We start from the raw sequence: 72,089 nt of genomic DNA on the forward strand, positions 1-72,089 counted from the left end.
AACTTCCTGGTGAAAAATGAGTATTAGATTTGAGGTTTGTTTTGCACATATCCATTCTTCAACCCCCACCAATGCCAATGAAAGTTGTGGTGTTTGCAAAGCAACAGGCTGATCCATCATTGGATCAGGGTAGACGATCATGTGGGAAGGTGTTGAGAGTTATTTGGAGTAGGGGGAAGTGATACACAGATATTTGACTGAGCCGCTGTTAGAGACAATGCGTAGTTCCTGCTTTCAAGAAATTTGTCAGTGTTATGCAGTCAGAACACAAAGGCACAATTCCCAGTTTATGGTAAATTAGCCAATCTCACTCAGAAGGGAAATAAACAAATTGGTCTTACTGCCTGGAATGGGAGGGATAGTCAATTTTGTTGAACCCAATTACAATCCAGTGAATCACATTGGTTTGAAAAAGGAGGAAGTGGAATTAACATTGGAGCTATTAGTAAATTTTGCTGGTCTCAGAAGAATAATACATTTCAACAAACTCACTCCAGTGTTTTGAATGATTGCTTTTGTCTGGAATAAAGTCTTGTGCCCACCTAGTTTTTCCCTGAAATCAATGACTTTTATTTGTTCAGGCATGTTATTCTTTGTGTGCAGCTAGACAGGATATTGAACATCCTATTGGACAGGATATTATTATATTGAACAGGATATTGAATCAATATGGGAGCAAGGGGATGGGTGGAGTTACAGACAATGGCAGCCTTGACCTCACCTGAGGGGGGGGGTCAGGTCACGATGAGAAATTGGTCACAGTCGCTTACTAAATGTTTTGTTCCCTACCTTGAGGTACAAATTCCAATGCTGCTCAGCTGACTCAGAGATTGGCACTTAGGTAGCTGCTTGGTTTGCTCTAGGGATCATTAATATAAGGCACACATAATCTCATAGGGAATTTGGAAGGAACCTCCTTACTCAAAGATAATAAGAACGTGGAATTGTTATCACAGGAAACGGTTGAATCGCTTAGTATATTATTATTTGAAAGAAAAGCTAGACAGGTATGAGAGAAAAAAACTGAATATTATGTTAAAATGGTAGATTTGGAAGACAAAAGACAGAAGGTGACACAAATGCAAAATGAACAGCAGAGTGGACTGACTACCAGAAAATCAGTGCTGTACATCCTACATGATTCTTCATGGAATTATCAAATAAATGGTGATATTTAAATTGTGATTAATAAATCTAAACAAACATTATTATATAAATATAGAGTTGCATGCAGCTTTGGCAACACTGGAAGGCTTCATCACATGACCTCCAAAAACAGAATGTGATTGGAACAGGTGTTGTTGCTTAATGGCAGTATCCCTTCCTCTGAACCAGGAGGCCTGGGTTCAAGTCCAACCTGCTCTAGAAGTGTGTCATAACACAGCTGAACAGATTAATTAAAAATATCTAGAGGATGAAAGGATTTTGTTACTCTCGGTTTCTCACTTTCCGTCTGATGTTTTTCCATGGCCTGAAGAGACATTACCCTTGGTCTCTGTTTTATCTTATGTGAGCAGCCAGCTAATGTCTATGAGCCCAATCAATGATTGTAACACAGCCAGTTATCAGCATGTCACAAACAGCCATGATTATGTCCTCATCCCACACAACCACTGTACAAGGCAATAGCAGCAATGAGGAGGAGGATTCAAAGCCAATTTTTACTCTCAGGTACAATCCACATACAAACTGCTCCAGCCTCATCTGATTTATGAGATTATCTGTAATTTGAACAAGAACTAAGCTACAGACCAGTCCACTCTATATTGGTTAGTGTCATATATGTAGCCCGTACTCTTAAAACACATCCAATCATAACCCTTCCCATTAGAAACCAAATGGATGGTTATTTAAAACTAGATATCTCAAAATGAATTTCAGATGAAAGATATTCCTCTGGCAGTCTCCTAACTAACAAGATCGTGACAATATTATGCAGACAAAATTAAACTTCTTATTCCAGATGTTAGGTTACAGTAACTAGTCATTAAACAATACAAAGAAATTGTTGAATGACAGTGTTTGGGAATGATATCAAACTATTGCTTCCTCTTTCCTATTCAATGTTCAAAGTTTTGTTATTAAATCTACTTTTTCCCTCTCAGAAAATCATAAATGGTGAACTTTCTTTTCAACTCTAAATCTTACCCCCAAAACCAGTGTTCCCTAGCTCCTGTCTATTCTCTTTGGGCTCATGCTATCTACAGCACAGAGGAAGATCAGTTGGCCTCAACATGTCCACACAAGCATACTTTCCATTGATGGTGGCTCACTGGACCCTGAGCATAAACTCAGCTTTCTCTCCATAGATTCTGCCAGACCTGCTGAATTTTTCCAGCAATTTCTGTTTTTGTTTCATACTTTTCACTTCTTTGTTTAACCCCCATCAACACATCTTTTTTTCTTTCTTAAGACTTGTCCTTAAATGTATCTGATATTCACTTCAGTTACTTCTTGTGGTAGCAAACTCTAACCACAGCTCAGTCAATAAGTCTCTCCTAAATTACTCATGCATTTGTTAGTGACCATCTTTTATCTAAGGCCCCTAGTATTGGTTACTGCTAAAAATGGAAGCATCGTATCAAATCTTTTCCAAATCTTAAAATCATACAATTCCACACTGGAAAAAGTCTGCCAAGTATTCTTCATGTATAATTCTAGACAGAGATTGTGTGCATCCATAATGACCCAATAATAATCAGAAACTGGAACCCCAGCTAAAATATTTCCTCCCTGGAATGATGGAACCAATAAAGGGCAGCAATTGAAGGCAAAAATCAGGGGGAAAATAGTAATAAATTCAGGATTTTCAACATTTCAGCTGCAGATATTTCCTAGTCATTCAGCTTGTACTGTATGAAAAGCATAATCCAGGTATTACAGGCCAATTGCCATTTTAACTGAACCAAGCATGACCCCTAGAGGACATCTAGAGGTGGAACCCAAATAATGCAAATGCTGTCTGCAGATTGTTACCATAATCTAGTTTGACATTTCTCATTAGTGTTCTATTCCTGTAGAAACTTATCACAATCAGATTGGCCATTTATTTTCTTTGAAGATCAGATTCAGTTGATGCACACGATTCCTGTCTAGAATTATACTTGAAGAATACTTGGCAGACATTTTCCAGAGTGGAATTGTATGATTTAAAGATTTGGAAAGGATTTGATAGGGTACATTTAATGATATTACCATTTGCTGCAAGGACAGTGTTAGGGGTGTTAAGATGGTCATGAACAAACGCATAAGTAATTTAGGAGAAACTTCTTCACCCAGGTGTGGTTAGTGTGTGCTACCACAAGAAGTAGCTGAAGTGAGTAACAAACCTTCAGTTTGTCTAATATCACTGGTATCTCAAATCCTGAAAACAGTGCCACTGTGATAAACTGACAGGACCAATGAATAAAATGCATTCTGCCTGATGGAGTCTCACACCACTGATAATAACCAAATATCCACCAGCGTTCCGTAGAGCCTCTGGAAGAAGTTTTTTTGAGGGTGAACTATTGGGAAGCCACTAACAATTGTGAAATGTGAAACTGGATAAATTAACGGGCAGCACAGTGGCACAGTGGTTAGCAATGCTGCCTCACAGCGCCAGAGACCCGGGTTCAATTCCCGCCTCAGGCGATTGACTGTGTGGAATTTGCACATTCTCCCTGTGTCTGCGTGGGTTTCCTCCGGGTGCTCCGGTTTCCTCCCACAGTCCAAAAATGTGCAGGTTAGGTGAATTGGCCATGCTAAATTGCCCATAGTATTAGGTGAAGGGGTAAATGTAAGGGTCTGGGTGGGTTGCACTTCGGTGGGTCGGTGTGGACTTGTCGGGCTGAAGGGCCTGTTTCCACATTGTAAGTAATCTAATCTAATCTAATCAAATCAGGCCCATTACCAAAGGAGGCATTAATAAAATCAGAAAAATTAATAAAAATACAGTCTGAATAAACCACTTAAAATGATTACAAAGGCAAAAATACCTAAATCCTTGAAGATCTCAGATAATAAAAAGAGCAGGAATTTATACAGAATTAATTGCTCATAGTACAGAACTTGTGGGTGGCTGGGTGGTACAGTGGTTAGCACTGCTGCCTCACAGCGCCAGAGACCCGGGTTCAATGCCGGGTCAACTGTCTGTGTGGAGTTTGCACATTCTCCCCGTGTCTGCGTGGGTTTCCTCTGGGTGCTCCGGTTTCCTCCCATAATCCAAAAATGTGCAGGTTAGGTGAATTGGCCATGCTAAATTGCCCGTAGTGTTAGGTGAATGGTAAATGTAGGGGAATGGGTCTGGGTGGGTTACGCTTCGACGGGTCGGTGTGGACTTGTTGGGCCGAAGGGCTTGTTTCCACACTGTAAGTAATTTAAACTTAACCACTGTTAAAGAGACATCAAATCAAATGTTTTTACCTCAAACACATCCGAATGGAAACAAAAGAAAATTAAAAGCTAGTGATAATTTATATAAAGTGCGCTGATTAGTTGGATAGCCTTTGGGCAATAATGTTTAATTCATACAGTAACTTGGAAAACAACTTCTGATACAAGGAGAAAGCTTAAACCATCAGTTCAATTAGATATGGAGGACATCTGCTGGCAAAATCAGGAACTACATATAGTTATCCCACTGCTGGTCTCACGCTTGAAAGCTACCCAGAAACCAAGTGCAACTACTTGCTGATAGACTTGGTTGACTAGTAGTAAACTACACAAGTATGCAAGTACACAGAATATGCAGTGGAGGGAGAATAAACCAATGTTTCAGGTTCAGACCGATGTCAGATGTTGAACGTTTTTTCTCTTTAGTCATCAATGGTTGACAAAACTTACTTCAGGCAGTTTAAACTGAATAGTTTTTCTATTCCTCCCTTCCCAGATGTTGTACATTATCAGTATGTGTTCCACATGATATGGAGTTCTCAAAAGAGTGAAACATTTGACTTGTTCCTTTTATACAACATGGTTTATTGCTGTTACAATTAGCTTAGTTTGAATATTCTACCTTTCTGCGATCTTAATTTGATCTTCCAAGCGATGTTGTCTTACTTTGCTCTCAAATAATGATGATACCTTAGATTTAAGCAACCAAACTACATGCATCCATCTTGTAGAGCATGCCATCTTGGGCATGTGTCTTCAATGGACATTAGTATAACACAAAAGATTCAACAAAAGAACAATCATAGTCGATTTTTTAAAAAAGAGTCACTACAATTGAAATATTAACCCTGATTTCTCTCCAAATACTGTCAGATTTGCTGTGATTTTCCAGCAATTTTTGTTTTTGTTGTAGTCTTTTTGCTTGACGATTTGGATGAATCCATGGAAGGCAGAGGGCTGGAAAGCGTATCCTACCAATGTATTCTCTCATCAATTAGAGCAACCCACTGCAAATCAACTTTTCAATCATTTAAGAGTCATCCTCAAACATAACTTATCACAATGCCCTGAGATAGCATTCCCTAACATTGAGAAAACAAAGATTACCAGTTAGTTAACCAAATTCTCTTGGTGAACTGACTCATCCTTGACCTCAGGCTTGAGGATGCTTAATGTAAAATGTGTATTTGCAACAAATCAATGCCAGGCAGAAAAATTGCTCACAATGTTCATAGAATGCTTACTTAAGGAAGCAAGGATCTGGCAAAGCTTTAGAATATTACAGGGTAGCTATGAAAGAACTCAAAAATGGACTGAGATCTAGGCATGGAAAGCCTTGGTGGGAAGGATTAGAGAATACCCAAAGGCTTTCTACACTGAGATGAGGAATAAGAGCATGATCAGAGAGTGGGTAGGGCCAATCAGGAATAGTTGATGGAACTTGTGCCTGGAGTCTGAAGAGGTAGGGGAGGCTCTAAGTGAGTTTTTTGCTTCTGTATTCACTTGAGAGGCACCTTGTTGCTAGTGAGAACACTATGGACTAGGATAATAGGTTTGAACAGATGGATATTAAGAAAGTGGATGTGCTGGAAATTCTGAAAAGCATCAAGATAGACAAGTCCCAAGGGCTGCACCAGATAAATCCAAAGTTACTACGGGAAGCGAGGAATGAGATTGCTGCACCTCTGGCAACAATCTTTGCATCCTCACTCTCCATGGGTGTAGTATTGGATGATATAGACAGGCAAATGTTGTTCCTCTGATCAATAAAAAGGAACAGGGAAATCCTTCAGAATTACAGAACAGTCATCTTACATCTGTGGTAAGCAAGGTACTGGAAAGGATTCTGAGAGTTAGGATTTAGGATTATTTGGAAAAACATAGTTTGTTTAAAGATAGTCACCATGGTTTTGTGAGGGGCAGGTCATGCCTTACAAACCTTATTGAGTTCTTTAAGAATGTGACGAGACAAGTTGACAAAGGTCAAGCAGTGGTTGTGGTGTATATGGATTTCAGTAAGACATTTCATAAGGCTCCTCACGGTAGGTGCATTCATAAAGTGAGGAGATATGGGCTACAGGGAAATTTGGCTGTCTGGATACAGATTTGGCTGGCCGAAAGAAGACGAGTGGTAGTGGAGGGAAAGTATTCCACCTGGAAGTCAGTGACCAGTGTTATCCTGCAGGAATCTGTTCTTGGGACTCTGCTGTTTGTAGCTTTTATAAATGACTTGCATGAAGAAGTGAAAGTGTGGGTCAGTAAGTTTGCTGATGACACAAAAGTTGCTGGTGTTGTGGATAGCGTCAAAAGCTGTTGCAGGCTACAACAAGACATTGACAGGATGCAGAGCTGGGCTGAGAAGTGGCAGATGGAGTTCAACCTGGATAAATGCAAAATGATTCACTTTGGAAGGTCACATTTGAATGCTGAATACAGGGTTAAGGATAGGATTCTATGCATTGTTAAGAAACGGCAGAATCTTGGGGTCCAAATACACAGATCCCTCAAAGTTGCCACCCAAGTTGATAAGGTTGTTAAGAGGGCATATTCATTAACAGGGTGATTGGGTTTAAGAGCCATGAGGTTTTGCTGTACCTCTTATAAAATCCTGGTTAACCACACTTGGAATATTGTGTCCAGTTCTGGTCGCTTCATTATAGGAAGGATGTCGTACAGTAGATGCTTTGGAGAGGGTGCAGAGATTTACCAGAATGCTGCCTGGATTGGAGAGCATGTGTCATGGTGAGCTAGGGCTTTTCATACTGAAGAGGAGTTGGATGAGAGGTGACTTAATAGAGAATTACAAGGTAATAAGAGGCATCGAGAGATAGCTAGAGATCTTTCCCCAGGGCAGAAATGGCTGTCACTGGGGGTCATAATTTTAAGGTGAATGGAGGAAGGTATAGGGGAGATGTCAGAGGTAGGTTGTTTACTCAGTGGTGGGTGCATGGATTGCACTGCCAGCAGTGGTAGTGGAGTCAGAGACATTAGGAACATTTAAGCGACTGCTGACAAGCACATGGATGGCAGTAAATTGAGGGGTGTGTAGGTATGTTGATCTTAGATTAAGATAAATGCTCGTCACAACATCGTAGGCCGAAGGGCCTGCTCTGTTTTATGTCCTAAATTACAGATCAGAAGTGGGCCAATTGGCCCAATGACCCAACGTGTACCAAAGTATCTAACTCACCCATTACACATGTAGGTATTTCAAATAAGCTTCAGATATTGAGGATAGTTCTTTCTAAACTTAGAATACATGGATTTGTGAAAGACTGTATTCTTGACTTCAAATCATAAGCTGGTTAGTTCCTCAACTGACACCATAATAAAAGTGACTGATTGTTCTTTTTTTTTCCAGAATTTAACAGCTAGAATGTTTGCCTTCATATATCACATACATCAGTATCCCATTTTATGTCCTGGTTGAGAGTTTGAAAGAAACAACTCATTAAAATAGGGAAGGTTGAAAAATCTGATGGAGGTATCATAGTTTGGAGGGACTTTGATAAGGTAAACTAGTTAAATTTTTTTATAATGGTTAGCAAGTTGGTAACCAGAGGACGCAATTGACAAAAATTAAAAGAACAAATGGAGAAGGTGGGAGTTTACTTTTATTTTAGACGATAAGGTGGTTAGAATATGAAATACTCTACCAATATCTGTGGAAGTTACAGAATTCATAAGCCCGAAATTGAAGCGAGTCAGTCCCAAAAAAGAAATAAGCGATTGGAACCATATGGTAGACTTTGAGGCATATTGCACTCTTGTACATTGCTGGTTTTGTGATTAGGAATTATACAAATTAAAAAAGTTTCATAATTCTTCATGGAAGAAAATGCCCAAATTGGAGCTGAAACCAGAAAACTCTGAATTCATGCAACAGGTAGGTCAGCACCAGAAAATCAGATCTGTTTGCTCCAACGCAAGTCAACACAATGTTATGAAGGTTTTTAATACAATGTGACTTGGGAATTTAGATTCTAAAGTAGAGGTTAATGAGCTTTCGGCTTATGGCGCTGCAACTCTGTTTTCTTTTTCAAAAGAGTCAGAAAGTCATTGAGAACAGTGAGTTAGACAGTTGTTCCAAGAAATCATGCAACCACAACTAAATGAATTAACAAGCAACTTGGTAAGCTAAATGCTGTTGCTGACTTGAGATTTTATGAACCATAGAAGAGGCAGTCGGGGCTAGAAACAGATGATAGTTTAGAAGAAATGATCCACACCAGCAATTGTGATGGTGTGCAACTTGAAAGAAGTCACATCCTTGAGTTTTGTCCTTAGACTTCAAGGACAGAAGTCAGTGAGTTAGCCTACCTCCCCATGGGCTGACCATGATGACCATCAAACTGGAAAAATAAAACTGATGGTCTTTTTAATCCTGGTTTTCACTCTGAAATCTGAACTGTCTGCTAAGACGATCAGCTGGATTGGAAGAGTTTTATGTATTGTGTAACATATACAAAGTGCATACTTTCTGAACATGGTGATAAATTCATCATTTATTTTAGCAAATAACTGTACAGAATGTTTCAATAGCTTTCAATTAAAAACACTTTACATCATTTTTACATCCACACCCCAAAATTTGTAAAACTTTATAGGCAATTTGCTATTTAATAAAAATTTGAAACATCACCCAGTGATCTGCATTCAACATCATGTGGCTAGTCCACATTCCTACCACATGGATCAAGATACCCTCTTTTTAGGTATTTAACACAAATCTAAAAGCCAGCAGCATCTCTGCAATTCCGTTCTGTGAAATGCATTTAAAATTAAAAGTGACAACTGCCAAGAAGTGCAACACTTGAAAAGATCAAATTACATTGAAGAGATTTAACAACACCTAACAGGTGTTCCTTCAACAAGAGTTAGCTTCAGAAAACATTCCATAATTTTTGTTTATAAACTGGAGTTAAGTAGTAACTGAACTTCTCAAACTATCTACCCTGTGAGGAACAGAAATAAATAGTTTAAGATAAAGAACACCCACATTTCTCTGAAAGCATGTCTAGTGCTGGATTAATAACCCTAAAAGTCTGAGCAAATGGATATCCAAAGATAGCTGCTTTGAAATATTCTATGTCTATTTTCACATTGATGCTCTAAAATAAGCATTGGCAGTTTAAACACAAGCCAAGACAAACCTTGAAGGTACTAAATTGACACCACTTAAATTATTGCAAATCGACCTAACGTCAATATTTAAAACTTGCAATAATACGGATCTCACAAGTTGGATCAAAATGGCCCTACAGCCCATTCAATTTTATCTTCCCAGAATATTAACCTTCTTATCAGCAACTGCACAGCTACCCTCTCCCTAATACTTAAAGGAACTTCACTGAACTGACTATTTCCAACACATAACATTAGCTCTATATCTAGAATGAATCCCTCTTTTCACATGCTTGACACTTTGTGGAAAAGATCTAGTAATTGGCCTATAGCATGTAAGCATGGATGTTCAGCCTTGCTTTCCATTAATCTTGGTTGTCTCAGCCAGCTTGCACTGACACTTTGGGACATAAAACAAGGTTCAATTACAATGCACACCCATAATACAAATAAAAATCCAACAAAATTTGACACATAAATACATGAAATTTTAACATTCAGTCAGCCTTAACATATGAACACAGAATGTAGTGCTGCATTCTCTCTCCACTTCAAGTGCCACTTCACATCCACGATAATCACAAAGCAGTTTCCACTGTTTAAATATTTACTGCATTTCTTATCATACATCTTCACAGAAAGGAACTATAACAAAGCAAGTTGAAGATAAAGCCAAGATTGAGATGCTTGCATTAACTGATTAATTTTTTTCTGGAGTATGTTTTTGTGATGCAACGACGAACAGGCACTTTGGCGAAAGGAGAGTAATCCTGGTCAGTGTCACCAGCGATTGTCATTCTCTTGCTAGCCAGGTTATCAGTCTGTAAATCCTCATGCGTAGCATCTGTCAAAAGATTCAGTACAATCAAAAACAGTACTTCAGTCACAAAACTCAAACTAAATGACTAAAAGGATTCTGGAACCAAAGATTCAGGTTCAATTTCTGGCCTATTCAGGGAACCCAAATTCAGGTGGATCTGTGTCTTAAATTAAGCACAGAATAGACAAACAACCAGGCAGGCAAGATCATTCTAAATAAATCTCCAGTGATAATGAAAAATCCACATGAGGCAGTCAGATAAGGACAGTAATGGTTGGGCCAGCAACACTCTTCAGGGCAAAACGTTTTGCAATATCAAGATCATCTAAGCTGCACAAAAAATGGCCACAATGCCAGCGACGAAGGAGGCCGAGAGCACGAAGAGAATTGTACTCCACAATGAGGCATCACCCAGAGTAGGAAATTTTAAACAGCTGCAAGACGGGCAGAACTGGCTAATGAACTGAAGATAGGTTAATAGAAATGTAAAAACTGAAAGAACTGCAGATGCAGTAAATCAGAAACAAGAACAGAAGTTGCTGGAGGAAGGGTCACCGGACCCGAAACGTTAATTTTGATTTCTCTCCACAGATGCTACCAGACCTGAGTTTTTCTAGCAACTTCTGTTTTTGTTGTTAATAGAATTGTAGTTGCTGCAGGTGATTTATTTACCATACTTACTGTAAGAGCATGGAGACAGGGATTATGGTAACCTTACACAATTATAACCTGAAACAAATTGATTTTTTTCTGTTCATTCATGGAACATGAGTGCCATTGGCAAAGCTTTCATTAACGAAGTTGAGTTTGAAAGCTGCTACCAAAGAAAACTTGGTGAGTTACAGCAAGTTATCATGTTGATGGGATAGCATTCAGTCACAGCGTGTTAATGGTGGAAGGACTGAGCATTTAAGATGGTGGTTGGAGTGTCGGTCAAGTGGGCTGCTTTTTCAATGATGATGTCAAAATCCTGATATGTTACCTGATTTGAGAACTAAATTAGTGCAGATGAATACACTATCTTACTAGCGAATACAGTTCCCAATGCAAAACACGTCAGATTTTTATTTGAAGAGGGAATGCTCTATATTCCACAACTGCTATTAACCAATCGCCACCTGTTTAAATCAAACTGTCATTGTTTTAATATTTAAAAAGAAGCCAAAATGACATTCACCGAATACAGAAATGAATATTAGTGATAATGATGTGTTGTGCATATTGTGCACCTTTCCTTCATCATAAGGTCAGGAACGGGGAAGTTTCCTGACAACTGCGCTAATATTCAGAAGCATTTGTAACTCAACAGAAAGTCCACATGAAGCATAGCCTGGACAACATGCAGGCTTGGGCTGATAAGTGGCATGTAACAATCATGCCACAGAAGTGCTGGGCAATGATCATCTCAACCAAGAGAGAATCTAGCTATCACCTCTTATGCTCAATGATACAAAATTGCTAAATTTCCCAATAACACATCCCTGAGGAGGTGACCAACATCCAGAAGCTAAACAGCACCTGTTAAAAACATCGAACTGCTCTTGTTGCCACCGTGAAGCTAGGACTTCTGCAAAAGTCAATTCTCCTTCCATTTCCCCAGTGCCAGACCACCATTTGCAAGGCACAAGTCAGGAACGTGATGGAATACTTTGAATTTGCCTGGATTGGTACATAGCTAACGCTCAAAAAGCTTGACACCATCCAGAACAAAAGCAGCCTGCTTGATTAGCACTCTGTCCATCACCATTGACATTCTCTCCATTTATCAATAAAGCAAAGCAAAGACTAATATTTTCCCTCTACAAGATGCACTGCAGTAACTCACCAAGCCTCCATTAACACACTTTTTGAACCCACAATCTCTACCACATAGAAGGACAAAGGCAGCAGATGCATAAGGTCACCACCATACGTTTCTATCCCAAAGACTGCTGCAGCTTAAGTAGGGCAAAAACCAGTGATGCCAATGGAGAGCTAGAGATACACAGCACGGAAACAGACCTTTCAATTCAACTTGTCCATGCTGACCAGAAATCCAACATTTGGCCCATATCCCTCTAACCCTTCCTATTCATGTACCCTTCCTGATGCCTGTTAAATGCTGTAATTGTACCAGTTTCCACCACTTCCTCTGGCAGCTCATTCCATATAAACACCACCCTCTGCGTGAAGTTGCCCGTTAGGTCCCTTTTAAATCTGTCCCTTCCCACTTTAAACCTATGCCCTCCAGTTTTGGACTTCCCTATCCTGGGGAAAAGACCTTGACTATTCACCCTTTCCATGCCCCTCATGATTTTATAGCACCTTCCCCTGCAACCGCAAGAAATGCAAAACTTGCGCCCACACCTCCCCGCCTTACTTCCCTCCAAGGCCCCAAGGGATCTTTCCATATCCGCCACAAATTCACCTGCACCTCCACACACATCATTTACTGCATCCGCTGCACCCGATGTGACCTCCTCTATATTGGGGAGACAGGCCGCCTACTTGCGGAACGTTTCAGAGAACACCTCTGGGACACCCGGACCAACCAACCCAACTACCCCGTGGCTCAACACTTAACACCCCCTCCCACTCCACCAAGGACATGCAGGTCCTTCGACTCATCCATCGCCAGACCATAGCAACACGATGGCTAGAGGAAGAGCGCCTCATCTTCCGCCTAGGAACCCTCCAACCACAAGGGATGAACTCAGACTTCTCCAGTTTCCTCATTTCCCCTCCCCCCACCTTGTCTCAGTCCCAACCCTTGAACTCAGCACCACCTTCCTGCAATCTTCTTTCTGACCTCTCCCCCCACACCCCAACTATGGCCTATCACCCTCACCTTAACCTCCTTCCACCTATTGCATTTCCAACGCCCCTCCCCCATGTCCCTCCTCCCTACCTTTTATCTTAGCCTGCTTGGCACACTTTCCGCATTCCTGAAAGGCTCATGCCCGAAACGTTGATTCTCCTGCTCCTTGGATGCTGCCTGACCTGCTGCGCTTTTCCAGCAACACATTTTCACCTCATGATTTTATATTCTTCTATAATGTCACACCAGGAAAATTAGTCCCAGTCTATAAAGCACCTCCCTCTCGCCTCAAACCCTGGCAACATCCTTGTAAATCTTTCCTGAGCCCTTTCAAGTTTCACAACATCTTTGCACGGAGACCAGAATTGGACAGTGTTCGAAAAGTGGCCGAACCAATGTCCTGTACAGCTGCAACACAAACCAATCAACCCCTACATTCAATGCACTGATCAATAAAGACAAGCATATCAAATGCCTTGACTACCCTGTCTACATGCAACTCCACCTTCAACGAATTATGAAACTGCACTCTAATGTGTCTTTGTTTGGCAACACTCCCAGGCGCTTCATAACTAGCTCGAAAGTAGGAGACAGAGGAGGGTGGTGGTGGAGGATTGCTTTTTTGACTGGATGCCTGTGACCGGGGTGGTGTGCTGCAAGGATTGGTGATGGATCCACTGCTTTTTGTCATTTATATAAATGATTTGTAAATGTAACAGGTACAGCGAGAGCGAGAGAGACAGACAGACACTGCATTGGAACATTTAAGACATAACTTTTCATTGAAAAAGTATTGCCTGATTTGTTATAACATTGAGCTGAGATTAAAGAAAGACCATGACAGCAGTGTTGGACTACCAGCATAATTTGGCATACAGCCTATATCAAAAGGAACCCAAAACAAGAAAATAAGTTTAATTTATTCCAATAGCTTACATTTGCCATGTTGACAATGATAAATGGGAACTGAATTATACAATTTGGCTCCCATTTGATGTGTTAAAATTTGCACATACTCAAAACAAGGTAGATAAACCATCAGGCAGATCTAACCAATGAAATGTTGATGCACACAACTTAAATAAATGGCAAACAACTTAAAGCAAGCGATTTTCATCCCAGGCCTTTCCATTTGCTTATGCTAATGTAATTCATAAAACTATTAAAGAAATAATAATCAGATATTACACTTAATATGATAAAAAGTCTGAACTTTACCTCTTGTACCAGATCTTTTCTTTGCAGGCGTTCTCCCAGTATACAACAAAGGTGACTGAGTGAGTGCCAACAGGCTGCTAGCAGACAGGGTTGATTTAACTTTACAGCTTGGTGATGTTCCAGCTTTAGAACACAAATAAAAGCATTACAATCACTGGTAAAAAGCAGCTGCTCTACTAAGACAGCTCATGGGATACATTTTCACAACTCCGTGCAAGCTTTTCTACCCCAAACCACAAAAAAAAGTAAACAATGTTATTTGGGCTTGTGACTGAACTACAGTGGCACATCTCTGCCTATTGCTCAAAGGACATGCACTCGACCCACATGCTTCGAGTTAGTCAAGAAACACCTACAAGATACAGCCACTCACCAACGTTGCTTCAACAGAACTTTCCAACCCATGATCATCACCATCTAGGATAACAAAGGCAGCGAATGCGTGGAAACATCACCCCTGCAAGCCCCCTCAAATCATACACCACACTGACTTAAAACTATATTATCAATACTTCATTGTTGCTAGGTCAAATCCTGGAACTCCTTGTCTAACAGCACTCTGTGGTACCAAATAGACAGCAGCAATTCATGAGACACCTCATCACACTTTTACAGGCAATAAATACTAGCCTTGCCAGTGAGTCACATCCCTTAAATGAATAAAAAGACAGCTGCACTACTGTAATCTACATTACAGTGATCAGAACAGTTACCAAGGCACTGAGCTCTATTTGCTCATTTGCTGTTGGTCAAAGTTGATATGAACTACAATTAGATGAAGTTAAAAAAAAAAATCACAACACCAGGTTATCGTCCAACAGGAGCCGCGCTCCAAAAGCTTGTACTTCCAAATATATCTGTTAGACTATAACCTGGTGCTGTGTGATTTTTAACTTTATCCACCCCAGTCTAACATCGGCACCTCCATATCATGATCACAATTAGTTGGACCTTATTCCACAAACTTAACTTGCAATTTGCCCTTTTCCTATTGCATCAAACCTCCACAGGAACTCATACCTCTGAATCATCTTGCACACTGTTTGCTTGGCAAACACACACACTTCGAGAAGATCACAAGTCAGGCAATCCCTGGGTCTGTTCACAAGTCGACTTGTACATAAGTCAGAATACAATGTAGGACAACGTAAACCAGCTGTTCCTAAGTACAGAAAATATTTATATGCCAAGTCTTTAAAACTAAACCCTTGTATGGGATCATGTTCATAAATCACGTTTGCAAATCAGAATCCTCTCTCGTCAAAGATTCCATGGAAAAGCAGAAATAGAGAAATATTTAGAGACACAGTCCCAGATCTTCCTTATGATTTTAGTTTCTAATCAATTTCCAGCCACACCCTATCTCCAAGTTTTACAACAAAAGATCAATTTAAACAAATTCCAAAACAGCAAAATGTTTTCTCTGTAGCTAGCCAGAATTGTCCTGAAGACTTTATTCAAGTGTAACCATACTCAACTAAAAGAATTTGTTACAAAATAAGCATCATGCGACTATATTATAACCAATTAAGTGTGACCATCAATGTTTTAGGATAGGACTAGATATATTCTGTCAATATACTGATTTTCAGTAAAAGTGCAAACTTGCAAGCAAATTCCTAACTTCCAGCAAAACAGACAAATCAACAGTTAGTTAAACATAACAAACCAGCCACAATTTTTAATAGACATGATGTCAAAAGAATTGTTTTTTCATGATTAAGCTATCGGTGTCGTATTTCCATTAATTTCCCTCACAAAAGAGCTAATAGCAATTGAGGTATGGTACAATGTTTATCAAACTGACAATTTTGGGAAAGTGAACTAAAGTAGGAGAATCACCTGGACTATCGAAAATCTTCTCATCTTCAACTGAACGCTGGCATGTGAAGGTATTACAGAAACGAGAGAAAGAATTAGGTGAAGACCGTTCCTTTTGCACTTCTTCCAAAGCAAACTGTGTATATGAAGAGGTAGTTGTTCTGAAGTTTGCCTCCCTTGGTCTTTTTGCTTCCTTTCCCTCTTCTGATGTGGTAGAGATAAAATTATGCCCTCGTTTCCTTGACCGAAGGCCAAAATTTTCCTTTGGACTATTTGGAAACCTTTCGTCCCATTCAATGGTAGGGGAATTATCTTGTAACCTACATACTCCTTCCATATCAATCTCCTCCAAAGGCATGATTTTGTTACTGTCGTTCTCTGTGTAAAAGTTATCATCATTTTGTATAACTGTATTCTCTCCTTTCTGCTGCTTTGCACTAAGTGGGGTTGTGGCTGCCTTCTTCTTCCGTGGCCAGTTTTTGATAGCATCTGGTGTTTGAGAATGTCTCGCTTTGTGTTTGGGAGAAGGTGTCCAAGGGACCAATCCTAAATCCACTTGAGACGGAGAAGCAGCATTAGAGGAGCACTGGGTTGGTGTATATGACTGGCAAATAAAAGTCTGGACCCCACCTTTTCTGGGTGTAGCCTTTGCTGGAGTATTGTGGGAATAATGGAAACAAAATGATGGAGATATATGGCCTCCGTCCATTTTTCCCGAATGCTTAACACAGCGCTGTGCATTTCTCTCATCTAATGGGCTTTCACATCCATCCTTCTTTACACACATGGAGGAGGGACTGCCATTACTTTTGGTGACAGATTGCTCCAGCTGTGGACTAGTCACTGTACTAGAATTGGTCCGTTTGAATCGGAGTTTGGGAAGTCCAGAGTCTTGCATTTCCAGCTCAACCTCATAAGTTGGCATTGGTGGCCAATTCCGACCCTTTGGAGTTGAGATTTTCGTGGGAAAGTCAGGTATCTGTTGCCGTGCTGCTGCTAGTCTCTGTCTCCTGTCTGGAGTCCAGCGGAATTCATAAGATGTGGATTTTGTTTGAAGCAAGGGAATGTCAGTAGTAACTACAGAGTTAGAAACACTGGAATCAGACCCTTTTCTGAGCACAGCAAACTTCATTTTCAAGCCAGAGCTTTCACTTTGTAGGAGCCTAACCTGAGATATGTCTTTACTGTACTTCACTGGAGAGTTTGCTGCACCAGCATCTGTTGCTCTATCCAAAGATGAATTCAGTCTCTCATTTATCAAATTGACACTGAAATCAGGTTCAGAACCTATGTTCTGAGAAGAGTGAAGGAAGGAATTTGAAGTATTTAATCCTACAACAGCATTAAGACAGTCCTTCCCAGAGTTATCACTCATTGCTGCAGACCGACTGTTAGATATGGTTTCATTGGATACAGAGCTTTCATTGGTGTCACAAATTTCAAATGTTATTTGTGGTATACTCTCACACAAGTTGGATTCTTGCAAGACATGACTCGCCTCACCAAATGTCTTCACAATCTTTGGTGTATTTCTCTGTACATTGCAAGTTGTGTTCCTATCTTTCTCTGGGGTTTTTAATATTTGGTCTAATCTGGTCATAGAGGTGGCAAGCTTTCCTGGCATTTTCACTGATTCAACATCTGCTTCAATCATAGATTCTGGTTTGGGTGATGCACACAGGATTGACTTAGATTTAGACAGTGTACTTAGGTCATGTTTGAAAGTTATAATGCTAAGGTCAGAATTTCTTCTTGAGGTTTTGAGATGTGTAGATGTTGAGCTAGATGTCTGTGGAGACAATGTTGCAGTTGGGCTTTTAGGTGGTGTTGAATTATATTTTGACATCGTTTGATCAACATTTGAGTGTGCAACATTAAGCCCAGTCTTTTTTCTTGGTGATTTGGGTTGTGGAGGTGTTCCAGGATGTTTAGAAAGATCAGTCAACTCAAACTTGATTGGTGTAACATTGAACATTGATCGTGTCCTCATTGGGCTTCTGGGTGGTGATCCAGTATATTTTGATGGCGTCTTCAACTTCGATTTTAATGGTGTTTCATTGAACACTGATAGTGTCCGCACCAAGTTTTGAGGTGGTGTTACAGTACAATTTGGTGGTGTCTTCATCTTAGATTTTGATGGGGTGACATGAAATCCAACTCTTGTTCTTACTGGACTTTTAGACTGCATTGCATTGAGTCTATCTGGTGTAAGTATGTTATGCATTGATCTCGTTGTCACTGAGCTTTTCAGCGGTGTTTGAAAACTGGCTTCCCAGCTACTCCTCTGTGTAGATGTGCTCTCATTTGATTTCCAAGATCTGCCCTGATCTGGTAAGCATGAAGTATCAGCAATCCTCTTCCAAAGTTTTGACATGGATACTTTTGGTGGAGAAACTACAGAACATTTTACTGCAGTGTGAGAGATGAATGAATCTTCAGACTTTGATCTCCTCAACTTTCTTTTATGTGGTGTACATGGAATTGATGATTCATCTTTTATCAAACTATTAACCGAATAAGATTGAGATCGCTTTCTTGATATCTTTTCTTGACTGTTTAATAGGGATAAATATTTCCTTGGTGTTTTTACTTGGGAAACCAATTCTAAAGTCTTTGAAGGTGCAAAAAAAACATTTACAGTTGAACTATTTCTGCAAGGTGACATTAAGCATTCACTCCGTCTGGAAGACAATTTAACTGGTGAATGGTCCTTATAAGGTGATGACATCAAATGGCCACTCACCATGTCAGGGGATTTAAATGGGGACTGAACTTCCATTTTCCAAGTTGACTTATTTTTGTTAGGTGTTTCTTTATTCAGACGCTCACTTCGCCTAGGTGACTGAAAGTATGAATCGGTTATCAATTTCCATGGTGAAGATTCCTTACTTGCGTAATTAATGGTGCTAAATCTTGTTGTTGGGCTCTTGGAGATGCTTACACCCTTCTTGTGTGTCAAATAGCGGGATATTAGTGGGGACTTTTGTATGACTCTGCTCTTGTCTGGGGAGATCAGATGTTTCTCGGGAGTAAGTTTTGGAGTCTGACGGAAGTTAAAGCACAAAGTTAGTAAACTATTATTTCAAAAGTCCAACAGTTCATTAATCCTAGATTTTCACAAAAAGTCAATAAGTGTAAAAATACTAGCTAACCAGATGAATACTGATGAATTAAAATGTTTCTTAATCAATATCCTTACTGCTAATAATGTGCAAACTAAGCTAGCAACTCAAAGGTTTATCGCCTAGCTTTTCTTTGCAATATCAATAGGTTAGGTATACTAATGGAATCTAACATTTACGACAATTTTCAATGCACTCCATTTTAGTAACATCTTGCACTCAATGGGGCACCTAATCCAAGCCCCCAGTATCTGCATCATTTTTACATTAAAGGCACTAAGCTTCCAATTTATTTCATTCACAGAAAGGAGACAATGATCTTCTGAATCAAATTTTTAACTCAAACTTTCAAAGTAAATAATCCGTTTCTACTACAAAATGGATGGGGTGAAAGAACAAGTCTATTTTGTTCATTTATTTTCTTTCAATAATATATCTGATTTTGTCTTGTATTCCCCAAATATAATTTAAGTTCAATCATACCTGAACTGCAGATAAGCTCTCAGAGTCTGAACAACAGCCCTTTGATGACTGCTTCTCTTTCGGACTGAGATGTCCAAGCACAGCACCAAAAAGCAGCAGATTTGGAGACTGGATGTTTTGATTGTCTAAAGAAAGAGGGATTAAGTTACTATCGAGCAGACAGATTCACTTTTGGCAGATACAAAGTTTTAACACCAATTTTACAATACTATTGATTTGTATTTATCTAATGCTTTGACCCAATACATACATTAATTTACATGCAAGTAATGTTTAGGCTATAGTTAAGACTATTTACCAACTTTTATTTCAGGAGTCTTGATTCTGAGGTCAAATCTGGTTTTCACTAAAAATGCTATGCTGTTTGATTATTTAACCTTATTTTCCAACATCCACCTGAACTATTTGAGGCAGGAACATAAGCAATAAGAGGAGTAAGCTGTTTACGCCTTGAGACTGCTCTACCTTTCAACTAGATCATGGATAATTTACCTCAATGCCATTTCCTGCATTATCCCTCAGGCTGAGATCCAGAGTTGGAGCAGATCTCGCCAAGCTCCATCTCAGGTTACTTATCAACCTTGTTGGGCTGGACATACTGCAGTTTTGCCCCAACAACAGATTCCCTCTCTCCTGTCTTGCTGCTCCTCCAATCACAGACTTTGTCTTGTGAGATAGGAAATTTGCGATTGCAGCTTGAGAGACAGAATCTGTGATCAGAAAAGCAGCTACTCAGATTCTCTAACGCAGAAGTGACTTGACCCCAAACAGTCATCTGTGATTGAATTTTTCCAAGTGATTTTCAGAGGCAAAAATCTTCTACCACCCAGTGTATACTGAGTGCTCCCACTTGATCAAGTGACTCTTGCTAATAATATTTCACATTGTACAAGGTCAGAATAGAAGCAGGAAGAGATCCCAATTATTAAATAGCCCCAGCATCTGCATTCTTGGTTGTGTTACAACATAGCGGTGAACCCCTCTATTAGTTAAACTAAACACCCAGAAAAGCTCACCTCACCTCGTAATCTGTTAAAATATGCGTGACAGAGAACTCCCACATTCCACTATTTAAAGAAAATAATATCAATTTATTCTTTAAAAGTGAACAATAAACAGCGATTCACAACTCCAAGTCCCTCCTTCCTCTTAATTGCTTATTACCTGCCTCCAACTCTGTAGCAATATATGGTTCAAATAAAACACTTATTAAAATTACATCAACTTAATTTCAAAACCATACAGCAGCTGTCGCTTTCAGTATCTTTCTTCTTTCAGCTGAAGATCTCTCTGGGTAGCCTTCTTTCTTTTTGTGAAGATGTTTCATGTGAAAAAGCTACCCTTGATAGGGAGTGTTTCAATGTCTTGGGTCTCTCTCTCTCGATGACAGTTGCTCTGTCTGATTTTCAAAATGCCTGCCTTTTTTATATCTTCCAACATATTGTCTTATTTGGTTCAATGTTGGCAAAACAATAAATTCAAACTTGATTGGGTTTTAGTATCCTGGAGAATAATTTAAACTGGTTGGTTAAATTCAAGTTGTTGTCAAAACAGCTACCAACTCAGGTATTTATTTCACGGCCAAATGCTACATGTTTTTCAATGTTCCAGTACACTCTGAGACTGCTTTTGTAAGCTCTCAGTGCAGAACAGCATTCACTCTCTCAAAAGGTACAGTACACACACTTACAATTTCATTACAGTTGACAGATGACAAATGGCTAGCAGATACGCGCAACCATATCAAAGGAAAGAGGGGAAGCAAATGCAAAACATGCAATCAAGAGTTTAATAATTTTTAATTCAAGAATGTTTTTAAAACCAAAACTCAAGAGGGAGACTTCTCATTAGAGGCTTCTTTAAAAAAAAAATCCTTAGCAAATGCAAAAACTTCTGAACTTTTGACCTGGGAATGAATAAAAACTTTTCCATTTTTCAATGTCACAGGAACATACATAGATGAGTGAAAAACAGTGTTTACCTGTTTTTTTTGTTTTTGCTGCTTGTATATGTGACAAGGATTGTACTCGCTCCAAACTCCGAGACTTTGGGCATGAACCAGAGTAAAAAGAAGTAGAATGACTCTTGGCAAGAGATGCCCTCCTGATGCGTGGGCTCCTCCTTAGAATACAATCTGCACATTACAAAAAATACAATTAGGAAGGGAATAATTAATTTCATATTTAATGTTTTCTGACTAATATCACAATAAAAACAGACTTGAATTGTGATCACTCAGTTGATGCTCAAAATATATGAGGAGAAAGTGAGGTCTGCAGATGCTGGAGATCAGAGCTGAAAATATGTTGCTGGAAAAGCGCAGCAGGTCAGGCAGCATCCAAGGAGCAGGAGAATCGACATTTCGGGCATAATTCCTGAAGAAGGGCTTATGCCCGAAACATTGATTCTCCTGCTCCTTGGATGCTGCCTGACCTGCTGCGCTTTTCCAGCAACACATTAAATAAAAGCTGTAAGCTGAACTCCATTAATGAGAAGAATAATCTTTCGTGTAAAGTAGTACATTCACACAATTTTTGTATTCCTTTGTCACTACAGTAATTGCAAATTACAAGGTCAGTTGATTGATGTACAATAAATATTCTGGGGTCACATGGCTAGTATTATGGGTTATCTGAACTTGATCATCTACTTCAGAACCAACTGTCCAAACACAACTCACTTTTTAAACTCAGTAGTAAATCATTTGTTCTTAATTAAGAGCGATGCAATCAGTTAAATTACTCTGTTTCTCCCTCACCCGATCTACAAATCTTCCTCCAAATATTTATCAAAACTCTTATTATTGAATTTGCTTCTATCACTTTTTCAGGCAATGCGTTCCAATAATTCTCTTTGTACTTTTAGAAAAATAACATTGTCACATATCTCATTTCAGTGAAAGCAAATCAGCAGTAGAAAAATTTAACTTGATGGTAATTCAAGTGATAATTTGCTGAAGTTGAAGAATATGAACATTATGAAATACTTCATCCATCAACCAAATACTTACCAGCAGATAGAGCTCTCTCTGGAGATTCCTTAACAATACTAACATCAGAACCAGCCTCTGAGCATCTGCAGAAACAGACATGAAAAGTAATTTTCATACAGGTTGCCAATATATCCAAAGACGACCTACCCCTCATTACAGTACATATTTGAATTATGTCAGTGATGCATTACACCAAAAAAATTCTATATATAGTTACATACCTCCCTCTAATCTGTTTGTCCAGGAGCCGGTGTGACACCTGTTTATGAAGAGGTGTCTCAGTCACCTTCCTGGTCAGTAATTTCCGATGTCCTAAAAGGTGAAAACATTGTTAAATTTGTTCACTTCACAAAATTAGATGAGGTCCTGTTTGACTAAATATGCTCAAGCAAAATAAATTATCAGTCTGCAAAAATTTGAAATTAAGCTGATCTCATATCTGTGTAAGCATTGTCTAGGCTTTGACAATGAAGAAATGAGCAAACCTGGTGAATATTTAATCGCTTCTGCTACAAAGAGCAGATACAGACATCAAACTTGGATAGAGAACAATTTGCCATTGCCTGTATGTGACATTTGGCAGAGATTTCAAAGAATTAAAGGCAACTTTGCGATTGTATCCAAATAATAAGGATCATCAGGAAGGGTAAGGGGAAAATAACCCAAATGCAGTAGTCAGAAATCTCTAGATGTGAATTGACTGATATAATACTAGAGTGTCAGAAAGTCACAATATGAATCAATACGAAATCACTGTTCTTTTGAAAAATGAAATGGAGTTCATAAAATAACATATGTTTTGAAAGCAAGAACCTTTGCTATTTTTTTCTTTATTGTGCATGTGTCTCGCCCCTTCAACCACAGATTCAGAGTAGCTTTTTGGCATCTTCAGCTTTTTCTTTGGAGACAATTTTTCCCGATTGAATAGATTCCTTCGCACTTTTGTCACCTCTATGAAGATAAAAACAGAAGGGTCACTTGAGAGGATGTCCAACCAGAAAAGTTAGACAAAGTAACTCCTGGTAATTTATTTTATACACTAGGACAAACATTATAGCATTTTTTTCCAATATTCTTTTCAAGTATCAAATCCTTTTGGGATAAATTTCCATTCACACAAACAATGCTCAAATACCTGATCACAAACAGAAAATAATTACTAGTAGAATATTCCACTACAGATCCATGACTCTCCAAATATTAATTTACAGGCACTTGAAATAATGTTTCCTCATAGTAACCATGGACAGAAATAATTGCTTCTATTTTCTAAAAACTTACCTAGCTCAGAAGCTGAGACTTTATCCTGCTTTGGGACAAAAATTTCAAAGTAAGCATTCAATTTCCTTTAACTTGTCCATTTCCAATCAGTTACTGTAGTTACTAAACTCAAATTTACTACCAGCCAATTACTACAAACTGCAAACCCATGGACCTTATGTGAAATTTGCTTACATGAAATGCTGTAGTTTTAAAAGCCAGTTACAGCGTTTGGTCCCTATCAATTGTTCTACCCTGAAGTGTGCAGAATTCTGCTGCTTCACTGTCACTCCAAATCCAACTGATACTGAAACAATTTTCTAAAACAAAAGCACCTATCCAAATTAATTCCAATATTTGTCAACAAAACGTTTAGAGGCTGAACAGTGTGGTTCAGAATCAAAGAAGAGGAATTTTACCCAGTATATTAGCTAGGACTGATCCCTTAATTAATATCATCTAAAGCAGATCAGCGGGTGATCAGATTGGTGAAGTAAATCGATTGTAGCATTCCTGGCATTAGTGTGGAACCCTACAGTGTGGAAACAGGTCATTTGGCCCAACTGGTCCACACGGGGCAGCATTCCACCCAGACCCATCTCCCTACCCCTGTAACTGCATTTCCCACAGCGAGGCCACCCAGCTTGCACATCCCTGAACATTACGGGTAATTTAGCTTGGCCAATCCACCGAAACTGCACATCTTTGGACTGAGGGAGGAAAACTGAGCATCTGGCGGAAACCCACGCAGGCACAGGGAGAATATGCAAACTCCACACAGATAAGCCACTCTAAGGTGAAATTGAACCTGGGTCCCTGGCACTGTGAGACAGCAGTGTTAACCACTGAGCCACCATGATACTGACTATACATCAAAAGTACATTATTGACTGCAAAGCACATCAGGGTATCCAGAAGTTGAGAATGATACCCTGTAACAGTTTTTGTTTCTCTTTAATGGCCTTCCTTGGTGCACAGTCAGCTATGCTCAGGAGCACTTGTTGACAACCAAGGTAATATATCAAGATTTGTTGAAGTACATCAGATTTCAGAATTTTTATTGGGAATGCTCTCAAATCCTGAGAATAACTTTGGAAAACACAATTATCTGATATTGCATTGGTAGTCTGCATGTCTTAAGTTTATAATACACAGTACCAGTTACATTTAAGCAATTGAAAAGTAACATCTCTTAAGTTTTCAGTTGCTCCTTGAAGATATGTTTCTACATGCCCAACAATACATTTCTCACTGACTCAAAAATGCTGACTGTGATAAATGCAAATTGTAACATTTTCCATATTGAACTATCGTTATAGAAAGAAAACAAGTGAATGCACCAGTTTACAATCACTCTAAATTCTCTTCTGATGTAACAAAAGCCCACTTAATTGTAATTACCTAAAATCCCTATGATAGGTAACTTACAAAACAAAAATGCATTAATTTAAATTTATATTGCCCCTATACAAAGACTTCTTCCTTTATAAAATCTGGAGTTCCTCTCTAAAAGAATTTACATTTACATAGAATCTGCAATATAAATAGAATAAACGTCACAAATGTCACTCTCAGAAATATTATTTTCTTTACAAAATGAAGTGCATAAAGCAAAAGTATTAGAACAAACCAAATTCTTGTTTAAAGATTGGGTTTCAAAGAGGGTTTTAACAGCTGACAATGCAAGTATAAATTCGTTGCCCTTCTGCAAATGTTGAAATTTTAAAAAAAATATCTGCCTCAGCAGGGAGATGAACCCTCAATTTAACATCTCCATAGAACAAGCCATCCTTTACCGATGCAATTTGTCATCAGTACTGTAGTGAAGCAATTGATGTCCTTGCCTCTGAATTCACTGTCCACTTCTTCCACAATGCAGCTGCCGTGCAGATCACCTACGGACTGCACTGCAGCACCTCATCAAGCTCACAAAAAAAAAACTCCTTCTTCCTCTATGAATTCTCCCAGATATAGGAGATCCTGATTTGGACATGCATTACGCTTAGGTCCAAATTCTAAAATTCCTACCTGGCATTGTTCTAGCAGCATCAAAATACGGTGCAATGGTACAGTGGAGCAAATGACAGATGCCAAACAAAACTAGTCAGACATAATACAGTGAAGTGAGGCTGTGAAGGACTTTTAAAAGGGGATGCTGAACCAAGGGATCAGTACGCTACAGCTGGTAAAATGCCATGTTTAGACTATTGAAGCTACATAACAAAAAAGGAAATAAACAGCAATAGTTTTCAATAAATCCTGTTATATTTGCCTCAGACATTTCAAATTAGCGAACACTGCAACAACTCACAAATGGGCACATCAACAAATGGCAGAGTTATGACTGAAGCAAGGTATTAGCTTCTCTGTAACCAATAGGTTCAATACTCAGTGAAGAAAACTAAATATATATTTAATCATTAACGCTTCAGCACAACATAAATATTAGCAAATTGTACCTTGTAATTCCTTTTGTGAAGGTAATGAAGGTAATACTGGGTGTTCAATAGCAATGGGGAAGCGAGACTGTAAATTTTCCTGCTACAATAAACAGATTTTATTAGTATAATTTCCAGCTAGACTTTTATGTTCCAACTTTCCACACAAATCACAAGATATTCATCATATTTTACATTTGTAAAGTTACTTCAAGCAGTTCCTCTAAAATTTCTTTCAAGCCAGAAACTAATAATGGATATATTACCCAAATAATGATTTAATTTTTTTGGTTTAAACAACGTAATATAATACAAATGAAAAGTGGATTCTATGAAATTCTTTTTCTAGATAGCTACAGCACAGGACAAGTGCAAAATATAGTCTTACAATGTATCTAATCAATGATGATATTAAACTTTGTAAAGACAGATGAACTAGTGAGATTATCAAATAAAATTTACCATCTTTGAGCTGATCGATTTTAGTTTGGAAAAATTAGATAAGGCAATGAAAGCTAAAGAACACAATTCTACCCGGATGCAGGTAGAGTGCATATGCAGAATGTTTGAAGTGGTAGGAAAAGTTTAGACAGTTGTTTTGAAGAAAAGAGTTTCTTGGTTTATTAACAGAGACAGCACACAAAAACAAAGCAGTTATGCAAAAAAAATTGGTTAGGCCTCGTCTACAATGTTTAAATCTTGAACATTGAGATAGTTACACTGTATTAAAGCACAAAAAACATTTCATTTTCTAAGTGCGCCAAGGTTTACATCAGTTAACTACAGGAAAGAAGGGAATTTTTGTTTTCAGTTAGTCTTGCTCTAGAAGTCAAGGCTGTTCTTTAAAAGTAAACTTTTCCTTATGAGAATATTTATTACAATAATGTTTAACAGCAGAAGCACTAAGCTCTACACTTTCAGCTGTATCTATTCTTCCCCAAAACCACTACTACTCCCCCACCTCAGTTCTGATCACACAGTCCTCCCCCCACCCCCAAACAAACTTACCAGTTCCACAGATTTCTTTGGTATTTGAATTTGTCGCAGATTATGAGAAACCTCAGATATGCTCCGATGCCTTGTCAAGCGAAGGCTCCTAAAAGACAATATTTGAACAGAACTGGTTCTTGAATGCTGACATTTACTACACTAAACATTCATTTTATAATTTTAACTCATTGGTTCAAACCATAGTCTGTGCTGGTGATCTAAATTGCAGAAAGTAAATGTGGTTTCTTTCAGAGAATTGAAGTTTTTTGATCGATAAATCTTAAAATTTGACACAGGACATTCAATCTGACAGCAGCACTGTTCAGTAAAAGGCACTGCTTTAATCAATTGATCTGTCAAATTTGACAAAAGCTGAGCATCAAGTAATAACCAAAATGTCACCCTTTCACCATACTGCAAGATGTGGCTGAGAGGGACAGAGGAATATTTAAATTCTAGGTGGAACAAAGTGGACATGTAGCTCACACTAACAAATACTTTGTTATTTTATGATCTACGCAGCACAATATAAATTTAAAATGATTCATATAGCCTTAATGTCCTCAAAACATCCCAACAATACTCCATAAGCAATGAAATTTGGCATCCAATACTATATTAAAGTGTCAGCCTATATGGTTTTCAATGTTATTGTGTGATTGCATTCACGCCTCACTTACATGACAAATGTTATTGTTATAGCCATCAAATATCATGCTGGAAAACACACAGCTAAAGGCCTCCACACATCTTACCTCAATGCTGCCCACTAGAATTTTAGTCATGTAAAATTAGTACAGGTATGAAAGGTTGTCATGATACTCAGTTAAAATGAGTAAAAATACAACACTGATCAGAATGATATTTAGAATTTGGGATTGTATATGCAGTAGAACACAAAAGCAAAATACTGCAGCTTTTGGAAATCTGGGGGGAAAAAAAAGTGCAAAGCCCTGGATACACTGATAAAATCCTATTGAGCTGAAATGCTAACACTGTTTCTCACTCTGATGTCACCTACCCTAGTCAGTTGTTATGGACTAGGCCAGATCATTTAAAAACATTCTTAAGCAGGCAGCCCAGACCATAACTTTGCAATTTGTTTCACTATGTGTACAGTGAAAATTATCCGGAGTGAGTTAGGTTGGTTGACTACCAGGTTTTAAAACAGACAAAAATTTATTCACAAAATTACACAATGAACAGAATAAAGAACACCTACAGAACTCAGTCTACCCAAACTAGATTTAATTACGCTGTTCTGAATATACGCAACAGCCCCAATAAGCAAACCCCTTAAACACAGTAAGAATGAAACAAAGGCTTACAAGTTGAAGTGAGAAGGGCAGAAGGAGAAAAAGTTTAGCAGCCTTTCTTCACACAGTCCAAAGTTGAACTCCCTAAACTAGTTCTGGACTAAACTGCTCAGCTAGAGAGCTGGCCACATCCCTTGACTTGTACAGGTTACTTCTAAAAACAAAAGCTTGAGCCTAAAGACTAATCTGTTTACGTATAAACAAAAGACCTTTCTGCTCTATACCAAATTCAGCCATGTCACAGTTTAGCCTGTTTACGACCCCTCTGGAAAAAAAACAAGGACACAGTATCCTTGAGAAAAAAGGACCAGCTTTGTGACACAGTATTTCCAATATGTTCTCTTGCTGTTCATTCACAGACCTATAATGGTGTTCGTCATGGTTCAAGCAATTTGAGATTACAAATCGTTTTGTGCAGAAAGACAAACAGGAAAAGAAACAAGACTCCAATACCTTCTCTTTTGAGATGATCTTGTACGTAGTTCTTCCAACTGCTCTCCTTCACAACTTCCAAAGTTTGCTTCAATGGCCACCAGCATGTCAGGTGACTCTGTGTTTTGGCTCATGGACTCATCACTCAAGAAGTCAGCAGGAAGCACTGCTGCCAGTTGTGCTGGGACATTCTGTCCTAATCCATAGTATAGCTCACCCAATATCTTTGGCACTGTAAGCAAATACCTGAAAAGCAATATGATTAAAATTACCTGAATCAAGTTAATATAACATTAAAAGAATAACAGAGAAAAGAAGATGCCAAATGCGATTTGCTCCATCCAGTCATTAATCGTACACAATTTTCTGCAAAAGTAAAATCCAACTAACAGATTTATGCTGGACTATAACTAAATATCGAACAAAATATATCTAAAAATACTCCACTCCCAACTTCCCCACTAAATTACAAATGTACACTCCATATCCATTCAATATCATTCCTATTATTCCTCAAGGCAGGTTTAATATTTTGATATAGTGGACTAAAGTACTTTGTGAAAAATGTGGTTAGAGTTTGAACTCCAGCAGTTCCCCTTCCAAACCTAAAAGGTTGTGTGTACTTCCCGAATGGAAAAGTGAACTCTTTTAAATGTAATATTAAAGTGTATGGTGGGAAAGCAAAGTGCAAACAGACTGTTCTTATGTTGCGAATCTACAACACAACTAATAACAACCTAAGAGGACACACCAAATAAAATAATAAATAATGTGCTACAAACATTGCAGACTTTGAAATATTATACAATACAAATGATTTTACAACATTAATATTTCCTACATCAAAGTCTTTGAATTTAACATTTTTTTCCAAAGATAAGAAAAGTAGAATATATGAAGTGATGCAGCCACAATGGTCATATCCTTTCCTAAACTGACTATAGAATATATGGGCCAAGATTTTATATTGATTTAATTCAATCAAATGTGTGATTGAGGTGGTTTCCTTATCTCCATTGACCCACTGGATAAAGGCACAATATAGAAAAGCACCAGGTCACAGAGATATAAAATTGATAAGTGATAAGTTCCATTCAATAAGATCTGATTGTAATCTCAAATTTACATCTAACCCCAACAATCTTGTACACTGTGCTTAATAAGAATTATCTAGAATTGTGGAATCTCTACAGTGTGGAAAGTGACCATTTGACTCATCGAATCTGTACTGACCCTCCAAAAGAGCATCCCACCCAGACCCCTATTTTACCATGGCTAATTCACCTAACTTGCACATCCTAGACACCATGGACAATTTAGAATGGGCAATCCACCTAACCTGCACACTTTTGGAATGTAGGAGGAAATCTGAACATCAGTGGAAACCTATGCAGTCACGCAAAGAACGTGCAAACTCCATATAGACAGTCACTCAAGGCTGGAATCGAACCTGGGTCCCCATCATTGTGAGGCAGCAGTGCTAACAACGGAGCCACTGTTCTGCCAATACTTGTCTGAAACTTACACAAAAACTCTGCTTCCGCCACCCTTTCAGGAAGAGTTCCAAAGAATCACGACTCTGAGAAAACGTTTGAGCTTAGCCTATTTTAAATGTACAATCCCCGAGAAAATGGAAGGGAAAGATTCCCATCAATTGAAATAGCATGCAGGACATTTAGAACATAAGCACAGTCTTAAGGTAACATGTTTAGATTGGATGATTATTTTAAACTTACGGGTTTAAGATCTCTTCTTCCAGAAATTTGGCAAGAAAGGTGGTGTCTTTTGTTAGAGATATGATGCGCAGCAAATTTGTCATCTGTAATCAAAAACAAAGTGATTACCTTTAGAAAAAGTATTTGACTTGCTAATGTACTATTAAAATACATTTAAACTCCTATTACAAACCAGTGTCACACTTCAGGCACGTCACATTCATAATCCTAAACATGGATTGCGCTCTGACAGAAGCTTCTGGAACTGTCATTATTTATTAAAAGAAAGGACACTGATGAACTAATAAGATGACTGCTAAGATGACTATTGCAACTTCAAAACAGCCCAAGTGACTGGAAAATTCAGACATCGATCATAATGGGAAGCTACCTTCCCTGACAAAACAGCTGTACAAAAAGGCCATACTACCTTTGCCTTTCAAGAACAGTGCTCAAATGTACTTTAAAGAGCCTTTAAGCCTGATTCCAACACTCCAATTTCACCTGGGAAAGAAACTGAACCTCCTGACACAGCAGTCACAAGAGTCTGTCTACATGAACTGAACAGCCTTCTCTATGAAGGGTGCTAAACAATTAACTCAGATAGGCAAAAGTGAGGACTGAAAATGCTGGAAACCGGAGTTTAGATCAGAGGAGTGCTGGAAAAGCACAACAGGTCAGGCAGCATCCGAGGAGCAGGAAATTAGACGTTTCAGGCAAAAGTCCTTCATCAGAATTAACCCAGATATTCCATCCCACCTATTTGAAGTACAAGTCAAGAATAGTAAAATGATTCCTTCTTTACTGGACTCTTAAAGATGTGAATTGCTAACTTCCTTTTTGATTTAAAAACCGTAAACATGCACTAGAGTGATGCAATTGCAGAATTTAGAGTATGGTTGATGTAGTGTCAGATCATTCAGGCTTAGTGTAAATAAACAATCCTGTGTTTAACCCACACAAGTCTGCTGCTGTAATTTTTTTTAAAATGACCATAGTTTTATCGAGATTTAGAGAAACACATCCAGTTTCTCAAAAAGTAAATCACACATATTAGTCAGTTGAGAAGAGAATTGGAGGCTTCAGTTTTTCTGTCCCCCTAAGACCATAACAAGTCATACATCAATGCAAAACAAATGGTCCAATAGCTGGCTTTTTCTAAAACACAGATATGCTCAAGTCCATGACCAGCATCTCCAGTATCTGCTCCATGGAGAGTACATCAAAAATTTGAAGGATACCAAAAGAGAGACAGATATTCCAATTTTGATTAAATGCACTTCAAGTATTTATAACATCTGTGAAATACTGTAAAAGTGCTAAATATGCCTAATGCATCCCAGCATTTTTTTAAAATTACCCTGCCCTCTGAAGTTAGTAGCATTTCATATGACATCAAACCCAAGCAGTACAGAACTAACTAGTGTTTTATCTAGTAAAAAAAAATCCCATGCAAGGACTGCACAAAACACTATATAGGACAAACAGGAAGACAGCTAACGATCCGCATCCACGAACATCAACTAGCCACGAAACGACATGACCAGCTATCCCTAGTAGCCACACACGCAGACGACAAGCAACATGAATTTGACTGGGACAACAGTACCATTATAGGGCAAGCCAAACAAAGAACAGCCAGGGAATTCCTAGAAGCATGGCACTCATCCACAAACACCATCAACAAACACATCGACCTGGACCCAATATACCGGCCACTACAGCGGACAGCTGAAACTGACAACCGGAAGCGGCAGGGACAGGCCACTATAAATACCGGAGGAAACACCACAGAAGCGCTTCACAGGAGGCTCCCAAGCACTGAGGATGTCACCTAGACGGGGGACGAAACGTTTGCAACAAAAACTTCCAGCTCGGCGAACAGAACCACAGCAACGAGCACCCGAGCTACAAATCTTCTCACAAACTTTAGTAAAAATATCATTAAGATCATGGTCAGACCTTCAAGATTGTGAGCAACTGGGTGTAACTCAGAAGATGTATAGGGACCTTGTGATATATTCAGTGCACAGACTCTACAGAAGTTTCCTAAGTTGTTGAAACTTCCACAGGTTCAATTACCTTATATTTGTTACCTGCCAAAAAAAACCCGAGTCTGCAAGAGACTTAGAATCTAATATTTTGCTGCAATATCCCTATATTGGACCCACAACCCAAAAGCCTCAATTCATACCACCAGAACCCAAGCAACCTGACCCAACTCTTCCTCCTGTCCAGCCAATCCTCAAACCCACACTGATCCCACTCCCTCATCAATCCTGACTCAACCTGAACACTTGCCCACTCACTTGGTACCATGTCTCCAAGTTCACTTACATAATACACTTTTTGCTCAGGAGCTGTCAAAGTAGCTGGAGAAACTTTGATTGTAGGGAAATGCAGTCAAACAAAAAAAGGATACGGTTTCAACACCAATCCTGCCTGTTGTTGAAGGCATCGATTGCTAGCCTGAACAAGAATGCTTTAGCTGGGAAGGCTCCGAACCAGAATTTCACATAGAAAACCACTCCAAAAGGTAAGCACATATGTTATTGTCTAATCAGGGTTGCAAATGAGAGGCTGAACTTTATAAGAAACTGGTTAGATGTCAATTTTGACAAGTTTCCAAGGGTTTCTCATGTTATCTTTCCAAAATCACCACATTACCTATGCACGTTTAGAGAGCCAGTGGCAGAATGCCATTATCACTGGACTAGTAATCCAAAGATTCATACTAACACACGCGTTTGAACTCCACCATAGTAGATGGTGAAATCTAATCATTGTTGATTGCTGCACTCATCTGGTTCACTAATATCCTTGAGAGGAAATGCTGTCATCCTTACTTGGTCCGGCCTATATGACTCCAGATCCACAGCAATGCCTTCTGAAATGGCTCTAACATGCCAATCAGTTCAAACAGCAGTAAGGAACGAGCAATAAATGCTGGCCAAGCAGTGACACCCACATGAACGAATTAACAAATATAAATAACCATGCCCCTCCCAGTGCCCAGTTCTTTAAATTCTTCCACTTGCCACAGGTGGATGTATGCACCATTGCTGGGATCCCTGACACACCATCTGTAAAACACAACTACATACCCCATCAAGTGTTGCAGTCCACAGCTCTCCTGCGCAATTCATGTGAATTGCCTCCACTTATTGGATAAAGGGAAATTGGCACCCGCTTTGCCAACAGTGACTTGAAGAACCTGATGGATGGGATGGTGCAGAGGAAGGCCATTCTCTTCTCTCAGGACCAGCAGAGACATGGCACATCACACCTATCACTGGAACACTGCTGCAGGTCCAAATAGCCTGATTTAAAGATGTGAACTGAAGGCTAAAATGTAGGAGTTTACTTTCAAAAACAATAGTACTATAGGATGACCAGTAAATTTATGACAAGGCCATTTCATGCACTCAATGATGTGATAAAGCTTGAGCATCAGTTACAGTATAGTCAGGATCACTCTAGCCAACGCAGACGAGTAATTAATCATATATGAATACCCTTACAAGTCAAAAACAGTGAATCTTTATTTGGACATTCTAATAGGGAAACGGAGATCTGTTGTGCTAGTGATTCAAGCTAATGAAGAACTGAATACAAAATACATTATTAAATTCATTTCACATCACAACTTGGAATGATGGGACAGAAGCTTCTGATTCAGATTTGAACAAAGACATGCAATTGTGCATTTGGTCTGGGATCTAACACCATACTCACTTCTTCCACAAGCTGTTCCAACTGTTCACTGTCACTCTGCAACGATGGAAACTGCTGGAACATCTCTAAGCGTAACAAGACCTGGAGCTGGCAACTGTAATAGGACCCATCATAAAGATTAACACAAAGATGTCCTCCAACAGATAAATCATAAATGCAGATAAGATTGATCTTTCCTGACTATACCCCTACCCTACATCATTATCTTCTCCTCAGAGTAATTTAGTTTAATGTATAATTTTCTAGGTTGGTTATCTGGTGTTAGTACAGACCATTCTTAAGTCAGGTACGCAAAACTCAAGTCTGAAGCAAGTTAAATTCGCTTACAATTTACTTTTCCTGCAAATAGGGCCTAAAGCCAACTCAATCATTATACACATGGCCTCTGATAAAAGGACATTTCAATTATGTATTTTCTATTTAGCATCATTTATAAATTAGGTAGACTCCCCAGAGAACAATGCCTCTAAATTTCAAGTGCTTACTGTACAAGCCTGAAAACACATTGTAACTTTGCACGTTCAGACTTTCTTTTAAGAGAAAAACAGTATTCTACTTTACCAATTCCCTTGCACTTCCCACTCCCAATCCTACCACTCACTATTCCATCCCATCCCCATCCTTCCCAACCTTCTTGCTCATATTCAGGGTGAGGAAGGCAAAGGGGGTGGTGGTATGGAGCATTAAGCCAGGAAAGCAGTGAGTAAAAGACATTAAAAGTAGGAGGCTCGTGGAAAAGTGTAAGCAAGTTACAAGTTAGTAAGAAAGAGATTTTTGGGCCAGATAGTTTCAAGGCAGATATGTTTTAATGGAAAAAGCTCAGGAACAATACAGAGTTATTACTTATTTTCTTATGGGAAATAATTTTAGGAATGCGGTTCGAGTGCTACATGAGGAATGGGCATTCTTTAATACAGTGAATTTCTGTTTCCTGCAATACACACAGAGGGATAGCTTGAATTATACATTTCATCAATGGGGATAATTTTTCTTTGTGGATAGTTTCATGCAGGTTTGCTAGAACCATCACACTTGGGACAAGTATTGAATTAAATATACTGCATTTGAGTGTCAATAAAGAGGGTAAATACAATATGATGTCATCAATTTAAATAGTGTTACTTACTCTCTGACTTTGAGTTCCTTATTCTCCTGGTTTCCATACTGCTGCCGAATGGATTTAGGGCTCTTCAGTAATTGCATTCGAATCAAATTTATACATGTAGTCTTTAAGTAAAAGAGGCAAAACTGTTACATTCAAAAGGTACACAAACTAATCAGAATTGAAACTATACTGCATTCAGAATTTTGAAAAGGCACCCAGCAGTAAGTCTATGTAGTTGTCCTTCCTAATTTGATTCTCCAGCGAGCTCTGGTGGCAATAACGGTGAGCATTTTAAAGTAGAATTTATATCTCATATCGAGTTGCAGAGTACTGCGTAGAATTTACAGCAGAGGAAGTAGCCATTTGGACAACAGCCTCATGCTGGTGTTTATGCCGCCTGTCACTCTTCACTTCACTCAATCAGCACTTCTTCACGTTTATTTACCTTCCCCATGTATCTGTCTGCATTAGCCACCTGAATTCCTCATGGCAAAGTGATCCACATCCTCATCACTCCTCCAGAGACATTTCTTTTGAATTCTCTATTGTACTTAGTGACTACAGTATATAGTGTGCCCCTTAAAAAAGGGCACTCTCTATAGCTTCTCTAGAAATTTCACAGTTGGTTCATCTTTTGATCTTATCTTCTCTGAAAGAGGAACAGTCCCAGCCTGTTCCATCTTCTTTGATAGAAATATTCTTAATTCTGATTAGTTCTAGCAAAAATCTATTGTATTTTCCCAGTGGTTCTGTATCCTTTTAGGAGGTTGAACTCCAATAGTGGTCTAACCAAGATTATAAACAGGCTTAACATAGCATTTTTGATATTTATTTCTATCCTGCTAGAAATAAATTTCAGTCACTATTTTCGCATTTTGAAAACTTCATTATACAAATCATAGAGTTTGCAGGTTTGGATGCTGCTGTTAGAGAAGACTTGGTGAGATACTTCTCACTGCCGCCACTGTGTCCCATTGGAAGAAACAGTGCATGTTTATAATGTTGGACAGAATATGACACCATACCAATTAAGCAGGCTGCTCTGTCCTAAATGACGACAGAGGATTACACCCAAAATGTCGACTTCCCTATCCTTTGATGCAACCTGGTTTCCTGTGTTCTTCCAGTCTCCTGCCTGTCTACTTTGTCCGAAATTGCGTCAATCTTCAAGTGCTGCTGCAGCTCCAATCACTCAGGAAAGAAAGTATTCCATCAGACTTCTGACTGGTACCTTGTATGTAGTCTTTGAGGAGAAAGTGAGGTCTGCAGATGCTGGAGAGCAGAGCTGAAAATGTGTTGCTGGAAAAGCGCAGCAGGTCAGGCAGCATCCAGGGAACAGGAGAATCGACGTTTCGGGCATAAGCCCTTCTTCAGGCTTATGCCCGAAACGTCGATTCTCCTGTTCCCTGAATGCTGCCTGACCTGCTGTGCTTTCCCAGCAACACATTTTCAGCCTTGTATGTAGTCAACAGGCTTTAAATCTGGCAAGTTATTCTCCACCAGAATTTACAGTTTCTGCCGTTTTTGGAGCTACTCAATTACATGGCTAGTCTAGTTCAATTTCTGGTGAACTGCATCCCCATGATGTTCATGGAGATAGATTTAGAGCTGACTATATGTCATTCACCAATTGAATATTGAGAGATAGTTAGATTCTGTCTTGTGCGTTAAAGTTTACATAATTCTTACAACATAATTCTATTAGCATATGAAACACAGGTGACAATATTGCAATAACATGTAATAATATATAGCAATTGATTACAAATTGCTAGGATTCATCTAAATTATAAACCATTTAAGATTTTTTTGTAAAAGCTTTGCCGATAAGATTACATTACTTCAGAATTACCAGGCCATCAAATTAGAAGCCGATAATACCTCATGAACATTAGTGTTTGCAGATTTCAGGTACATTTTAATGACTAAGACTGTATTCTGTATGAAACTAAGCTGGGACAATCCATTTGCCACATGTTTCTGGTAATTTTCTTTCAAACTGGACATCATCTCCTCTTCGCTATTAAAATCTGTAACAGAGACATAATGAGAAATCAAAGTTTGATGTTGCAAATAGGCAACAAGTAAATAATAGTCAGTAGTGGAAGATAACTTGCTTTTAACTGTTTTTTTTCTACTCAGACCTAATCATACAATTTTCCATAATGGAATGTTGGATAGGACAACATACAATTTTTAAAGATCTTATTCTGCATTTTTAAACTACTAAACTACAGGAATTGTGCTCAACATATCTGCATCTTTCTGCGATAGGTTTCACAGACACTCATGACTCGCAGTCCATTCTTCAATATTTTAGTCTTAACCCAATCCCTACTGAACACCAAAGCACAACACAAAACTGTTCCTCTTCCTTTAATGCAATGGTGATCAACTGAACAATTTTACTGCTTTTGCAAACTATTTTCCTAATCAACTTATTCAGAGATGTTATTACATATGTCTGGAGCAAGTGGGACCTGATCCCAGGTCTTTTGGTTCAGGGGTATAGACGCTACCTCTGCACCACAAGAGGGGCTTCTGCTTTCTCAAACCTCTCATGCAATAATGAATTGCAAGTGACTGACTAATGTTTCAAATAGTCAATTAAAGCCTAAGCATCTATAGTTACTCTTCTCAAAATGCTCCAAACATCTGAAAACAGTATTTCATCTAAAATAAACAACACAGAAACCTATCCATAATTTTGGCAAAAGACAGTTAGTAAGACATACCTACAGTAATGTTCTTAATTCTTTTAGATTTTTGTTTGTTCCCCAAATGCATCTTGGGCTGATGCACAGGCTCATCCCCAATGGAGAGTTGCATCCCATCTGGTTGGTTTTTTTGTGCCTTAAGATTTAGTCGAGCGACATTCAACATCTGAAGAGAGCGACTCATTGACCTCATCCTCTGCCGAACAGGGGTTCGAGGACCACCTGAAATTAATTTAACAAAAAAATTCAAGAGAGGAAAGGAAGATCAGAAGTGACCTATTGAGCAAGCTAACCAAAGGAGAAAGTTACAACTGGCAAAGAAGTTTGATCAAAATGGCCTGAGTACTCTCAAATGCTAATGTGCTGAAGTTTTCCCAAAATGAGTTGTATCCTAGGCTGTTGAGGGAGCGAAGGGAGGAGGTTGTTGTAGTAATTTTCAAATACTCTCTGGCCAAGAATGAGTTGCCAGAACATTCTCCTTTTCTTTTAATAATGGCATTGTGTTTCACAGCTGAGATCCAGTCTGTTGTAGGGGTAATCAGGAGTGTTGACGATGGCAATGCATTCAATGCCAGATCAATGTATTTAAGCAAGCTTCTGATAAGGTCCCACATCATAGACTGGCCAAGAAAGTAAGAGCGCATGGGATCCAAGACAAAATGGTATATTAAGCCAATTTTGGATCCAGAGCTAAAGCAGAGGTTGATGATACTGGGATGTTTCTGTGACTGGAAGTCTGTTTCCAGTAGAGTACTACAAGCCTCAGTTCTGGGGTCATAGAAGTATGCAGTACACATGAATGATTTGGACATAACTGTATCAATAAGCTCACAGATGACACAAATATGGCAGGGTTTTAAATAGTGGGGAGGATTGCCGTAAACTGCAAGAGAACCTCAATGGACTATTCAGAGCGTAGTGATAAATGGAATTCAACCTGGAAAAGGGGGATGTATGCAGTTGGAGAGAAACAACATTATTACACCAGGCATCACACTATGAATGGTGGGACTCTGAAAAGTACTAAAGGTCAGAGGACGTTGGTGTGTCTAGTCACAGATCCCTGAAGGTAGCATGGCAAATAGATAAGGTGACATATGGTATTTTTGCCATTATTAGTAGGGGATATGGAATACAGAAAAAGGATACACTGGAACTGCACAAAACACTTGTTAGGCCACAACTGGAATACTGCACACAGTTCTGGTGTGAGATAGCACCAGGGAAGGTGCAGAGGAGATTTACCAGGATGCTGCCTGTGCAGGGATTTGTGAGCTGTAAGGAAAAATTGGATGGGCTATAGTTGTTTCCCATGGAAATGATGGATGAGAGGGAACCAGATAGAGGTGCGAGGTTATGTGGGGCAGTGTAAATGCAAAGGCACTTGTCCCAATAAAAGTGGGATGAATAACTGGGGGCTTTGAAATAAGGTTCAAGGTAAGGGTCAAGAGAAGAGTCAAGTAGAAATGTTCTCATTCAGAGGATGGTGGGAGTCTGGCACATTCTGCCTGAAAGAAAGAGTGGTTGAGTCAGAAACTGCCATAACACTTAAGCGATGTTTAGATATTCACTTGTGTTGCCACAGCCTCCAGGGCTATAGGCCAAAAGCTGGAAAATGGGATTATAGTGGAATCAGATCGTTGTTGACCAGTGATGACATGATGGCCCAAATATTCTTCTTCTGCAGTGTAAATGTCTATGAGTCTAATTTGAATATGATTTATCTTGAATCAGAATCTACCTTGCCTTACACATTTGAACAGCATGTTGATATTCAATGTTTGAGATCACAATATTGATCAATTAAATCATTGGCAAGGAACAGTACCATAATTGAGACATCACTTTTGGAACAGAAAGGGAACCAACTGTAGAATGTGGGGAAAAGGGAGAAAAAGCATCAAGGCAATCTCCTGTTAACATTCTTCTTTAAATTCCAAGCAAGTTATTCTACACTTACGCTGTCTTCTTTTTACCCCATGGTCTGCAACTTCAGCTTCATCTGCAGATTTCTTCTGGTAGAACTCAGCTAACTGATTAGTTAGGGAGGTTTCATAGTCCACGTTAGCTTTCTCATCAACTCCTTGCATTGACCTAATGCACAAACAGCAAGTTCAGAAGGCTTTAGGAAACTGTAACTTAATCGTCCGTAGAGTACACCTTTATCACTACAATTTAATCAAGTTACCTGAATGATTCCCTTAGAGTACAGGTATGTTACAACAACACAAATGTAATCTCATGGAGCTTTTTAAATTTCTATGCCAGCAAATGAGGCCAGAATTTCATTGTGTCAGTATTTCATAAACTGTTTTACATAAGTTATTCAACTTTATTGAAAAGTGTACACTTTTGACACGACAATTTAATCATGTTACCTGAATGATTTCATTAGAGTAGAACTCGGTCCTGATAACTCAGATAATGGAAACCAGCCTTCAGCAAAAGAAATCCTTTGTTGTGAAGTCTCAGCCAGCTCTAGTTGTACCCAATGTGGAAGAGTAACTTCTTATGGAAGAAAAGACAAAGTTCAATTTGAAATTTTAATGTATATCATTAGCCAGATTTGGCAGCTTGATATTTATCACATTGGGAAGAGAAGGGTTATGTTATTTTACTTTTGCTTTTTTAAAAAAAAAGATTTCCTACAGTATGGAAACAGGCCATTTGGCCCAACAAGTCCACACCGACTCTCCGAACAGCAACCCACCCAGACCCATTCCCCTATCCTATATTTATCCCTGACTAACACTATGGGCAATTTATCATAGCCAGTTCACTTGACCTGCACATCTTTGGATTGTGGGAGGAAACCGGAGCACTTGGAGGAAATCCATGCAGACACGGGGAGAATGTGCAAACTCCACACAGTCACCCGAGGTCGGAATCGAACCCGGGTTTCTGGCGCTGTGAGGCAGCAGTGTTAACCACTGAGCGACCATGCCACCTACCCCCCTCTCTCCCACCCCCACAAGATTACAAAATTAGAAAAATCAAACCTCACTGACATTTTGATCTCTTACAAATTTCAGAGGCAGAAAACATGGATTCAAGTGCATAATGAATTCATGGAATGGAATCCTCAGCTAATAGGCAGACAGCACGGAAAAACTCACAGCAAGGTTAAGTGTATTTGAGGATTGGGTAACAATTTTTTGGACTAGCCAAAATGGACGACAAGCTTATTCTTTCTAGATTCCTTGACTAAGGTATGCTTCATCTAATCAGATTTGTGAGCTGTTTAAAGATCGCTATTTATTATTTGTATGTTTCGTACTTGATTTGTATTAAAAAGATTTCTGGCTGTTTAAATTTACAAAGTTAGAAATGAAATGCTAGTAAATGGGGCCCAATTTATAACTTGAGTTATAAATTATAAACCCATAATTTATTCAACTTCATTGAAAAAAAAATGTTCCTTTGCTGGGCTACTGTGTGATTTATTCCCTTTCTCTCGTAGAGTTTGATTTTAGGGAAGAGTAATGGAATACAAACCAGTCAAATAGTACTGCTTTAAACAGAGACCATAGCCCCAGACAAAACTGAAAAATATCCTGAAATAAAGCCAATCAACCTGTTCAAATGTGTTACAACACACCTCTGAAGCAGGTCAGATTTTAACAAAGGCCTCTTGCCTCAGAGGTAGAGACACTACACCGCACAAGAGCCCACTGTTAAATTTAATCGCTATAGAAATCATTGCTGTCTTCGAGCATTTAAGATAATTTAAATAGCAATTGGAGTAATGCAGCAGCATACAGCTCTCGTTATTATTGAAAACCTCTATGTAATAGGAAATAATAAACTCAACTAACATTGTTAATCCATTATCATTACTGCCATATACTATCAACTCCTCATAACTCAAAATGGCTTTTACACAAAAATTTTGTTATCTAATAAATTTGAATGAGAAAATGTCAATAACGAGTTACATTAGGGTCTTCTGGTACAATTGTCGTGCCCTATCACTGGGACAGATGATTTCAGTTCAAGTCCGACCCATCCAAGGTGGGTCATAGTATGCCGGAACAAGTTGATATAAAAAGATTACAAGTTTACTAAGGTGCACATAGATAATCCAAAACAAACACCGGGTTGATTATATTAGCATCAACAAGCCACTTATAAACACTGGGGAACCGCAAATCAAATTAAATTTTGTTATTTAAAAAATCAGACATTAGATTGGATTTGGAAGATTGTCAACAATTCGTGGAACAATATTTCAGCAGGATACAGCTCAAACATCAAATTGAACAATATTTTTAAAATTAAACAATTTATTTAGCATAAACAAAGATACAGCACTGCAAATATAAATATGAACATTTCATACTAGTTCTTTAGCATTTGTAGATCACAGTGCACAAACCTAGCAAACAAGTTGCGCCATTAAAACACTTCACTATACAGTAGACAACATATTTACTTACCTTACAGCTTACACGCAATCACATTATAAAACATTACTAAAGGCAGGATCAAAGTTTATAATAAATAATAAACACATAAAACCAAAAATGCACAGAAAAACAGTCTCTCAGATAGTTTATTTCCAGCATTTTGTTTTGATTTCATTTTACATTTCCCTAATACTTAGCATTTTAGTCTTTAAGGATCTTCTGGTTGCTCTATTCAAATTCAATACATCAAATTTCATACCGGATGTTGAATCAATATCCATGTTCCACGATTTGACTATAACTATTTGTGAACTGCCCAACATAACCAAATTTGGCCGCAAGGCTTCTTCATCCATTAAAAAAAGATATATAACTAAATCTGTCAATTTTGAACACTATATAATAATAATACATATAGAAAACAAGACTTGAAAAAAGTTCATTTTCCAGCAGTTTACTTAATACCTTGGGGTTAATTTTTTTTAAACAGTCTGGTCATTTTTGATGTGCAAGTACAGTATGATTACATGAGCCAAAAGCCTGCACTTACTGAATTCCTGATAGCCACAGGACCAATGACAGCTCTGAAAAGTGTAATACCAGACCTCGTAACAAGATGACAAAGACTCAGCACCAATTGCCAAACTTGTTATGAAATTTCTAGTATTTTAACAATGGATAGAACAATCTTCAGTTTATCTGATTCAGAGTTCTTTTGTACAGTACTTAAATACTTCCCCATCCAGCAAATATCAACATTCTCATTCAAAGATACCAACATCACAAATATGTTTTATCCATAAAGTTTCACATCTCACTAATGTTTGTCAAGTCCTATCATCTAAAATTAACAAGACTATACCAAAGAACTAAGAAATTACTAGAAAGTATTCTTGATGCACTTAACAAGAGGAGGTATAAAACCATATACAAAATTAATGCTACTACTGCTCTTTCTTACCGGAACTGGGTAAATGTTCAGCAAAATCAGAGGACAGAGTCAATGCTCGGTCTACAGCATCCATGACCTCCAACGACATTGTCTGGTTGCTCTCAGTTACTTCAGCCTGCAAAAGAAGCTCTTCGACCTCTGGTTCTTGTTCCCGAGAGATTAATGTAAGCACTGCAGTGCCACTAAGTAGGGGAGACAGTAGTCCTGTACACGGGGGCAAACAATTATTTATCTCCACATCAACAACCTGGAAAAAATATGAAAAAGCACATAACATTTTTGATTGTATTGCAAACATTTTTTCTATTAGTTTTCCCAATATGCAGACTATATTTTGACTGACTACTAAGTAGAACAATGTGATTAATATCAAAAACGATGTTTGAAAAGATACCTTTTATGATCAAATCTTTTAAATGAGTGACAAATAAAATCCCAGGGGAGAAAAGTATGACCGTAACAGGAAATAATACAATGAAAATACCTACCAGATATATATCATTGTAGGTCATTTGCTCCAGAAGTCGTTGAAGAAAATAATTCTCTTTTGTTTCCTTTTGTTTAGCACGTTGTAGAATCCAAGCATGTCTTGACAACTGATTAGTCCTTTGCTGATCCCAATCTTTGACAGCTCCTTTTACGATGATGCTCATGGGCACAGTTACGTTTTTCTGACAAGTAACTGGCTCCAAAGTGACAGGACAGTGCACTACCTTCTCCCCTGTTCATGACCAGAAACCATAATTTTTACAATTTTGAGTTATAACAGAAAGAACAGTATAGCACAGGCACAGGACCTTCGGCCCACCAAGACTGTGCCGACACAATATGCTCCATCTATACTGTAAACTTCCATCAGGTTCGCCCCTCATCCTTTGATGTTCAAATGAAAACAAACCAAGTTTATCCAATTTCCCCTCAGAGCTCATCCCCTCCAAACCATGCAACATCCTGATAAACCATTTCTGTAACCTCTCCAAAGCCTCCACATCCTTCTGGTACTGTAATGACTAGAACTGTACATAAAATTCCAAATGTGGTCAACTGAAGTTGTATACAGCTGCACATAACTTTTTTATACTTCTATGCCTGATCAATGAAGTATGCCATATGCCTTCTTGACCTTATCCATTTGTCCAATAAAACAATAAAATAAAACCTCAACTGGAAAAGTTTGCATTAGAAGTAGCACCTTTTAAAACTTTCAAAAATGTTCCAAAGATACCACGTACAATATAATAAAACGCAATGTGGTATTGTGGGCAACATTTAACATTGTATGATGGGGGGAAAAAAATTGATCAATTCTCAAGTTATAATTCAGTAAGTTAAAAGACAAAATGTCAGAAACAGCTTTCAGGGCCAGGCTGAATGTAAACAAATTCCATAAGTTTGATAAAACTTCAGTAATCATTTTCACGGCTCTGAACTGCAGAATATTTCGAACTGCAGATCTTAGTCTAAACAAAAGCTCCATATAATAGAAACAGAGTTATGTCATGATGCAAATTATTAATTTTTCTTTAGACTAAGGTTCAGTGTTACAGGTGATGCACATTTCATGATAATCTGTAATTGCTCAGGACATTTTAAAGTCTATAATATGTGTTCCTTTTCTTTTGTAAAGGAGCGAAACTTTGAAGGGAAACGGAACAATCTGGATCCCTCCTCTTTCCAAGTCTCAGCTGAACTGCTGCAGTATTTACAATAAAAGCTGATTATTGTCAATTCAATTGATGTTTTTTTGAGTACTGTTGATTTTTTTTTGCTCTCACAGATCCCTGCTAAATAAATTCTACTACAACAAGAACAGGCCCGTTGGCAAGCCTGTGCCAATTCCTTATCCTTATTTAAAGCCACTATTTTTTTGTCTATGTGCAGTTTCTGTCCATCTATTGGCCTCTTGTTCACGTGTCTATCAAGATTAGCCTTAAACATTGCTAACATGTGAGCTTCCACCACCTCTTTGCACTGTATTCCAGGCAGCCACAACCCTGTGCAAAATGTTTTCCCTGCACTTCTCCTCTAAACTTTCACCTTGAATCTATGTCCTTTTGTAGTTGACATTTTCACCCTGAGAAATGCCTCTGACTAACCACTTTATTTATGCCTCTCAATTTTGTAGCCCTCTATCAGGGGTCACTCCTCAGCTTCCATCTTTCCAGTGATCGTTCTGGTAGTGTGGCGATCAGAACTGCATGTAATATCTCAAATGTAGCCTAACTAAAGTTTTGTATAGCTGTAATATAGCTAGTCAACTTTTATATTGAATGTCCCGACCGATGAAGGCAAGTGCGTCGTATGCCTTCTTGACCACTTATCCACCGGTGTTGCCACTTTCAGGAATCTGTGGACCTGTATACCCAGACTCCTCTGTATGTTGATGCACTTAAGGGTGTTGTCATTCACACCCAAATTTAAGCTTCCAAAATGCATCATCTCGTATGTGACTAGATTAAACTCCATCTGCCATTTTTCTGCTGTATCCTCTGACAATCCTCACTATCTACAACTATGGCCAATTTTGGTGTCACCTGCAACTTAGTAATCAGACGACCTACATTTTCCTCCAGATTAATTATATTACAAACAAACAATGAAGGCCCCAGCTCTGATCCCCATTCCAAAAAGTACTTTTTTACTGATACTGTATCTTCTATAACCATAAGACACAGGAGCAGAAGTTAGGTCATGCAGGCCATCAAATGTGCTGCGCCATTCAATTATGGCTGATAGGTTTCTCAACCCCATTCACCATTTTTCTCCCTGTAATCCTTGATCCCCTTTACAATCAAGAACCTATTTATCTTTGTCTTAAATACACTCAATGACCAGCTTCTGTGCCAGTGAATTCCATACATTCACCACTCTCTGGCTGAAGGAGTTTCTCCTCATCTCCATTCTAAAGGAGTCTTCCCTTTACCCCAACGCTGTAATCTTGGGTCCCAGGCTCCCCTACCGATGTAAGCATCTTCACAACATCCACTTGGTCCAGGCCATCCAGTATTCTGTAAGTTTCATTACTTCTGCAAAGACTTCTAGCAGATTTGTCAGGCATGACCAACCCTTGACAAAACTATGCTGACTCTGCCCTATTTTATCGTACACTTCCAAGTATGCAGAAATCTGATCCTTCATGATGGATTCCAGGATCTTACACATGATCAAGGTTAGGCTAACTGGTCTATAATTTTCCATCTTCTGCCTTACTCCCTTTTAAAATAAGCATGTTGTTATCTTAGTAATTTTCCAGTCCTCTGGGACTGTCCTTGATTCTAGTGATCCCTAACAGATTACCACTAACACCTCCACTATCTCTTCAGCTAGCTCCCTTAGAACTCAAGGGTGTAGAGCTTAAAAATGTGTTGTTGGAAAAGTGCAGGTCAGGCAGCATCAAAGGAGAAGGAGAATCGAGCTTCGGGCATAAGCCCTTCTTCAGGAATGAGGAGGGTGTGCCAAGCAGGCTAAGATAAAAGGTAGATAGGAGGGACTTGGGGGAGGGGCGTTGGGAATGCGATAGGTGGAAGGAGGTTAAGGTGAGGGTGATAGGCCGGAGAGGTCAGGAAGAAGATTGCAGGTCAAGAAGGCGGTGCTGAGTCTGAGGGTTGGGACTGAGAAAAGGTGGGGGGAGGGGAAATGAGGAAGCTGGAGAAATCTGTATTCATCCCTTGTGGTTGGAAGGTTCCTCGGCGGAAGATGAGTCGCTCTTCCTCTAGGTGTCATGTTGCCATGGTCTGGCGATGGAGAAGACCAAGGACCTGCATGTCCTTGGCAGTGTGGGAGGGGGAATTAAAGTGTTCAGCCACAGGGCAGTTGGGTTGGTTGGTGCAGGTGTCCCAGAGGTGTTCTCTGAAACGTTCCGCAAGTCCCCACCATCATCTCTCCTGCATCATTTTCCACCTGCCTAATGTCCACTTTTTCCTCTCTTTTGCTCTTTATATATCTAAACGAACTCTTACTGTCTTCCTTTATATCACTGGCTAGCTAACCTCATATTTAATCTTCACCCTCTTTTTTTTGTCGCCCTCTGTTTGTCTTTGTAAGCTTCCCAATCCTCGTGTTTCCCACTGTTCTTCACTACTTTATAAGCTTTTTTTTAGCTATTATGCTATCTCTGACTTTCCTAGTCAGTCATGGTTGCCTCATCCACCCTGTACCATGCTTTTTCCTCCAGATGAATCTCTGCTGTGCCTCCTGAATTACTCCCAGAAACTCCTGCCATTGCTGTTCCACTGTTTTTTTCATGCTCAGCTTCCCCCTCAGTCAATTCTACCCAGCTCCTCCCTAATGCCCTGTAGTTGCCTTTATTCAGCTGAAATACTGTTACCTCTGATTCTATCTTCTCTCTCTCAAATTACAGAGTAAATTTGATCATGTTATGATCACTGCTTCCTAAGGGTTCCTTCACGTCCAGCTCCCTTATCAAGTCTGCCTCATTGCATGACACTAATACAGTATTGTCTGTTCTCTTGTGGGCTCCATCACAAACTGCTCATAGACATTCCAAATTCCTTCGTGGTTCCTTAGTGCGAACTAAGAAGAAGGGCCTGTGCCCGAAACGTCGAATCTCCTGTTCCCTGGATGCTGCCTGACCTGCTGTGCTGTTCCAGCAATAAAGTTTCAACTTTGATCTCCAGCATCTGCAGACCTCACTTTCTCCTCCTTAGTGCGAACCACTAACTAGCTGATTTTCCCAGTCCACCTGCATTTTGAAACCCCCCATGATCACTACAACTTTGCTTTGTTACTTTAGTGGTTCCTCAATTCTACTCAGACAGATTCTACATCATCTGACCTAACTTGGTTTCTTACTATTGATTTAATTTCATTCCTTACTAATAGGGCAATTCCACCCCCTCTGCCCACCTGCCTATCTACCAGGCCAGTTTTGCATCCATCTAGCAGGCTCACCTCCGCCTCCACCGTATCTGCTCCCAGGAGGAGCAGTTCCACCATAGAACACACCAGATGGCCTCCTTCTTTAGAGACCGCAATTTCCCTTCCCACGTGGTTAAAGATGCCCTCCAACGCATCTCATCCACATCCCGCACCTCCGCCCTCAGACCCAACCCCTCCAACCGCAACAAGGACAGAAATCCCCTGGTGCTCACCTTCCACCCTACCAACCTTCGCATAAACCAAATCATCCGCCGACATTTCCGCCACCTCCAAACAGACCCCACCACCAGGGATATATTTCCCTCCCCACCCCTCTCCGCCTTCCGCAAAGACCATTCCCTCCGTGACTACCTGGTCAGGTCCACGCCCCCCTATGACCCACCCTCCCATCCTGGCACTTTCCCCTGCCACCGCAGGAACTGTAAAACCTGTGCCCACACCTCCTCCCTCACCTCCATCAAAGGCCTTAAAGGAGCCTTCCACATCCATCAAAGTTTTACATGCACATCCACTAATATCATTTATTGTATCCGTTGCTCCCGATGCGGTCTCCTCTACATTGGGGAGACTGGGCGCCTCCAAGCAGAGCGCTTTAGGGAACATCTCCGAGACACCCGCACCAATCAACCAAACCGCCCCGTGGCTCAACATTTCAACTCCCCCTCCCAAGGATATGGAGGTGCTGGGCCTCCTCCACCGCCACTCCCTCACCACCAGACGCATGGAAGAAGAACGCCTCATCTTCCGCCTCGGAACACTTCAACCCCAGGGCATCAATGTGGATTTCAACAGCTTCCTCATTTCCCCTTCCCCCACCTCATCCTAGTTTCTAACCTCCAGCAACACGATCCCCTTGACTTGTCCGGACTTGTCCGACCTGCCCAGCTCCTTTTCCACCTACCCACTCCACCCTCTCCTCCCTGACCTATCACCTTCATCTCCTCCCCCACTGACCTATTGTACTCTATGCTACTTTCTCCCCACCCCCACCCTCCTCTAGCTTATCTCTCCACGCTCCAGGCTCTCTGCCTTTATTCCTGATGAAGGGCTTTTGCCCGAAACGTCGATTTTGCCTATCCTCGGATGCTGCCTGAATTGCTGTGCTCTTCAGCACCACTGATCCAGAATCTGGTTTCCAGCATCTGAAGTCATTGTTTTTACCTCGTGGATTTGTTGTTGGCCTGTTCGCTGAGCTGTAGAAGAACTCAACACCCACTATGTGCAGGACAAATGCAATTTATAAAATCTCATGCAGCGTCTGCACTGAGCACGATGTAGGACAAACAGGCAGACAACTAGCGACCCACATCCATGAACACAAACTAGCAACCAAGTGACATGACCAACTATCCCTGGTATCCATGCACACGGACAACAAGAGCCACGGGTTTGGCTGGGACAACACAACAACACTAGGACAGGCCAAATAAAGAACGGCAAGTGAATTCCTGGAAGCATAGTACTCATCCTCAGACTCCCATCAACAAACACGTGGACCTGGACCCAATATACAAACTGCTGCAATGGAAAAATAAAACTGGCACCAATCAGAAACAGCTCAAATAGCACCACAAATTCAAAGTGGAACAATACAGCAGCACTTCACAGGTGGCAAAACAGCACTGATGATGTCACTTAGAAATGGAATGAAATATCTGCCAACAACCTACCAGCTAGGTGAACGGACCAACAACAAATCCACTCTGTCTTCTGTATGAGTCTACCATTAGCTACCTTAACAAATGTCTTACTAAAGTCCACATGGAAGACATCCACTGCCTTTCCTTCAATCATTCTTGTCCCCTCCTCAAAAAACTCAATTAAGTTGATGAGACATGACCTTCTCCGCAGAAACCCATCCTGTCTAACATGAACAAGTCTATTCACTTTCTAATGTGAATAAATTCTATCTCTCTGTATTTTCTCCAAGCTTCCCACCACTGATGTCAGACTCACTGGCTTGTAATTACCTGGATTACCTGTTTCCTTTGTTAACCCCAAGGAACAACATTGATCATTCTCCACTCCTCTGGAACTTTGCCTGACACCAAAGAGGATGCAAAGATGTCTGTTCAGGCCCCAGTTGTTTCTTCCTTTTCCTCCCACAGTATCCTGGGATAGATCCTGTTTGCCTTGGGATTTGTCTACCTTAACATACTTCAAAACACTCAACACTTCTTCCTCCATTATGTTGACCTGCTCGAGAGTATTCACACACCTTTTTCCAACCTCAACATCCCTCACTTTGCATCGGTTTTCACCAAAGTACACATTAAGGAGGCCAGGTAATGTTCCGGGGACCTGGGTTCGAATCCCACCACAGCAGTTGGTGGAATTTGAATTCAGTGAAAAGAAAGAGTCAAACGATCACCATGAAACCACCGTTAATTATCAGAAAAAAACCCTCCTGGCTCACTAATGTACTAAATGTGACTCTACTGGCTTAGATGTGAGTCCAGACCCACAAAATATGGTTGACTCTCAACTACCCTCTGGGCAATTAGGGATGGACAGTGAATGCTGGCTTAGCTGGACACACTTAAATCCCTATAAATGAAGTAAGAACCTATTTCCTCTGACTCCACACATAACTTCCCCTCTTTATGCTTGAGTGAGCCTACTGATTTTTGCCCCGAAACATCAATTCTCCTGCTCCTCAGATGCTGCCTGACCTGCTGTGCTTTGAGCATCACATTCTCGTCTCTAAATCTCCAGCATCTGCAGTCCTCACTTTCGCCTGAGCTTACCTCTTTCCCGAGCTACGCTCTTGCTCTTAATATATGTATAAAATGCCTTGGGATTCTTCTTACCACTGCTCCCCTTTTTGCCCTCCTAACTCCCCGTTTGAGCACCTTCCTACTTTCTCTATATCCTTCAAGAAGGGCCTGTTTCCATACTGCAGGGAATCTAATCTAATCAAACTTTGTTTTTAGTTGCCCAGACCTTAGGTTTGTTTCCTTTCTCCTTGTCTAAACTGATAATTTTCTGTCATCCAAGGTTCCCGAACCCTACCATCCCTGTCCTTCATTTTCACAAGAACATCCCCGTCCTGCACTCTAATCTACTGGTCCTTAAAAGACTCTTACATGTCAGAATGGGATTTACCCTCAAACAGCCACTCCCAAACCACATTCGCCAATTATTGCCTAATTCAGTTATACTTGTTTTTCCACCGATTTAACACCTTCATCTGAAGTCCATTCTTGTCCTTATCCATAAGTATCCGAAAACATAGGGAAACAGGGTCACTATTCCCAAAATGCTTCCCCACTGAACTTTGATCACCTGACCAGGCTCATTTCCCATTTCCACGTCCAGTATGGCCCCATCACTCATTGGACACTCCACCTACTGCTTGAAAAAAACAAACCCTGGACACACCTGACAAATTGCTCCTCATTCAAGCTCCCAGCACTAAAGGAGTCCCAGTCAGTCGATCTTCACATTCACATTCAATAACCTATTTTTAAAGGCAGCATTTATGCATGGCTTCAGCAACTGTGTTGCACACAGCATGAGGCAACACCATGAAATCAGAGAGTCAGTTAATTCACTTGGATGGTGTTGAGGATGAAATTTTGCCCAAAACAGAAGGAGAACTATCTACACTTTTTAAATAGTAAATAGGATCTTAATAAGAGCAAAGACCAGGCAGATGGTCTCATTTCGCACAAATAATAGAAATATGAATTATTAAGAGTAAGCACAATAAGTTTGCAATACTCCATTCACCAAATTTAATTATATATTGGGTAATAAGTGAGGGAGAAAAAAAAGTTAATATCCCGCCCATTAGAACAGCTATAAATCAAATACTAAACAGACAAAATTCAATATGTATACCCATGATTGTTCATACTTCAGGTTGCATTTATGAAACTTTGAAAATAATCTTCTGGAGAGTTGTAAAAGTCACAGGAAATCATAGCCCTGAACAATTTTGACATGACAATGGATTGGCATTCCCTGGCTGTCAAATTAAAATGTCTTGCAGAGGAAATTTGACTCAGATTGCTCCCACACTCCAGATTAAAATCAGAAATTAGATTTGACAAAAGTGGAAGGTGCTTTGTGCCGTTAGTAACTGTTACCTTGGAACTTCAGCAAGGTAAAGCTAAAATGCCTCAATAGAATTCAAGGCAGGGAATTAAAAAAAAAACATTTTCATTAATATACAGAACGTAGACTTTCAAAACTGACAACGGCAGGAAAAGGGATTATAATTACCTTGTGAGATAGTCAGCAATCCTTGCTGAAGAGGAAACATCTTCCGATAGAAACTTTCAGCGTTCACAAAGTAATTCATACTGCAATCAAATGGAAAGACAGCTTCTACTGTTTTCCTCAGTTTCACAAATTCCTTTTTAACTACTCCATTCTTCTCAAAAGCAGTCTTCTTTTGACCAACTTGAGAAGTTTTGCCCAATAATAATGCAGAGTCATTAACTGAAAGTTGCATTAAAGCTGCAAAGGGAATTAAACTTCCACCAACTAAGTGCATCACTTCAGAGACGACTTTATACCCAATATGATCAGACGTTCCAACGAACTAGAAAGGAAATAGAAACACAAGGTTTCCGTAAAACTAAAACATACAAATCATAAAAGCAAAACATGTGCACAGCAAAGTCTCATACAAACAATGGGGTACAATGGAATGACTTAATAATCTGTTTTCATTACATTGTTTGAGGAATAAATATCCACCAGGTCAACAACACGATCCTCACCCACCTTTTTGATCTCTGCACACGTCAGTTAATACTACTTTAGAATAGTTGACATTCACCCAAAACAGACCATCAAAATTAAAAACAATCAAGTAGCAAGGAAAAGACAGAGCTGCAAATAGGACAGTTGCACAGCTTTTGAGAACTAGATTGGCTCAGCCTGTGACTCCAAAGGTCTGCAGCCTAGAAATTTCCTTTAAAGCTATACATTGCTTTGCATTCTAGAGGTAAATTAGAGGCCAATTGCTGTCACCCAGTTCTTAAAAGTCAATTATGAGTCAAGAAAAGCAACAAGAAATAATTAATGCTGTGACTGCAATTTGTATGCGTGACAAATGCAAAACACAATGTGACAAAAATATGAGTCAATCTCTTACAATGCCGAGTGAAAATTCACCACTTTACATCAATGTTCAGTGTGATCAGTAGCATAAATAAGCCTCATCGCCAGAACTTTCCAACAAGCAGCAAGACGCCGCTTGGCTGGTGGCAAAAAGGACACTACATGTGAGATGCTTCATGTACACGGAGATTCTCGGCACCACGCCATTCTTGAAGCAGCTGTGGGAAGTAGAGATTGTCACATCTGCTGGAATGTATCTTTGCCAAATAATTCTGGAGACAGATGCAGTGGTTCTTGTCAAGATTTGCCCCAAGCAACTCCTTGATGCAGGACTCTATGCTCTGTTCTCCAGGACACAAACAAAGACAAATGTTGACTATACCTGGAGGACCATCAACTCTATGCAAGATGTTCTTTGGTCTGCCCAGATCTTGTTAGTTGTCCAGTACAAGGAATTAACCTCGACCAAGTGTTTGCCAAGGCGCAGTGGGGAAAGACCACCATCTAAGGTCATTTGGCCAAAGCACAATGAGGGTCTGTTCAGTTATCGGACTCTCCCGCTGCCTAAGAAATGCCTTGCGTCTGCTGGAACTGTCAGGAAAGTCAAACTTCAATGTTTGTATGTTTTCCATAAGCTAAGACCACAGAATCAAACTGCTTTAGTGATTAATTTTTTTTAAAATGAATAAAGTATATTTTGAAATAAGAAAAAAAAAATTCATTGTATGGAAGAGGCCTACTTAGAAATGATAAATGCTTATCGGTTTTCAGAACAAGCTAAAGAATTTTATCTGATTAATTACTTTTTGGAAATGTAGTAACTGATAGTTGGGCATATACAACTCAGGTGTACACATCACGATCACAAATATTAAAACAATCAGGTTTTTGATAAATTGGTAAAGGAAAAACATTAGCATGGATACTTCTCTACACTTTCAATTGCCGAGGAGCAGGATTAGCAGTTTAACATTCCACTTGGATAGATATGCTTTATACAATTACATATTAAATCTTATGCATACTATGTAGTAGCTACAAAATTTACATTGGCTGTTGTTGAGCATTCATAAGTACAGGGACCAACATAATCTGACCAATTCTTTTCCCATAAACTAGTAAACCTTAGAGGACATACTAAAGCACAATTTATGTGGCAAAACACTCAGTTATTTGATATGTAGGAGAATGCATCTATCAATTTATGCACAAAAGTCCCTGAAAGTCATAATAAATATGCAAATTGGGACATCAGAAATCTGTGCAATTCCACAGGTGCCAAATGAATATTCCTTTTAATATTAACCAGTATTGGCAGATAATAGTGGTTTTACCTTTTATCCACAAGTACAATATTCCCACAATACAGCACTGAAATGTCAACCAAAATCATGTCAAGTCTTGGAGTAGGACTGGATCTGGTGGCTTTGGAAAGGGTGCATTCAATATCTGAAACCTTCTATGGCCAGTAGGCACTGCAGGAAAAGTGCATTTTATAGATGTTAAAGTGCAATCACTTATTTAGATTCTTTCTGATTTTGCTTGAACGTTTGCTGTATAAATTGTTATCTTTTAAGTTTAATTCAACCACGTTTATTTCTTCTCGACTGATGGGCAGAGCTCTTTGAGACTTGTAAGAAATTACTGATGTGAGTGGAAGGTGGTGAGACGGGGGGGGGGGGGGGGGGAGGGAGCTGAAATGTGGAACGAGAGAAACGAAGTGAGGGGAGCAAGATAATGTCGCGGATGATAAAGTGTGTGCGTGTGTGTGCGCGTGTGTGTGGGGGGGGGGGGGGGGGGTGCCAAGTGAGAGGGGAAAGGAGGGGTCCAAGTGAGAGAAGGGGGTACAAAGCGAGGACGGGGTGGGACGAAATCGGGAACAAAATAACGTGGAGGGCGAAGTGAGGGGCACGAGGGAGAGGGGGCGAAACTCGGGAAAGGGCGAAATTGGGGAGGGGGCTGGTAGTGGGTGGGGCGAGAAATTGAAAGCAGGGACAGGACTTTAAACGAGATATTAAAGAGCAGATACCTGCTGGAGGCACTGGGTGTCCACCCAATGGAGGGCGATGGAATGGCTGGACAGCAGGGTCCGTACTGAAGCCGGGATAATTTTCTCGGCCAGTTGCTGGCAGCTGTGGCTAGCGGGGAGCTGTAGGAAGCCGAGTAACTGATCCCGGGAGTGCGGGCAGGGGGCGAAGAGGAAGAGCGAACTCCGAGCTCGTGGCTGCGGGGCCTCAGCTCCTGACCCCCGGCGGGACTTGGCGGGGGAGGTGATGTCCGGCCGGTCCCACTGATAGTCCGACAAGGCCTCGATCAACGCGGTCTGAGTGGCGGAGGCGACGGCGGGCCCCCGCTCCCGCTCCGCCGCCGCCCGGCTCAGGGCCTCCTCGAGCTCCTCAAGGTGCCGGAGCCGCAGCTCCCTGAAGCCGTGACCCCGGGAGCCGCGGCGGCCTCTCGCCCTCGCCGCCGCCGGGTCGAAGAGTTTGAAAGCCCAGCGGACGTTGTGGAGGCCGGAGCCACAGGCTGAGTGCAGTAGCACTCGCAGAGCGGCCCGGCGCACCAAGCCAGGTTCCGCCGCCGTGTCCACCAGGAAAGCGATGTTGTGAGAAACCATGGCCGACCCCCCCCCCCGGATACGGCCTGGCACTCGCTGCTCCTAGAGTCTGAGGGAAAAGGCCCTCAATACGGGCTCCGCCACTGTCCCGGAACCGCCGCGATTCCGAGCTTCAACCGACAATTCTTGGCGCCCTTTCCATCCCCAACGCCCATTGGTCACAAACCCACCGCTGTGTCTGCCCATTGGACAATTCCCCAACTGTGCCGCTCCTCCGATTGGTCCAACATCCGTCACGCTGGCTCCTTGGCGATTGGCCAATACACGCGGATCCGCCATCGCTGATTGGCCCTCTTGGAATGCGGCTGCGCGTTGTGACGCTGTGATTGGACATTGCGCTGCGACCGTTAGCCAATCGCCATGGACAGAGCTAGCACCAGTCTTCGATTGGACAGCCGGATTGTAAACAGCAGGGTCTAGCCAATGGGATCGTTAGGTTGCGAAGGCCTACTCTGCCGTTTGTCCTTTTAAATATATTGTAACAATGTCACTCTTGCCAGGGATAGAAACTTATTTGTACAGAAGAAGGTCTCGTTATCTCTGTGTTAATGTCCATTGAGGAATATTGGTCAGACCTATTTCCACTGCTTCTCTTTAAAATAATGCCCCAATTCAGTACTTTGTACTTCCACTTGACAGGGCCCATGGGGTCCTTGGGTTAACTCATTATCCAAAAGATGGCATGGACCTCAGGAAGTAGGATTTAAACCCCCAACCTTCTGACTCTGGGGCAAGAGCACAATCACCACTATCACTTTGCCATGGGGCTAGCAGCAGAGGTGTCTCCCTGTCTTGATCTTACGCTGCTTTGTTGTTCGTTGCGAAAGCTTTTCATCATAGAGTCATATAATGGCAGTATTATACAGCACAGGAACTGACACGTTTGTCTTGTGTCTGCTGACCAAATATCCTAAATCAATCTAGTCCTATTTGCCAGCATTTGGCACATATCCTACCCATGTACCTGTCCAGATGCATTTTAAATGTTGTACTTGTACCAGCTTCCATCAAGTCCTCTGGCACTCAGTCCATGCACACATCATCCTTGGTATGGGGGAAAAATGCCCCTGCGATCTCGTTTAAATCTTTCCCCTCTCACCTTAAACCCATACCCTCTATTTTTGGACTGCCCTACCCTGGAATAAAGACCTTGGCTATTTATCCTACCTATGCCCCTCATGCTTTTATAAACCTGTATAAGGTCTCCAACAATCCAGGGAAAATAGCCTCAGCCTATTCAGCCACTCCGTATAGCCCAAACCCTCCAAGACTAGCAGCAGCCTTGTATATATTTTCTGAACCTTTTCAAGTTTAACAACATCTTTCCTATAGCAGAGAGACCAGAATCAAATGCCGTATTCCAAAAGTGGCTTAACCAATGTCCTGTACAGCCAAAATATGACATCCCACCTCCTATACTCATTGCACTGACCAATAAAGGTATGTGTACCAAACACCTTCTTCACTATCCTGTCTACCTGCGACCCTGTACCCCACGGTACCTTTGTTTGACAAGACTCCCCAGGAGTCTACTATTAAATGTGTACATCCTGCTCTGATTTGTCTTACTAAAATGCAGAACCTCACATTCATCTGAATTAAACACCATCTGTCACTCCTCAGTCCGTCGGCCTGTCTGATTAAGGTTACGTTGTACTCTGAGATAACTGCCTGAACTGTCCACTATACTACCAGCTTTGGTGTCATTTGCAAACTTATTAACCATATCTCTTTTATTCTTATCAAAACCATTTATATAAATAACAAAAGGCAGTGGACCCAGCACCGATCCTGGCGGAACCTTTAACACTAGTTGCCATGCTTGCGAAGCCATGTCAGGAGTTCTCTCTGAACAAAGGAACAGTCCTTCCTTTATTCAAGATTTTTACATCACAGTCAGTAATGCCCACAAGACAATGCCAAGCCACTCCCTCACAGACACATGCCTCTCAAGACACAATGCAGTGACCTGATCATCTCCAGAAACAGTATAATGTAAATTGTCCCTTAATTGCAAGACCTGCTGCAAATTGTATTTGTTTTTTGTAACTGTAGTGTGTGGTCAGAATTTTAATTGCAGTGTTCTAATTGATTTTGAATAGGGGATGATGACGCAAAAGGCTCTGCATGGTAAAGAATGACAATGTAAATTCACACTGAATAACGAGAAAATGGCCATGCAAGTGGCTCTGAATGGTAAGAGATGAGAATGTAAATTCCTTACATTCTACCCATAAGACAAAGGCATACCACCCTAAGATAGAGGCTTACTACCCTACCCCTCAGGACATCCAATTTCCTGCAGGTCAACAGAGCAAATTAACCCTTTATATCTCAACCACCATCCTCAGTTTCCTACCTTCAAACCAATGATATATCCAAATGGCTAGCTCTCCCTGGATTCCATGTGCTCAAACCTTGTTAACCAGTTTACCATGTGGAAACTTGTCGATCACCTTGCTGAAGTCCATGTCAACAACGTCCACTGTTCAGCCTTCATCAATATGCTTTATCACTTTAAAAAATTCAACCAATTCGTGAGACACAATTGTTGACTATCCCTCACCAGTCTTTGCCTTTCCAGATACATGGAAATCCTGTACCTCAGAATCCCCTCCAATAACTTGCTCACCACGGATGTCAGACTCACTGGTCTATCGTTCCCTGGGTTTTCCTTATTGACTTTCTTAAATAATGGCACCACATCAGCCAACCTCCAATCTTCTGGCACCTCACCTGCGGCTATCAATGATACAAATATCCCAGCAAACACTTCCCGAACTTCCAAAAAAATTCTGGGATACACCTGATCATTTTCATCATAATTTCTTACATTTAATATACTTCATAACCACCCACATAAGTAACCCTTTTATGCATCCAATTGTTTCTGCAGTTTTAGCAATCTGGAGCAGGGTATTCTGCAATCTTTCAACTCTTATTGGGAAAACATTGTGTTTGCATTTGGTTCAAAATCAAAGGTATAATATTCTTCTCAGTCTAGATTCTTCTACAGAGGCAAGAGTCATTTCTTATCTAACCTTCAAATGTCTATCATCCTGTTGCATATTTCAATCACCAATATCACCAGGTGCTGGCAGGTGGGACTAGATTGGGTTGGGATGTCTGGTTGGCATGGATGGGTTGGACCGAAGGGTCTGTTTCCGTGCTGTACGTCACTATGACTCAATGTCACCCATTTGATTTCAGGGGAGAAGCTCCCAACTGACTGTAGTTACAGACACAAAGAAAGATTGGGACTCTGATTGTTGGAAGCCAACTATCTCAGCCCGGGGACAATTCTGCAGGATTCCCCATTGCCACACCCCTACCATCAATATCTTGACAGCCCATCGTTACTAGAAATTGAACTGCTGCTAAATTACCATGCCTACTAGAGTAAGGCTGTATATGCTTAAGAAAATGGCTCACCTCCTGACTTCCCAAAGCCTCTGTACCACTGTTAGAGCGCAACTCATTTTCCTGGATTGATGCAACTTCAATACTGAGGAATTTCACTCTCATCCAGGACACGAAGACTTGATCAGTGCTCCATCCAGTGGTTTAAGTATCCACTCTCTGCACTACTAGTATTGTGGTTACAGTTTTTTTTGTTGCTTTCTGCAGGACGCACAAAAGAAATTCATCAAGGCTTCTTTAATAGTGCCCTCTAGACCTCGAAGCTTCATCACTTAAAAGGCATCAGGTGTATAAGAACAGAATTGCCTTGATCTTCCCATTAAAATAAATATCCTGACTTGCAAACAAAGAGCTTTACTTCATTGTCACCAGATAATATTCCTAGGACTTTCTACCTAACAGTAATGTAGGAGTATGTTACCACATAAATTTCCACAGCTCAAGAATGCTTTCCTTTATTGGTCAGAGCATTGAGTACAGGAGTTGGGAGGTCATGTTGCGGCTATACAGGACATTGATTAGGCTGCTTTTGGAATATGATGTGCAATTCTGGTCTCCTTCCTATCGGAAGGATGTTGTGAAACTTGGAAGGGTTCAGAAAAGATTTACAAGGATGTTGCCAGGGTTGGAGGATTTGAGCTATAAGGAGAGGCTGAATAGACTAGGGCTGTTTTCCCTGGAGCATTGGAGGCTGAGGGGCGACCTTACAGAGGTTTATAAAATCATGAGGGACAATGGTTAGAGTAAATAGACAATAGCCTTTTCCCTGGGATGGGGAAGCCCAGAACTAGAGGGCATAGATTTAGGGTGAGAGGGAAAAAATTTAAAAGGACCTAAGGGGCAACTATTTAAAGCAGAGGGTGGTACGTGTATGGAATGAGCTACCAGACGAAGTGGTGGAGGCTGGTACAATTACAACATTTAAAAGACCTCTGGATGGGTATATGAATATGAAGGGTTTAGAGGAATATGGGCCAAGTGTTGACAAATGGGACTAGATTAGGTTAGGGTATCTGGTCAGCATTGACGAGTTGGACCAAAGGGTCTGTTTCTGTGCTGTACATCTCTATGCCTCTAAGTCCCATCACTATTTTCAAAGGAGTCTAAAGACAGGTAACAGACAATAGCCTTGTCCTGAAAATAATTAAAATATTAAAACTTTCGATGTCTAGACAATATTTCAAAATACTTTTTAATAATTGTTGAAGGAATATTTGACAAAATATTTAAATGTTTTATAAGCATACATCTTTGTAAATATTTAATTTTCACTTTTCTATGTAAATTTCACAAGAAACTTTTTCCATTTTTATCTTGCCTGAAAATTTAATACAAAATCACACAAATGAAATTGCACTTTGTTTCTGAGCTAATAATCATTCACACATACTTCCCAAGTAATTCAAGCTCAGGCTGTCACAATTATTTAGTGCATCAGTCAGACATAGGAAGCACTTGTAAGTAACCTGCGCAGAAGTTATGCTTACTGGCTACTTCCACTCTCAGTCCCAAGGATTTGTTTTCCTGTGAATCAATGTTATGGCATCATTGCATTGTGCATGCTGCATCACATCTCTTCTGCATCCCAAAGAAAACAGATTGATTTTCTATAGCATTTTACTCAGCTGTGATTACTCTTTTGATTTTTTCTTTGACATCTGTTCATAGATGGTGAAACATGAAAGAACCTGAAGCTATAATGACTGAATTGAAGACCCAAAATGAAATCATGTGACATCTTCCCAGTGAGTTCAACAGTTCAGCCTCCATGGAAAAAGTAACATAAAATAGCACTCTTCCATTTGGTGAGCCACAATTCTGTTAACCCTTACTTTTCTGTACCTGACATGAAGGTATTTAAAGCGTCCAATAATTTAATCTGAATGAAAGGGTAACAAATTGGTCTGATGCTACAGGGCATTTTTCTTATTAATGACTAATTAGATTAAAACCCCCACTTGACATGCACAGAGTGACAGCTCAGATGGAAATGAGGCAACCCCATATGTCAGTGCCCCCAAGGAGAGATCTTACCTGGACAGGATGGGAAATGCTCATTGGAATTAAAAACCCTCTGATAATAAGACACTTCAGTCCAAGTTCATTTGAGCCATGGTCACAAATAGGATTTGACAAGAACACTATCTATTTGGTCAACCTACACGAGTCTGGCTGTCTATTGTATGTCAAACAAATTTCTGTATGGAATCATGTGCATTTTCCTTCCATAATCAAAGAGACAGTGTGATTTTTTTCCCCTGAGTTTGTGAACAGAGCTGAAGTGGTTTAGGATTAAACAGAAGTAATATATATTGTTAGTCTTTGTAAGCTTTCTTTAACTTGAACCAAAGCAAGCAAACTCATTCTATTTATACTGTTCTTAATCATTCTAAACTACACAATTTAATCTTCACAACTTGTGTGAACACCTGAGTCAGAGGTTTTTAATTGTTGCTCCACTATATGCCTTTCCTTCCATGCTCAGTGTCTGCAACACTAATTTATTCTCCCCACAAGACTTCAAGATTTTAGAGTCCCTCGGTCATCGCTCCTGTTGCAATCTGAGAGCTGAGCTTGGTGTCACTTAATCACAGCTTTTTAATGAATATCTTCATCTTTCCTGGGTACTCTCACTTTGGTTCCTGCTGGGTATGAGTCTGCAGTGTCACCCAGAGAGGTCACAAGATGTATTTGATATGGAAAATGGAAAAGTATCATTATCATGCAAAAGAACGTTTTCTCTGCATCCAACTTGGCTGTGTTGATGGGCTTGTGTAATAGGAGCTTCATTTGGGATCCAACCTGTCTGTACCTGACCTAAGAACGTTTAATGGGCAGTACAGCGAGAGCTTTAGCCTGAATCACTCTAATGCTGCACTTACCTCTCTGTGTTTCATGAGGCAGTGTAAATATTTATATACAGTGCCAAACTTGATCTGCAAGTGCTTGAGGCTAGCATTGGGTGGCTGAAATGGAAATTGTTCCAGTCTCCTGCTGATAATTTTTCATCTTACTGAGAAACAAATATACAAAAAAAAGACTAAACAAATAAAACCAATTGTAGCTTAAGGATGGGCATCTCTTTAATGTTGATGTAATTGTTTAAGGAAACGGCCTGCTGCTGATATGGTGGAAGTAATTAGTGATGAGGGGTCACCTCTCAAAGATAATGCATTTGCTTGAGTAGCAGATAACCATCAGGCACAATTAGCATTGGGCACGGATGATGTAAATAAGGGCATGTTGTTATTTTAATTGCTGCATTCAAAAAGACTGTATTACACAGACTTACTGTAATTATTTTGATTTCATTAATTTTTGACATGAACATTGTAAAACTGTAAAGTTTGTGGCTGCAATAATTGAAAGCCATGAAAAATTTAAGCTGTCCACTAATGGCAATGCATTTTATATCAGTGAAAAATACAAAAGTTTCTATTAATATTTTAGTCTAATTTACGTTGTGTGACTTAGAGAGTCTGTATAAAAGGTCTGTTGGCCGCAGGGTACCATCTGTTCCCGGGCCTTCAGTTGATGTCTGGGTTGCTGTCCCATATTGGATGATGCAGGACAGAAATGAAACGGAGGAGCAGCTGGCATCTGATAAGCCGCATTTCTGAGTGTGGAACCAAAACAAAGGAGAGCAGGACTCACAGTTATTTTATATATATATTATATATATATATATATATATATATACTGTGGGTAAGGTGGATTTATGCAATGTGAATGTTTGATTCAGAAAGTCTACATATATTTAAAGTTTTTCTATTAATTTTTCTGCCCATCGAAGTGACAGATACCAAGTTAGTGCTAAACCGGAGGGGGCCTTGCTCCTTGGTCCAGTTCACTAGACACTCGATTGAGATTACAGGAACTCGTACTGGACCACCGTGAGTAGCAGACAAAGAAAACTCTCACCCTATTGGCCTGGGCTTGACTTAAACCCAAGTCCCAGAGGTGAATTGACTCATGCAATGCATCAACTTTTCTTTAAAATATTTGTTGAAGTATGAATCAAAATAATTTCAAGTTTAAAAATACTTTTCTTCTCTCCTGCAGGTTTTCTCACTCTCAATTTTAATTGATTTATCTTACTTCTTTGTATTCTTAATGAGGTCCATAAAAAAAGAACAGAACAATACATAAACAGGCCCTTTGGCCCACTAAAGTTGCGCTGAAACATGATGCCCTTCTGTACTAGAAACCTGTTTGCCTTTACACAGTCTAAATCCCTCTATTCCCTGTCTATTCATATATCTGTCAAGATGACTCTTAAACATTGCTATTGTATCTGCCTCCACCAGATCCTCTGGCAGCATATTCCAGGCACTTCACACCATCTGAGTAAAAAAATCTGCCTCGCACATCTCCTTTAAACGTATCCACTTTTACCTTAAACCTATGTGACCCAGTAATTGATATTTCTACCCTGGGGGAAAAATCTCTGACTATCCATTCCTTCACACCTTGCATAACTTTGTAAACTTCTATCAGGACACACCTCATTCTTTGACATTCAGGCGAAAACAAACTTCATTTGTCCAATCTCTCTTCATAGCTAATAGCCTTCAAACCAGGCAAAGTCCTAATAAATTGTTTCTGTGCACTGACTGAATAAGATGGCATCGGAGTAGGGCTCCTGAGTTCAAGCTCATTCATTTCGACTGCTTTTTGCTTCATTTTTTCCTTTATTTCTCCCTTTTTTTTCTCTCTGGATCTTCATTTACCTTTTGTCCTGAGCGAGCTTGGATGGGATCGCCAGCAGCGAGAGACCACTGTGGACTTTGAGCTGGCTCAGCAAGGGGGAGAGTGGGCCCAGCGTGGACTGTGATTGAGCATGAGATCTGGCTGTGGAATCAGCAACATGCCACATCAGTAGAGGTGAGAAGGTGATGTAAGCCCAGCGATGAAAGATGGTGCTTGAGGATCAGTGACTTTGATGTTGGTTTGGTCCGCTGTAGATGGCAGTGAAATGGTGGAGGACTGATGGCAGCACAGGTGTCATTGATGATGAACTTGTTCAGGACTGATGGAACTCTTTAAGCTCTAACTTTCTTTTTTGTCCTTATTCTTAAATTATTCAAAAGGGCGCCAAATCATGGAGACAAATGAAAGCTTTTCACTGTATTTTGTTATATTCTTAACATTAAATACAGTTGACAATAAATTCATTAATTCATCCAAAGCTTTCATATCCTTCTGGCAGAAGTAACCAGAATTGTACACAATATTCCAAATGTAGCCTATACAGCTACAATGTGACTTTCCAACATTTATATTCCATGCCCGACTGCTGAAGGCAAGCATTCCATATGCCTTCTTGAACACCTTATCCACTTTCAGGGAACTGTAGATCTGTACGCCGAGATCTTCTGTAGATGCGACTAAGGATTCTGCCATTTACTGTATACTTCCCTCCTGCGTTAGGCCTTTCAAAATGCATCACTTCGCATTTGTCTGGAAAACATTTGAAAGGATGACAAAGTGTTGCATGCTGTCTGACATGCTGAGTTTCTTCAGAACTTTGTTTTTAGATATTTTTAATCCATCTGTTCAGATGTGTTAAACCTCAAAGGAAGGTGGGACTTCTGGCTCAAAGATAGGGACACTGCCACGCTGCTGCAAGAACACTTGTCTAATCCCACACAGCTTTTTTTGATTCTCCATTCAAGTGACTTTCAATCAACAAGTCCAAATAGTAACTGCCAACAGAGCAGTCAAGTGTCTGCAGGCATCATTACAGGACCTTGTCTGAAGGTACCATACATTGGGCTGCTTAATGAGGTAAAAGACAGAAAAACCACAGATGCTGGAATCCAAAGTAGAGAGGCCCTGAAGGAAGGTTACACCTGAAATGTCAAAAGAGTCTTGAAGAAGATTACACCCTGATTGTTGACATCTGCGAATCCTGAAGAAGGGTTCAACCCGAAACGTCTACTTTTGCACCTCCTGAAGCTGCCTGGCTTGCTGTGTTCTTCCAGCCGCCTGCCTGTCTAATAAGGTAAACATCCATGGTGTTGGAGGTAATATATCAGCACATATAGAGGATTGACTAACTAATTGAAGATAGAGGATTGGAATAAGAGGCATTTTTCAGGATGGCAACCTGTAACTAGTGGAGTACCACAGGGATTAGTGCTAGGGCCACAGTTATACACAATATATATTAATAGAGTCATAGAGATGTACAGCATGGAAACAGACCTTTAGGTCCAACTTGTCCATGCCGATCAGATATCCTAGCATTTGCTAGCACTTGGCCATATTCCTCTAAACCCCTCCTATTCATATACCCATCCAGATGCCATTTAAATGCTGTAATTGTACCAGCCTCCACTGGACCACCTGATCAAGATCCCCTTACACTCTGACCACCACACCTCCAATTTTGGTGTCATCTGCAAACTTACTAACTATACCTCCTACATTCACATCAAAATCATTTATATATATGACGAAAAGCAGTGAACCCAGCACCGATCCATGTGGCACACCACAGACCTCCAGTCTGAAAAGCAATCCTCCACCACCATCCTCTGTCTTCTACCATCAAGCCGGTTCTGTATTCCATGAGATTTAAACTTGCTAACCGGTCTACCATGAGGAACCTTGTCAATCACCTTAATGAAATCCATATAGGTTACGTCCACCGCTCTGCCCTCATCAATGCTCTTTGTTACTTCTTCAGAAAATTCACATCAAACTTGTGAGACATGATTTCCCACACATAAAGCCATGCTGTCTATCACTAATCAGTCCTTGCCTTTCCAAATGCATGTTAATCTTGTCTCTCAGGATTCCCTTCAACCAATTTCAGGCTCACCGACCTATAGTTCCCTGGCTTTTCCTTACCATCTTTCTTAAATAATGGCACCACGCTAGCCAACATCCAGTCTTCCAGCACCTCACCTATGATAATCGATAATACAAATATTTCAGCAAGTCGCCCAGCAATCACTTCCCTAGCTTCCCACAGAGTTCTAGAGTACACCTGATCAGGTCCTGGGGATTTATCCACTGTTATGCATTTTAAGAAAGCCAGCACCTCCTCCTCAGTAATATGGACATTTTTCAAGATGTCACCATCTATTTCCCCACATTCTATATCTTCCATGTCCTTCTCCACAGTAAACACAGATGCAATAACTTGGAAGAGGAAAGTGAATTTACTACAGACAGTCACTGGGTTGTGAACAGGTTCTGATATTTAGTCTGTTCACAAGTCGATTTGTGCGCAAATCAGAACACAGTGTAGGACAATATAAAATAGCCATTTAGAAGTATAGGAAGCATTCATATGTCGAATCTTTAAAATTACACCCCGTATGGTGTAACACCACGTAAATACTAGTGTTCATAAATCGGGAAACCCCTGTACAGCCAACTTTGCGGATGACACAAAAATAGATGTGAAAGAATCCAGAAAAGGAAGGAAAGCGGTTAAGTGGATGGTCAAGACATGACAGAATATAATGTGGAAAAATGTGAGGTCATGCACTTTGGCAGGTAGAATAGAAGAGCTACATATTATTCAAATAGAGAAAGACTGCCGAACAGAGAGACTTTGGAGTTCTCATCTCGCACAAGAAGCTAGAAACCAACTTCAGTGGATAATAGAGAAGGCAACTTGAATATTGATCTTTGTTTCAAATGGAATGAAATTTTAAATGTTGGGAGATCTTGTAAAATTCTACAAGGCACTAGTCACACCACAGCTGGAATACAGGGATTAGTTTTCACCCTCTTATCTAAGGAATGCTATACTGCTATTGAGGGCAGACCAGAGAAGATTCACTAGCCTGATACCAGGTATGGAGGGACTATGTTATCAGGCGAAGTTGAATAGATTGGGCCTGAACTCATTGGTGTTTAGAAGAATAAGAGTCAACATTATTGAAACATGCAAGATTCTTAGTGTCTTGACAGAGTAGATGTGGAAACGTTGTTTCCCGAAGTGGGAAAATCGAGGGTTAGAGGGCATAATCTCAGAATAAGGGGTTGCAGATTTGAAGACAGGGATGAGGAGGAATTTCTTTTCTTTTGGGGAGTGAACCTGTGGAATTCTTTAATGCAGGTGGCTTTTGAAGTTGGGTCATTAAATATATTCATGGCTGAGATTGACAGATAGACGGACGGATGGACAAACAAGCAATAAGTAAATCAAAAGTTATAGGGGAAAGGCAGGAAGGTCAAGGTGAGGATTATTAGATCAACCACAATGTCACTGAATGGTGGATCATCCTCGAAGGGCCAAATGGCCTCTTTCTGCTCCTATGTCTTATGGCCTTATTGTCTTCTCTAATCTGTCCATGTAACTGAAGTCCCTCATTCTTGGAATAATTCTTATAATATTAGGGATCTTGTGATGCAATGACAGTGTCCCTATCCCTGGGAAATGAGTCAGGCTACCTCATGAATGTTCTTTCTGCAGGTACAAGTGGCGAGCTGGTAGAAATAAGCTATTCCTTAAAATGATTTGATTTATTTAATTGTTCCAATCTTTTGATGAATGGGGTGTGAATTGAGTCAGTAATATTGAATAACCACTAGATGGAACCAAACAGTCACTGCTCCTGTGTTCGCTCCTTAACAAGTCCGGAGTAAGAAGTAGGTGAAAGTCAAAATCTCACCCTCTTCTTTAGTCAGTAAATTAAGTAGATCTGTTATTCCAAAAAAATTCTTATAACTTTAATTCTTAAAACTTTTAACTTAACTTATAACAGCCTGGCTACTGATGATTACACGTAATTAAAAATCAAACAACACCAGGTTATAGTCCAACAGGTTTGTATATATTTGAAAGTACAAGCTTTCAGACCACTGCTCCTTCATCAGGTAGCCAGTGGGGCAGGATGTGTAGGACACACAATTTATAAATAAAAGATCAAAGTGTCATACAACTGATGCGATGCATTAAACTAATGTGGATTGCTGTTAAGTCTTTAATCACTTAGAATGGGGATGCAGTTTTTGAAACATGTCATCTAATTTCATGTTCCTCCTGCCACTCAGGCTGTTTCTGTGCGACTGATAAGATTCAGCTCATTGTCTTCATACTGAGGGTAAAAATTAAAGGCAATCATGAGTAAAAGTGCTGACTGCAGAATTCAAGAGAGAGAGAGAAAACAATATGGAGCACAATCAGCAAGGTGGCATGATACATTCCTCGGCTATTCTTCTTTATTATTTCCTATTGCTCGATTTTTGTAAAACCTAGATCCAGAATTTTCACAAGAATTGCAGTAAACTCCCAGTGGAAGAAGAATGCCTGTGAGTAATAATTAACGGCTCTTCATATCAATTTTCTACCCAACTCTCACTGGTTGTAACTGGAACAGCCAGTATGAAAACTTCAGAACTTGTTTTGTAATATTCAAAATAACAATGTTCATAGAGGGATTTAGAACCTATAGTAACAAAGAAACAAGGACTTATTTCAGGCATCAGTGTAAGTACTAAATCATGCACATGCGGATGAAATGGGGATTAAATTCCACTCTGTTGTAATCTAAAAGCATGCTCTAGTAGAACCTCAGGTTTTAATTTCTATTTCCTGCACCAAGCCCACCATATAGCCTCTGTGAGAGTTCCAAATATGGTCTGTGCTGGAGAACAAGAGGACTTGGAGCTGAGGTTAATTGGATGAGAATTAAAATAGACAACAAAATTAAAACTTCCCTGCACAGTGGTCTAGAATGTACAATCAGACGCCCTTCTTTCTGTTAGTGAAGGAGCGATCATGTCAAACTTTAAGAAAACATTAGGTGGCTGGTTGAGCTAAAAGTGAATGAAGGCAGTTCAGAGCAGGGGGTTCAATTGTTTGGGCAGTATGGTGGCACAGTGGTTAGCACTGCTGCCTCATAGTGCCATGGACCTGGTTTCGATTCCACCCTTGGGTGATTGTCTATGTGGAGTTTGCACAAGGGGCAGCATGGTGCTTAGCACTTTGTTTCACAGTGCCAGAGACCCAGGTTTGATTCCAGCCTTGGTAACTGTCTATGTGGAGTTCTCTTAATGTCTGCACAGGTTTCCTCTGGGTACAGTGGTTTCCTCCCACAGTGCAAACAATGTGCAGGTTAGGTGGATTGACCATGCTAAGTTGCCCTAGTATGCAGGGATGTGCAGGTTAGGTGTATTGGCCATGAGACATCCAGGATTACTGGGATAAGGTGGGTCTGGGTGTGATAGTCTTCGATGGGCCAAATGGCCTGTTTCTGCACTACAGGGATTCTACGATGATTCTAATTGTCCCCCTCAAGATTTGAAAATATTATGCAGGCTTTTTCTTTCAGTGCAGTCAAAATAGCTTTTAAATGTTGTAATTATGCTCACATCCATCACTTCCTTGGGAAGTTCATTCCACAAGTGAACGAACCTCTGTGTTAAACATTTGCCCCCATATCTTTTTTAATGTTAAATATGTGTCCCCTAGTTTTGAAATCCCCCATCTTAGAGAAAAGACACCTACAATTAACTCTATCTATACCCTTTATGATTTTATAAACTTCTTTAATGGGTAAGCTGTTGGCTTATCTAAGAGGAAGTCAAGTCCTGGATGATGACAAGAAATAGGATTAGTGAAGAATGATTTGGAACCTAAGAACATAAAGAATAGAGGCAAGAATTAACCATACAACCCTCAAACGACAGATCATGGCTGATCCTCCACCTCAACTTCACTTCACATCCTCTACATTACAGCTGGATGCCCTGTGAGACTGTCTACCTCAGTATAAAATAAAGTCAATCATGCAGAATTGATGACCTTCTTGATGGAGGTTTCCAAATATTTGCAGCCATTTGAATGAAAAAAATTTCTCCTCATCAGTTCTGAATGGAAACTCCCTTATCCTCAGACTACACTAGGATCAAGACTCCCCAGCCCAGGAAAACAACCTTTCAAGTGTAAACTGTTGTAATTCCCTCAGAATTTATGTGTTTCATTAATTTAAACTCCAGACAATACAGACTCAATTTACCCAGCCTCTCATTACAGAACACTCCCATTGCAGAAACCTACCTACTAGCCCTTGGCTGTACGGCCTCCAATATAAATAGATATGGTGACCAAAATTGTGCATTCTATCCCAAGCCTGGTCTCACCAAAACCTTGTGGATGACATGGGAAATTGTCAACTTAGTGAAAAAAAAGGAAGCATACCTAAAATCTAGGCAACTAAAATCTGGTGAAGTCCTTAAAGAATATAGAGAAAGTAGGAAGGAGCTCAAATGGGAAGTTAGGTGGGCATGAAATGTCCTTGGCCAATGGGGTTAAGGAGAATTCCAAGGCATTTTATACATATGTTATGAGCAAGAGGGTAGCTGGGAAAGTGTAGGCCCACTCAAGGCTAAAGGAAGGAAGTTATTTGTGGAGCTGGAGGAAGCGGGTGAGATCCTTAATGGTACTTTACATGGGTATTCACCAAAGAGAGGGATGTGAGGGATGTTGAGGTTAGGAAAAGGTGTGAACATTCTTAGGCAGGCCAACATAAAAAGGAGGAAGTGTTGGGTGTTTTAAATACATTAATGTAGACATGTCCTCAGGGCCAGACGGGTTCTATACGGAGATACTGTGGGAGGCAAGGGAGGAAATAGCTGAGGCCTCAACAGGTTTCTTTTCATCTCTTTGGCCTCAGGCAAGGTTCCAGGGGACTGGAGAATGGCCTTTGTTTAAGAAGGGAAACAGAACTAATCCAGGTAATCACAGGCTGGTGAACCTAACATCAGTGGAGAAGCTTTTAGAGAAAATACAGAGAGACGGGATTTATTCACATTTGGAAGCAAATAGACTTGTTAGTGATAGGCAGCATAGGTTTGTGCAGGGAAGGTCATGTCTCACCAACTTGATTACATTTTTTGAGATGGTGACAAGAATGATTGATGAGGGAAGGGCAGTAGATATTTTCTACATTGACTTTAGTAAGGCATTTGATGCGGTACCTCATGGCAAATTGGTTCAGAAGGTAGAGTCTCATGGGATCCAGGGTCAGTTCACGAGATGGATACAGAACTAGTTTGTGTTGATGGATACAGAACATAGGAAATAGAGAGTAGCAATGGAAGGGTACTTTTTGGAATGGAGATCAGTAATTAGTGTTGTACTGCAGGGATCAGTGCTGTAATATATATAAATGATCTGGAGAAAAATGTAGGTGATCTGATCAGAAAGTTTGCAGATGACACCTAAATTGGTGGAGTTGCAGATAGTGACGAGGACTGTCAAAGGATACAGCAGGATATAAATTGCAAGTGTTTGCAGAAAA

At 40.0% G+C, this 72,089-nt stretch overlaps 1 protein-coding gene across 2 annotated transcripts; it reads right to left on the reverse strand.

Annotated features, from left to right (window-relative positions):
* Positions 1 to 8,861: 8,861 nt before the first annotated feature.
* ticrr (TopBP1-interacting, checkpoint, and replication regulator) lies at positions 8,862 to 56,607 on the reverse strand. Of its 2 annotated transcripts, none has more exons than XM_043677252.2 (22): positions 55,819 to 56,607; positions 52,944 to 53,265; positions 44,306 to 44,538; positions 43,827 to 44,064; positions 40,838 to 40,967; positions 40,420 to 40,553; positions 38,478 to 38,681; positions 37,624 to 37,772; positions 35,764 to 35,864; positions 34,638 to 34,731; positions 30,924 to 31,006; positions 29,209 to 29,433; positions 27,458 to 27,545; positions 26,471 to 26,552; positions 23,565 to 23,702; positions 22,973 to 23,063; positions 22,770 to 22,834; positions 21,741 to 21,893; positions 19,760 to 19,884; positions 16,176 to 19,197; positions 14,334 to 14,456; positions 8,862 to 10,342 (listed from the first exon to the last, which is right to left on the reverse strand). In XM_043677252.2, the coding sequence occupies exons 1-22, from the start codon at positions 56,401 to 56,403 to the stop codon at positions 10,191 to 10,193; spliced, it is 6,537 nt and encodes a 2,178-aa protein (XP_043533187.2). In that variant the 5' UTR covers positions 56,404 to 56,607; the 3' UTR covers positions 8,862 to 10,190. The 2 variants fall into 2 exon arrangements, with proteins under 2 accessions (XP_043533187.2, XP_087837286.1); XM_087981160.1 differs by lacking the exon at positions 55,819 to 56,607 and adding an exon at positions 53,824 to 53,941.
* Positions 56,608 to 72,089: the final 15,482 nt, after the last annotated feature.

This window comes from Chiloscyllium plagiosum, unplaced genomic scaffold, assembly GCF_037043375.1.
Source record: "Chiloscyllium plagiosum isolate Xiang-an unplaced genomic scaffold, Cpla_swu_hap1 HiC_scaffold_39, whole genome shotgun sequence".
NCBI lineage: Eukaryota > Metazoa > Chordata > Chondrichthyes > Orectolobiformes > Hemiscylliidae > Chiloscyllium > Chiloscyllium plagiosum.

Bases quoted from the DNA above. Each gene is read 5' to 3' on its own strand.
- ticrr (XM_043677252.2), bottom strand. From the start codon at position 56,403: ATGGTTTCTCACAACATCGCTTTCCTGGTGGACACGGCGGCGGAACCT. The intron at 23,703-26,470 runs GTACAATTTGCT...TTATCTTCATAG, and splicing joins TTCACAAAAGGAATTACAAG to AGGTGACAAAAGTGCGAAGG. The intron at 23,064-23,564 runs GTTCTTGCTTTC...TTCACCTTTTAG, and splicing joins TAAAGAAAAAAATAGCAAAG to GACATCGGAAATTACTGACC.